General features: G+C 44.8%; 5 protein-coding genes and 1 long non-coding RNA gene across 8 annotated transcripts in view; 5 read left to right on the plus strand and 1 right to left on the minus strand.

Moving 5' to 3' along the window:
- Window positions 1–4,505: 4,505 nt before the first annotated feature.
- On the plus strand, window positions 4,506–7,269 carry LOC142900914 (chymotrypsin-like elastase family member 3B). Its single transcript, XM_076045531.1, has 8 exons — window positions 4,506–4,664; window positions 4,736–4,824; window positions 4,916–5,013; window positions 5,105–5,233; window positions 5,879–6,015; window positions 6,106–6,248; window positions 6,349–6,501; window positions 6,593–7,269. Exons 1-8 carry the CDS (start codon window positions 4,610–4,612, stop codon window positions 6,608–6,610), a joined length of 822 nt encoding a protein of 273 aa, XP_075901646.1. The 5' UTR covers window positions 4,506–4,609; the 3' UTR covers window positions 6,611–7,269.
- Window positions 7,270–11,745: 4,476 nt separating this feature from the next.
- On the plus strand, window positions 11,746–48,893 carry LOC142900842 (sodium-dependent phosphate transport protein 2B-like). Of its 2 annotated transcripts, XR_012928937.1 has the most exons (15): window positions 11,746–11,820; window positions 12,646–12,693; window positions 12,798–12,932; window positions 13,035–13,163; window positions 13,295–13,438; window positions 13,566–13,677; window positions 14,212–14,407; window positions 14,559–14,654; window positions 14,888–15,002; window positions 15,484–15,651; window positions 15,919–16,035; window positions 16,132–16,256; window positions 16,670–17,270; window positions 25,240–25,360; window positions 48,878–48,893. XR_012928937.1 is itself a non-coding variant. In XM_076045392.1 (13 exons), the coding sequence occupies exons 2-13, from the start codon at window positions 12,648–12,650 to the stop codon at window positions 17,189–17,191; spliced, it is 1,905 nt and encodes a 634-aa protein (XP_075901507.1). In that variant the 5' UTR covers window positions 11,746–11,820; window positions 12,646–12,647; the 3' UTR covers window positions 17,192–17,604. The 2 variants fall into 2 exon arrangements, 1 of the variants encoding a protein (XP_075901507.1); XM_076045392.1 differs by lacking the exons at window positions 25,240–25,360; window positions 48,878–48,893 and having other exon boundaries at window positions 16,670–17,604.
- Window positions 19,821–25,207, plus strand: LOC142900991 (sodium-dependent phosphate transport protein 2B-like). The gene is made up of 12 exons (XM_076045639.1): window positions 19,821–20,384; window positions 20,487–20,621; window positions 20,724–20,852; window positions 20,984–21,127; window positions 21,209–21,320; window positions 21,421–21,616; window positions 21,768–21,863; window positions 22,114–22,159; window positions 23,445–23,663; window positions 23,931–24,047; window positions 24,145–24,269; window positions 24,683–25,207. The coding sequence occupies exons 1-12, from the start codon at window positions 20,339–20,341 to the stop codon at window positions 25,187–25,189; spliced, it is 1,872 nt and encodes a 623-aa protein (XP_075901754.1). The 5' UTR covers window positions 19,821–20,338; the 3' UTR covers window positions 25,190–25,207.
- LOC142900811 (uncharacterized) lies at window positions 30,367–31,476 on the plus strand. Its single transcript, XR_012928935.1, has 3 exons — window positions 30,367–30,525; window positions 31,135–31,204; window positions 31,308–31,476. It is a non-coding gene; the product is annotated as an uncharacterized LOC142900811 (long non-coding RNA).
- Window positions 44,581–48,882, plus strand: LOC142900843 (sodium-dependent phosphate transport protein 2B-like). Its single transcript, XM_076045393.1, has 12 exons — window positions 44,581–44,628; window positions 44,731–44,865; window positions 44,968–45,096; window positions 45,228–45,371; window positions 45,487–45,598; window positions 45,699–45,894; window positions 46,044–46,139; window positions 46,390–46,504; window positions 46,980–47,147; window positions 47,415–47,531; window positions 47,628–47,752; window positions 48,167–48,882. Exons 1-12 carry the CDS (start codon window positions 44,583–44,585, stop codon window positions 48,686–48,688), a joined length of 1,905 nt encoding a protein of 634 aa, XP_075901508.1. The 5' UTR covers window positions 44,581–44,582; the 3' UTR covers window positions 48,689–48,882.
- Window positions 48,894–68,061: 19,168 nt separating the features above from the next.
- The window catches only part of LOC142900813 (protein sel-1 homolog 3), a 15,668-nt gene continuing 14,377 nt past the window's right edge, over window positions 68,062–69,352 (minus strand). For both annotated transcript variants that reach the window (XM_076045351.1, XM_076045352.1), the window contains exons 23-24: window positions 69,322–69,352; window positions 68,062–69,066 (exon numbers count right to left, since the gene is read on the minus strand). The exon at window positions 69,322–69,352 is cut by the window's right edge and continues 33 nt beyond it. In XM_076045351.1, coding sequence (XP_075901466.1) covers window positions 68,828–69,066; window positions 69,322–69,352 — 270 coding nt within the window. In that variant the 3' untranslated portion in view covers window positions 68,062–68,827. The remainder of the gene's footprint in view (window positions 69,067–69,321) is intronic.

Consider the following 69,352-nt stretch of genomic DNA (forward strand, 5'->3'; position numbering starts at 1 on the left):
TGGGCTACAAGGAACTCCAGGTTGAAATCATTTTTTCTTTGCTTCACCTCGAAATAACAAAAATTATTATGGCTTTTCAATTCCCCCTGAATAAAATTCCACCTTTCTTGGAAAACGTTTAACCTGGGTTCAGCCAAAGCTGGGCGCCTCCCTGTAGTTTTTTTAACACACTTTTGAAAAAGTAATTACACACTGGCCCCCATCGACACACACGTGAACTTATAAACAAACAGGCGATCAAACCGTGAAGTTCTCTTCAGAAAGAAAGTCGCTCAACTTTTCACAGATGAGCGAATGTTTAGAAAAGTTTACAGAATCAACATCTGCTGCAGTAATTAGTCTGAGGGCGTCCCTTCAATCAGCCCTCGCTGGGAGTCACGGAGCGGCGTGAAAACACGTTTTAAATATAAAGTGCTGCAGGTGAAATTTTCTGCCCTGCCAATCAGCCGTGACTGCCGCCCGCAGGCCGCCTCGCTCCCCGCACTCGTCGCCGACAAAAGTCCTTTAACAAGGGGAGCGACGAGCGACGCTGTCAGCAAGCGTCAGCACAGACCTGATGGATCACACGCCACTACAAATGATCCCAGTTTTACATCTGCAGAAAAAAAAAATGCAGATTTTTTTTTTTGCAATAAGTTTCAGCAAAAGATAAATGTCTTTTTCATGTTATTACAGCTTTGCAGGGAAACTGCAGAGCTTAGAGTGTGAATTTACACAGGATAGATAGATAGATAGATAGATAGATAGATAGATAGACCTTTTCTTCATCACTTCGAAAAAAAGTTACATGAGTTGCTTCTGAATCGTACCGTTTTCAAAAAGCGAATAATTTTTTAGTTAATTTATGAATAAAAACATTTGAAGACTGTTCAATTAAATACGGAAGATGGCAGTTTGCGCGGCTCGCCAAGAGGTGGCGTCACGCTGCAAGTGTTGCCCTTTGCACCAATAGGAGCCATGAGAAAGGCCTGATGATGAATCCACTAAAAAAAATTGAAGTTTTCGTCATCAAATCCTTCTCAAAGGAACCTCGGCTTTTCCAAACTTGGACTCTTCTCCCGGCGGACACGTGCCGTGCGAGGCGGAATTTTGGTGTATTAAATGAATCGGTAAACGTTGCTGAACGTTCTGTGTTGTGTTGTCAAGTTTCTATTGTCGTGTTGATCTGCTGGATTAGTCGCTCCAGCTGACGGCTGAGCCGCCAGCTTAGCTCAGCCTGTTATTGGGCTTAAAAACAGTGTTTAGCGTGCAGCGGAACCAGAACTGCAGCGCACCAGGGTGTTAACCGGCGGTGGAAAGATTCCAGTTTACCGCGTGTTTGCTGAGAAAGCTAACCGGCTACGTATTTACCACGCTAAGGTGACAGTAGCATCAATCTCCTTTGTGGAAGAATCAGCAGGGAAGCCAGCCGGTGATCTCAGAGACTCAACTCTTCCTTAAAGATTTGAGAGCAGCCGCACTTTCTAAAAATAACAACGCTTCCATCCAAATAGGCTAATGTTATGCTCGCACATCACATTTTTCTTCTTTTGCGGTGGGAGGTGAAATCATGCGTTAACTCACAAAGAGCCTACGCTCTGCGTTTTTCTTTCTTCTTTTTTGTTGGAAACCCATCTCTCCTTTCTCCCCATTAACGTGACGTCCTTCTTTATCTCAGTGGAAACTGAATATTGGCCGCTTGATATGACAGAGCGGCAGAGTGTGATTTATGTTTCAAAGGTCTAATTGGCAGCATTTCCTCAGTCTCCGGGCCGCATAACTCAGATTTTTCTGACATGTCTAAAAACCCTGGGAGATATATACTTGGCCTTAAACGCCGCCCGCCTGCTCTCAGATAATTTATCTCTGTCTCGCGCTCCCGTCGCTCGCAGACGGCGCAGACCTGCCTCTGTGGCAAAAACTGCATTTCTCTTTGGAAATATCGATTTACATGTTTCAGCAGAACAATGTCTCCATGGAAATTTTTTACAAAGACAGAGAGCGAGAGAGGAGGAAAAGAAACGCGCTGTGATGTCGTGTGGATCAGGATGAGCTCATAAAACTCTGCAGCGATTCTTTCAGCCGTTTTATCATTTTAAAAAAAATACAAAATGCCGTCTCGCAGAAGACGGAATATGATACGGAAAGTGCTTTCCTTGCTTATTTTTAACCACAATATAACTCCGTGGCGCCTTTGATTCCACTGAGACATGGATGGGATTTGCCATTGTAATATTTCTGACATGCTGTAAGACGTTTGCAGTGCCAAAACAATATTAAGTGGAATGTCATAAATGTCCCTGAGCGAAGTTACAACCAAAAGTTACCATGCAAAGCCTTTGAAATATTTAGTGCTGCGCTGTGTGTCTGCTAACATTAGCAATTTGCCTCTGCAACAATGTGACTGACAACGAACCGCCGCTCCTGCAGCCAACCAGCAGGGGGCGAATGAAATTTAGCATTGTGGGATAGGGCAAGCTTCGGTATTGATACGAAGTAAATACGGGACCAGTTTCCTGCTTTGGAAATTTGTATTGTCACAGTCATTTAACTTGAAGAGGTTAAAAAAATCTTATATTCCAACATCATTGGCAAACCTGTAGTAGTTTAAATAGAGTAATTACTGTATACAAATACAATATCGACATACAAATTTAAAGTATCAGTCTCATTACGCTGAAATATTCCAACAGCGATAACACTGTTTTTGTTATTTATCAGTTATATATTTCATATCGTAACAGAGCTCTAAACTCTTGTGGCAACTCAAACATAAATACATAAATTTGCTGCAGTTAAAAACAGTTTCGGGTTGTTGCTGTTGGTTTTTTTTTATCTGGAAGAGAGCCAATCTCCTTGAGGTTTTTTTTTTTTCCCCCTCCCCTCTCAAACAATTTCCAACACGTCTGACTAACACAGTCGCTTTATTTGCTATCGTAATCTCGGCCCCTGCCAACATCAAAATGATTTAAAACCGCTACCGCGTCTCCTTTGTTAGCGCCGAGAATTTATCGTTTTGCACGCGCTCGTGACAAACGGCGTTTCCCACTCGAGTGACCCTCTGTAAACACGGGCGGCCGTAACTTTGGCCGCTCTAATCGGGGAATTATTCACACCTCTGTCACTGCCGCGTTGTGCAAACACGGGATACGCGTCGGGGCCCCACAAATCTGGGCGCAGGCGTCCGATGCAGGGATCTATCTTAATACGGCGAGGAAAACAAGCAGAGCCCTCTGGCTGTTTTAGGGGGAGGGCCGGGGGTCGGGGGGGCCGGGGGGGGGTGGAGGGTGTATTGATTTGATTTGCCTCCTAGAGGAGGAAATTTATAGACGCGGTGCCGTTTCCTCCAGAGAGTGATATCGGTTCCCCTCAGGAGGGGAAGTCTAAAGTGTGAGCGAGGCGTGAAGAATCAGCCCCAGACAGTGTGGCAGCGAGGGCCCCAGTGTGCACACACAACATGTTGGTACCGAGTCCCGGCGCTGCGGGAAGGAAATAAAACTCTCACTCACCCTCTTTTTTCCACCCAAGTTAAAGTTAAAGCCTCGTGCTAGTGCTGGGATGATACTGGCACTGCAATTAGCCTGTTCACCACTAGAGACATCATAAAATGAACGCTAGCTGCCAGCAACAAATTGATTTGAGACAACATTTTTTTTTTTTTTTTTTCATTAACAAACATACAACCTACCGTTGATAGCTTTTGTTACCCATATTTGGCTAGTTAGCTTTCTAAATGACGCTACGCTAATAATAATGGCGAAGCAGGGCGCGCTGAGGTGTTTCCTCCAGCCTGGTACTTAGCTGAACACACGGGTCTTTTCCTGGGTTGTTTGTCCATGTTGTTTTTTCCAACGCTGAGTCACGGATGACATCATCCTGCTTATTATCATGTCGCTCGTGCCTAATCCATGACCTCTGATCTGAAACAACAAGGATAATATATAGCTATAGCTATATTATTTTAAAGTTATGTCTTCGTATATCCAGTCCAGGGTAACATTCTTTGACTATGAAATCATGAGGTAGACAACTTGTGTTTAATTCCACTTAAATAAATAGTATCACAATAAAACATTAATATCAGATTTGATGTGTCTTGATAGAAAGACTTGACGTTTGCACAAACTCAGTTGTATTGAAGACACATTTTGGCTGCAGGACATTGACTTCCAGCAGAGAATCAACACCTCAGAGGTGCTGCAACCCAAGTTCATCTTGCAAATGCATAAACAAGCTCCCCTAGCTAAACATGATGTAATCCTTGGCAAAAAATTTTTTTTCTTATCTGAATTGCTTGAGCAATGCAGGATTCTGGATTTTATTTATATGTATATATTTTAATTCCCTTATTTTTATTATGAAAAAGCTTATCCGCGTGGATCCATGTGATCCATCGATGCAAACACGTATATATGATGCCTCTGGTTTAGTTTTGTTTTAAATGTGCAGTCCAGTTTGTCTCGCTGGTGTGTGTCTTTCGACTGCAGCAGTTCAGCTGAGTCTGAGTCTGTCTGGCACCTGCGGAACGCGACGTTCTTCCCGGCTACAATCGGAGGTGGACGCTGATAACGGAGGTTGGGGGGGGTTCAGCCAGGCTATAAGAGGGCTGAACTGACGGCGACGGTGACAAATGGGCACCATGATGCAACCGCTGGCTCTGCTGTTGCTGCTCCAGGCGGCCTACGGTGAGTAGCCGCTCCACCTCCATCGCTACAAATCAGACAAAAACCCTGAATGAATTTTCCTGCACTGGTAGTTTACGGATGCGGCTCACCCGCCGTCCAGCCTGACACCAGCCGGGTGGTGAACGGGGAGGAGGCTCGGCCTCACAGCTGGCCCTGGCAGGTACTCACACCTCCAGTCCTCTGCTTTTATTCACAAGTGGGGAAAATAGAAAAACATAAATGAAAACTTTCTACTTGCTGTTTTCCTCCAGATCTCATTGCAGGTGAAGCACGGCAGCCGCTACCATCACACTTGTGGGGGGACGCTGATCGGACCCCGCTGGGTGCTGACGGCTGGACACTGCATCTGGTGAAGGAGGAGGGCAGAGTTTGTGAATCACACGAAATAGGAAATACAGTCATGTGATGAGGGTGTTTTGTTCTTTTTCTATTTTGTCCAGGCCCGGAGATGTTTACCGCGTGGTCCTGGGGGAGCACGACATGAGCGTTCAGGAGGGAACCGAGCAGGTGCGAGATATCCTGCGCATCATCGTCCACCCAGAGTGGGACATCGACGTCGTCGGGGACGGGTGAGTTAGTGTGTAAACTCCTGGAACGAACGGAGCCGTTCTGGTCTGTATAATGTGATTTGTTTTACCACTCCTCTTTTACAATTCCCATCTCTGTACAGCCAGTGAATGTGGAGAAAGTGAAAAAAAAGTAAAAAAGTCTATCCTCCTCTACTTTTGCTTTATTCGCGTTAAAGTTTATTTTAAAACGATTTTTAGAACTCTAAATTGTCCATAGCTGTGAGAGTGAGTTATTGCGAGTGGTTGTTTGTCATTCTATTTGGCCCTGTCATAAACTGGTGACTTGTCCCGAGTGTAACCCCGCCTTCACCCCGTGACAGCTGGGATAGGCTCCAGCTCCGAGCAGGAGAAGTGAGTTAGGAAATGGATGGATGATTGATTGATTGATTGATTGTTTCTGAAATGATCCAGGAGATATGAGAGCAAATGAAGCTCGTATCTCAAGCTCTCTACTCCTGAACCTTAGGGGACAGAAAGGGAATAAATGGAAACCAAGAAGCTGAAGGATGAGAGTGTGACTCAGACCGCAGGCGGAGTGGAGTCTGTGGAAAAGGCCAACAAAGATTGATGGCAGCAGATTGATTTCTGTGACAACTCATCTCTTCACCAGCTCAGATCTAAACTCTGGTGTGTCTCCCTACTCAGGAACGATCTGGCTCTGCTGAAGCTGGACAAGAGCCCCATCATGAGCGACAGCGTCGGTGTCGCCTGCCTCCCAGAGGCCGGAGAGATTCCTGCCCACGGGACTTCCTGCTACATCTCCGGCTGGGGGAACCTCTACAGTAAGGCCTCCTAAACTCTTCTTAACTGAAATGCAGAATCTTCAGCCCGTGACGTCACGCGACACTCCCGTCTCTCCTGCTCTGTCCCAGCTCACGGTCCGATGCCTGACCGGCTGCAGCAGGCCCTGCTGCCCGTGGTGGAGCACGCCGTGTGCAGCCGCAGCGACTGGTGGGGCTCCTTCGTCAAGACCACCATGATCTGCGCCGGAGGGGACGTCGTGTCCGGGTGCAACGTGCGTGAGGAAGCTCCGAGCGACTCCCGCGTCTCACCCGTGGATTCAGCACCTCCTCTGAAGTTCACCGCTCTTCTCTTCCTTTCACCTCTCCGCTCAGGGAGACTCAGGGGGACCCCTGAACTGCCGGGGCGCCGACAGCAGGTGGTACGTTCAGGGCGTCACCAGCTTCGTTTCCTCGCAGAGCTGCAACGAAGTGAAGAAGCCCACCGTCTTCACTCGCACCTCGGCCTTCAGGGACTGGCTCAGCCAGGTGAGTTCGTTGGCGGGAGGCACGCGCACGCGCACACACACACACACACACACAAGGGCCCAGACAATTCACCGTCATCGTCTCTCCTCAGGTCATGCTGCGGTACTGAGGATCTGATCCCTGTTCTCTTTCCATCTGACCTCCCACAAAATATGGGGAATATTCTTTAATAAATATGTATTCTGAAAAAGAAAAAAGCACCTCAAGCATCTTCTCTGGTCTTGAATAATAGGGTGGGGTTGAGGTGAAGGCGGGGGGGGGGGGCAGAAAGATTCGTCCTCTTATTAAAAATAGCAGCTCATATTTCAGCCCACACACGCCACTGGTGCGTGATAATAAAAGAGAAAAAAAAGAAAGAAAGAATGAGGAATGGCTCCACCACCTGCTCGCGTAGACAACTTATGAATCAGTGTTTCCTATCAATCGTGGCCAAGGTCGGCCGAGTGGAGACGCAGCCGCCAGGTGGAAGCGCTTCACCGCCGCCGCCGGTGCTGCTGCTGCAGTGACTCGATTTGATGCATGACCTCGGCAGTCAGCTGCTGAGGTTGATGAGCTGCTGCAGACAAAAATAAATAATAATAATAGTAAAAAAAAAATTCCAAATCCAATCTGCAAAAATACACTCGGCTAGTTCCTGCGGAAAAATGCTAAAGCTGAAAATACACGAAGTGACAAGGTTACAACAGGTTTGAGGGTTATGGTTTTGAGTGTCAATAACTTGGGGGAACAAATGCATTTAATGGAAATAAAGAATCTACTCTTGATGCATCAACTGCCTTAAAATAGTTTTAATTAAACCCCCTTTAACTTTAAATTTAGCATTTTCAAAATCGTCATTCATCAGTCATCCAAAAATCTGCACTAGTGGGATTTTAGAAAGTGAAAAAAAAAAATAAAGTAATGAAGCCTTTAACAGTAGAAATTGGACAGAAGTTAAGAGTTTGAGTTCTGCACCCGGCACAAACGAGCCTTTTGCAGCGTCGTATTTATCGCCATCTGCCGGTAAAACCACACAACCACACTCTGCGCCGACTGCGTCACAGCAGCGCCATCCAGTGGGCAAGGAAGCAAACAGACATATTTAACACAGACATCTGACTGCGTGGCCAAATTAAAATACAAAAACAAGAAACAGCAGCTCGTGTTTAATGTTCTCTCTCCTCAGTGATTGGCCAATAGTTGAGAAACTGAAGAAACTCTGATGCACCTTCAGAGATTCCAGCAAAGGAACAACACGGGAGGACTGATTTTTTTAAATTTTTTTTAAAGGATTCAAGTCAATTTAAAAAAAACAACAAAAAAACAATAATAAAGTCAAAATAAAAGGCAGATTTCTGGGCCAAACTCAAGTCTATCAAAGTTATCAGTGAATTATGTAATTTTATCCAACTGGTAAGCGACGACAGAAGGCTAAAGGTCAAGGCTGAGGTCGCCCTGCACCTTTCACTCGCTGCCTTTGTCACGAGACTGGAGTGACTCCGGGCACAGTTCTCCTTTTTATGCACTTATGTGATTGACATAACATAAACATTATTAGTAAATAAAATGGTGTATTGTAGTCACCAACAGTTTGCGCGGTTTGGTTTGTTTGTTGTTTTCTGTTTGCAGAATTTATCCCATTATCCCTGTTATTGCCCTCCTCATTTAAAATGCATTTAGGGGCAAATGATTATCATTATTAACATCATTATGTCACTGTTGCTTACTGGCAGACTTGGCCTGACTCCTACACCTAGTTGCCGCTCAGCTTGGTTCAACCAGTTTGGACGGACGGCTGAGTGTTTTTATGGTTTTATAGGGGGGGGGGGGGGGACCAAGGGGTAGGAGCGAGCCAAGGACAATATGAGCTTTACACTAATGAGGGACGGCAGAGTGAAACGAGAGCTAAATGTTGCGGGTGGTGAAAGTGTAAAAGTTGGCATTCATTTCAACTTGTCACCATCTGATGTCTTTGTGGGTTCAGATGGGAAAAAAAAACAAAACAAAAAAAAAAACTTTCTGTCTCTCCAGAGAAAGTATTTTGATTAGCCACGTGGGCGGAGTGACGGACAAAGCAGCATTCCAAAGGTTAAAGGTTTGTCTCAGCTGATCTCCACACTGTACGTATGTGGGTCTCCCGAGACGAGAGAGAGGAGAAGAAGGAGGAGGAGGGGGTGGGGGGGAATGTCATTACATCGAGCGTAATGGGTTGGTTAATAAACAACCAGGCTCCGTCATAAAAGCCCAGCCACTTTAAAGAGGCATCTTTTGGATTCCGTGCGCGGCCCGAGTCCTTACGAGGAGTCAAAGTTCAGGAGCCCAAACCCATCGATTAGATTGTCTCTGGTGTAAAAATTACAGAAGCTCTGCCTCCTTGTTGCGTCAGCGCCGCGGCGATGATCATTTACATTCCGCGCCGTGACCGACGCTTTCTGCTGCACATGTGAGCGCAGGGCTTCTACACGGTATTTGCTAATAGGTAGTTAATGGCTTAATGGTTGTCGCGGCAATCATGCTAATTTATGACGTACGCAGATGAACGGTCGTACACCAGTCGTAGAAAAGAGTATTAGTACGTGTCATTCATGACTCGCCGTCGTTCGAGTCAGAATTTTGAGCTCTATGAAGGGGAGAGTGTGCACAAAAACAGAAACGAAAAGAAAGATAAGAAAATAATTCAAATCATACAGTGTCTTTTTGAAATATACTTTTATTTGATTAAACATTTTTGTTACAGTCACAAGGCGATACTTTGCTTCTCCCTCTGTAGAAGTGTTTCAGCCTGGTGTGTCGCAGAAAGCTATCATCCACATTATCAACACATTTGATATTTTAGACTGTGTCGTATTCTGCAAAAACTGCGGCAGTCAGCATTTTGGATACATGAGGTTCGTGCTCCTGGGCAGAGCACGATTGCCGGAGTTGCCAATTCCGCAAACAAGGATCAACTTCATCTCCTACTTCAGAAGCAAGACATTCAGTTTCAGCAATGAGGCGGTTCGGATTCGCTTTAAAATGTGTATTTCAGTCTGAAGAGGGAGGAGGGGGGGAAGCCTCGACGGAGAGAAATGAAGAGAGGATTAGAGGGAAGAAAATATTTCACAGTTCAGCTGCATCCAGTGTCGCTCTGTGATCAAAGAGGCTTGAATGTGTCACACGGAGCCTTCAAGGACTCCTGGGGAATTTCTGCGTGTGATTATTTGCTTCTTATTTAATTATTTTAATCTTATCTTCATTTAAATACAAAGGGTTCCCTCGTCTCACAGTGTGACACCCGGGAAACCTGCTTCAGCAGGTCCGGTGAGAAGAGAAAGAAAAAAAAACAAACAAACGTCGCTACCGTCACCATCATAAATTATTCCAATCCAGTCAATAAACCGACTTGTTGATAATTCTGCCTTGACAACGGCCGAGACTCGAGTCCCGGCCGTGAACCCACTGAACCGGGCCCTTTATGAGAACTGAGTTCAACCCGCAGTGATTCTTTTATTGTAGTTTGGGAGTAACTGAGAGATCATTCCAGTTTAATGATTCACCCCTATTCACACCATTGACCTCAGCTGTTCTGTGCCATGTTGTTGCTGTCATATCTCAGCCGTATCGCACTATAAACCTCCACTAATAAGCAATAAATCTGTGCACTCAACATGCCGCTGTGCGTGTGTGTGTGTGTGTGTGTGTGTGTGTGTGCGCTTGCGTGCGTGCATATACGCGCATGGATTTGCGCTATCTCAGACACTGTGTGTAACGTGTGAGTTGTATGGAGAAGGTGCGTGTGTGTTTTTGTGTGTGTCAGTTGATCACCCTGCTTGCCCGGGCTGTCTGCTGGTAGATGGACGTGTGCTTGGATTATGGATGCTTACATATCAGATAACAGTCAGCAAGAAAATGCGCGAGTGGCGAAATGGGCCTGCTGTTGCGCCGTGCGACACACAACATTTATGAAACAAAGTCAGCAGCTGGGGAGTGTTTAAAAATGTGTGAAAAAATGTGGAAAAAATTGTGAAAAAAAGAGGATATAAAAATTGTATATATACTGTACTCACACACACACACACACACACACACACACACACACACACACATATATACATACATACATACACACACACGTATATATATATATATATAAAGGGGATGGATAAGTTTTCCACTAATGATTGTGTGCAACCTGCCCAGCCATTTTTGAAATTAATCTCTTTATTTATAAAATTGTTTTTCTAATTTTATGCAATTTTTTAAATATATATTTTATGCTGTATTATTATTATTATTATTATTATTATTATTATTATTATTATTATTATTATTAGTAGTAGTAGTAGTAGTAGTACTAGTAGTACTAGTAGTAGTACTAGTAGTAGGTGTAGTTTTTCTAGAAGATTCTGAGGATGAAGATGAAGATGAAATATAGAGATTTTGAATTGCAAAAATTGTTAAAACTTAAATATGTGTAGATATATTTATTTATTTTTTATATATTCATATATATGAACAGACACGCACACACATACGTACGTGTGTGTGTGTGTGTGTGTGTGTGTGTGTGTGTGTGTGTGTGTGTGTGTTCATTTTTCTACGTCAAAATAATTTGTTTGAGTAGGTACAGACAACTCTTGACAGCTGTCTTGTCAGTGAGGGAGCATTTATCCTGGTTGACAAAATTAACAGCAGATCTTTCGTTCAAGGGTTCGGTTTGTCCCAGGACACCGGTGGAGCACAGAGGAGGCGTCGGCTTGGAACTTTCCGATCGGAGATAACGACGAGGCTTATGATAATGGCTTTGCACCCACTGGCCACTAGGGGGTATCTGGGCTGGCTCCAAAACGTTGTAATTCCACCAGCTGTGCCCTGATATAGACCTGGCCAGGTGCGAAATACAGCAACACCTTCTATTAATATTCGAGCCACACGAGGACTTTGTCACTGTAAGAGTCACATTCCATTTTAATTATTCGTGTAAGGACAAACATTTTAGTGAAACATTTAGTAAAACTGCTCGAGGGAACTCCCATAATATCCACGATGATTTCCAAATGGGACAGTTTGGCCCACTTACAGGTGCAGCACCTGACGTTCGATGCACCTCTGCATATGTGTGCACTACCTTTGAACCGAGGAGGAGAGAGAGAGAGAGAGAGAGAGAGAGAGAGAGAGTGAGTGTGTGTGTGTGTGTGTGTGTGTGTGTGTGTGTGTGTGTGTGTTCACGCGCCGCGCACGACAGGGGGAAGGCGGGAGGACGGCGGTACTATAAGAGGAGCCGGAGCCTCGGAGGCAGCAACAGGTGATCCAGGTGAAGCTTCCTCGACGCGCAGCCCACAGCTTCTCCGCCACAGGTGAGTGAAACCCTCGCCACCATAACCTCATCACAGATCCACAACGCCGCCCCCTCCCTCTTTTCTTTTCTTTTTTTAAATTTAAAGTTCTTAAATATATTTTTTGCGCGACGGGATGCTCGCATTTTTTTTTTTTTTTTTTAAGATTTGTTTCAGGTTAAGACACGCGGGAAGGGAAATCCCAAGTAGCGTAAACAGGGTTGTTTTTTGCGGACAGCGTCGCTCAGGTTTTTTTTTTTTTTATGAATTCTTAATCAGTGGCGTCTAATAAGTTTGTCAGTTAACTTTTTTCTTTTTCTTTTATCATATTGACGGCATGTGAGGCAAGTGTTCCAAAACTACTTCTGCTTGTGTAAAAGACACTCTGTGTGTCTCCTCTGGATTAAAATCAACCAGCACGGAAAAAATGGGTCTTTGTTAAAAATAAATACATTAAATAATCCAGATTCATGCCCACAAGATGACATAGCATGGATTTAAATTGAATATGAAGTATATTTAATTTATAAGAAATGAACAGATTGACACAATTTTAACTCCTGAAAAGTAAAACTGAATGCCAATCTGCCAATTAGTAACCTAATGTAAATCAGTGGTCAGTGACTTATTATGGGCGCAGACCCTCAGTTTGGGAAACTGCTGTCACACCAAATAAATGCAGATGCACAGTAAGAAAAGAACAGACCAGGAAATTGCCTCACCGTTCTTCTTGTCAACACAATAATTACACATTTATGACACAATTAAGTAGTTTTTTTTTTTTTTTTTTTTTATAAATGTATTATAAATTTTTGAATGGCGTGTTTGTGCACGTATATTTTTCCTTCAGTCATGGCTCCCAGAGAGAGAGGGACGGCTCCTTCGTCGCCGCCAAATGGTAGGTACCCCCTCCCTCCTAAATCAAAGTCCACCGGCTGATTTGTGATTTTCGACCATCTTCTAACGCTTCCTCCTCCAATCCACCTGCCGCCTGCCCGTCAGACGATGAAGTGCCCACTAAGGGCGAGCAGTTCCCGCCGTACTACTCCACCGTGGACCTGGTGCACCAGGAGCCCGACGAGGAAAATGATCCCTGGGATCTTCCCGAGCTCAAGGACACGGGCGTCAAGTGGTCAGGTGAGGCGGCTGGAACAAAAGCCCTTTTAACGGCGAGCGGGCCGGAGATCCGTACAGCAAAGCTGACAAAGAGTTTCTGAATCACTGTGTTTAACCCCACAGAGTTGGACACAAAGGGGAAGGTCATGCGTGTGCTGACCGCCATTGTGAAGTTCATTCTGCTCCTGCTCTTCCTCTACATCTTCATCTGCTCGCTGGACGTCCTCAGCTCCGCTTTCCAGCTGGTCGGAGGTGAGAAGGGAATTAAAAGAAAAAACAAAATCCAGAATGATGTCGGCTTTAATGTACATAAGAATGCTGCTGCTTGTGTAATGCGGAGGAGCTAACGCCAGCGTGCGGTGTGTGTTTTGCGTGTGCTTCAGGCAAAGTCGCCGGCGACATCTTCCAGGAGAACGCCGTGCTGGCCAACCCGGTGGCCGGCCTGGTGATCGGCGTGCTGGTCACCGTGCTGGTGCAGAGCTCCAGCACCTCCTCCTCCATCGTGGTCAGCATGGTGTCGTCAGGATGTAAGTGGACGGCACAAGCACACACACACACACACACACACACACACACACACACACACACACACACACACACACACACACACACACACACACACACACTCACATCATGCTGCTTAAACCCCTTCAGTGCTGGATGTGAAGTCGGCCGTGCCAATCATCATGGGCGCCAACATCGGGACCTCCGTCACCAACACCATCGTGGCCATGATGCAGGCGGGAGATAGAAACGAGTTCCGCAGGTGCTTATTCCCCGAACACACACACACACACACACACACAAACACACACACACACACACACACTCTCCTCCTCGGTTCAAAGGTAGTGCACACATATGCAGAGGTGCATCGAACGTCAGGTGCTGCACCTGTAAGTGGGCCAAACTGTCCCATTTGGAAATCATCGTGGATATTATGGGAGTTCCCTCGAGCAGTTTTACTAAATGTTTCACTAAAATGTTTGTCCTTACACGAATAATTAAAATGGAATGTGACTCTTACAGTGACAAAGTCCTCGTGTGGCTCGAATATTAATAGAAGGTGTTGCTGTATTTCGCACCTGGCCAAGTCTATATCAGAGCGCAGCTGGTGGAATTACAACGTATAGGAGCCAGCCCAGATACCCCCTAGTGGCCAGTGGGTGCAAAGCCATTATCATAAGCCTCGTCGTTATCTCCGATCGGAAAGTTCCAAGCCGACGCCTCCTCTGTGCTCCACCGGTGTCCTGGGACAAACCGAACCCCCAGTTTCTAAATCTTGTTCTGCACTTCTCAGGGCGTTCGCTGGTGCCACCGTTCACGACTTCTTCAACTGGCTGTCTGTGCTGATCCTGCTGCCCCTGGAGGTGGCCACGGGCGTCCTGTTCAAGCTCACCCAACTCCTCATCGACAACTTCAACATCCAGTCGGGCGAGGACGCCCCCGAACTGCTCAATGTCATCACCGACCCGCTCACCGACTCCATCATTCAGGTAGAGAGCCTGTCCCACAACATGGTAGCACGGTGGAAAAACCCCTCATCGCCTGTGAAACCTGGTGACGGTCGCACTTTTTTTGCTGCGCCAATTTGTTCAGAGTCAGAGTAATGACCCACAATCCTTTGATCTTCTGCCCGTCTCTCAGCTGGACAAGTCTGTCATTGACGGCATCGCCATTGGCGACCCCGAAGCCAGAAACTTGAGCATGGTCAAGAGATGGTGTGTCACAAACAGCACCACGGTAAGCAGACTGTTAAAAACACGTGACGGTGCTGCCCGGGTCAACTCTTTAATTACTGATATTGTTTTTACACGGCGACTGGTGCTGCCTCCAGGGTTAGATCACTTTGCTCAAGAGGACATGTTATGTTATTTCATCAACACTGACCCAACTTTTTGCATTTATTTCTGTTCTACTTCTATTCCATTTACTTAGTTGAACAAGTCTTTATCATTTATTTTTTTGTTTTACAGGTTTTGCAAAACAAGACAGTGGCGACCTGCGTCAACGCCACCTCGCCGTGCTACGCGGTCGACGGCCAGTTCTTGCAGGAGGTGAACAAGACGTGGACGGATAACATCGAAAAATGTAAGTGACAAATTCTGAAGACCCTCTGAGTGAAACATTAGACAACAGCAAAAGCCGGCTCCTCTTGGAAAACAACGGCCGCCTTTCAGCTTCAACATGGACTTTTCTCCCAAATCAATGGGGTCTATTCATGCTGCTCCTGCAGAGGCACCTGAGCACAACGAGGCCGTAAAAAATAGGTCCCTCCTTCACTTCAACCCGACTGCGTTTTTTTAGGGAAATGCTTTGTGTCTGAGTGAGGTCAAGGGGTTTAAAGCAGCTTCTGATTAATATGCAACCTTCTGGGTTTTTTATTTCCAAATTGCTGGGAAAGTGTTGAGGAGAGAAAACAAACAACAAAAAAAGAGGACTACACCGTGCATTTTATATTTTTATTTTTTTTGCTTTAAAGTGACTCATACATGCACAGCTGACTATTTTTAGCCCTAAAACACGGAAGCCGGCGGCACTGACGCTCAATTACGGCTTTTACACATTGCAGGCAATCACATCTTTGCCAACGTTGACCTTCCGGACCTGGCGATTGGCCTCATCCTACTAGCTTGTTCGCTGCTCATCCTCTGCACCTGCCTCATCTTAATTGTCAAGCTGCTCAACTCCATGCTGAAGGGCCAGGTGGCCGTGGTCATCAAGAAGGTGCTCAACACAGGTACGAGGGTGGGGAAGAAAAACCAAAAAGGAGAAAACTGTGTTTTTGCTGTACTTCGCCTGTTTGATAGTCGGCACATCTGCCTGGTGGTGTTGCCCGATGAGCAGAGCAGGCACAGTCAATCTACCCTGCTGCTCTCCGACCAGCCTCCAGGTTCTGCCAGTCCTGTTGTGTGGGCGAGAGGAAGCTCAGGCACAAATGCTACGGCGTTCCAAGTCACCAAGGCATGATGGTTTTGTTTGCTCACCCACTTGTGTCCCATCTCAGACTTCCCCTTCCCCTTCGGCTGGGTCACGGGCTACATTGCCATCATGGTGGGAGCGGGTATGACCTTCATCGTCCAGAGCAGCTCCGTCTTCACCTCGGCCATAACGCCTCTCGTCGGTAAGCTGGCTGTTTCCAGAATTTTTTCTCTCATTTTCTTTTTCTTCTTTTTCCCCTTCAGGATTTATTCATAACGCCTCTGCCTTCTTTCATCAGGTATCGGAGTCATTAGCCTGGAGAGAGCCTACCCTCTGACGCTGGGGTCAAATATTGGGACAACAACCACCAGTATCCTGGCAGCCATGGCCAGCACGGGAGATCGGTTGGCCAACTCCTTGCAGGTAAGAAGATATGGCACAAAAAGATTTTCATTCAGGAATCCAGTTTCTCTAAGGTACACTGCCTCTGACCGTGAACATTCTGACAGCACTCAACTACACTGACCCTGTGATAAGACTCCTCAGTTTCTCCTTTGATAAGTTTGAGCTTGTGAATGGTTGTGTGATTTAACCCCTCAAGTTCAATCGTTGATGCCGAGTTCTGAGCAGGGAGCTTCTGGTTAGGATTTTATAGTCATTCAAAGACAAAAAACAAAAAGAAGTACATCATCTTTAGTCTGATGATGTATCCCCCTTTTCCCATTTTGAAGTGTAGAGGAAATGGTAAAAAATTAGAACCAGGACTAGGAGTCTTTATTCAGTATGCAGATTCTAAAAACAACCTTTTTTTCATTTTCCCTTATGTTCTCCTTCAGATTGCACTCTGCCATTTCTTCTTCAACATATTTGGCATCGCAATTTGGTACCCCATCCCTTTCATGAGGCTGCCCATCAGGCTGGCCAGAGGGCTGGGGAACCGCACAGCCAAGTACCGCTGGTTTGCCATCCTTTACCTCATCCTTTGCTTCCTGGTGTTTCCCCTGACCGTATTTGGCCTGTCCATGGCCGGCTGGCAGGTCCTGGTGGGCGTGGCCGTGCCCCTCGTGGTGCTGCTCATTGTGGTCATCATCATCAATGTGATGCAGAGCCGCTGGCCGGACCGCCTGCCCAAGGTGTTGCGCTCTTGGGACTTCCTGCCACGCCCCTTGCACTCAATGGCACCGTGGGACGCCGTGGTGACCTCGTGCCTGACGGGCTGCAGCAAGCACTGCTGCTGCTGTTGCAAGTGCAAGAGTTGCAGTGCTGAGCAAATGGAGACAAAAGACATCACGATCTACGACAATCCGGCCATGTCCAAGGACGAGGAAAAGGATTTTAACTATGTAACACAATTCTAAAATTCCTGATGTAACCAACTCTGTGCAATTGAACTCTGTACTTGGAACACGTGTTCTCCACTCCTCAGGGTGTCGTATGATTCTGATTCTTTCTTTTTTGGAACAATGAACTGAACACGGTCCTCCATAATGCTGGGGAAGTGTTGGACATATATAAAATCTGTTTTCTTTGAATTTTTCTATTTAAAGTATAATTTCTGATACTCAGTCTCTGCTAGGATGTCACGCTGAGTGTTTTTTCCCCCGATTTTATCTTTATTTTTGTATGATACGAGTTAAGAGGCCTTTAGGATGATGTTCATCTTTGAACTTGGTTTTGCCAAAATGTCTAATGTAGCATTTGAAATGTGTTTTGTTTCTCAGTATTTAATATTGCATAATGTTTGTGAATAATAAAATTTGTATTTTTAAAGGATAGGTTGAAGTCCCCCTTTTTAATCCTGCCCGCGCTCTATGCAGATGACTCTCACTTGATATTTAAAATGTCACCATGATTCTCACAGTTGCACCTCAGAAGTCTATTGTATAATCAATATTTCAAATGGTCTCTTTTATGTCGGTTGCTATGTTCTAGGTTGTTGCAGCTAAGGTTTGATCAAAGCACCATACAGATTTTAGATTAAACATAACATTGTTAAGGCACCAAAAGGAAAATAACACTTTTATTTTCCATTGACTAAGCTACTATTTTCCCATTTAAATGTTAAAAATGTAATGTCCAATTTAAATCTGTGTAATCTGGAAAATAAGTTCACTTAAAAATTTTAAATGATGTCGCATGACACAATTTGCATACCTGAATCAATGTTCTTTTTAACTGCGGTTTAAAAGTGGCACCAATGTCTACTTGTACACGTGCTGGAAAACACAATGTATTGTTCCTCAGTGTGCTGTTGTTGAGGGGTACAGGCTCATTATGCTAAGAACAGTAACAACAGACGCTTTTGCCGACTTGCCACTGGAATGTCATCACTTATCAATCAATATCCACCTTCTGAGGTAAATGGATTATTGCAACAGAGTCGCGCGAGCTCCTCTTCGTCTTCTGCCAAAGTTGTACAGTCCTGATGGGGACGTTGTTTCAGTAATGGCAGCGATGTCGTTCATCTCTGTCAATCAATGAATCGTTAAAAAAGGGATTTTGAGACTATCATCTCAAAGGAAGGGAGGGGGGAAATACATTGTGTCGCTTTCAGGAGCATTCCGTCAGAGCTGAGGGTCAGACTGTTTGTTCTCCTCTAATCTTGTCACGCCGCCCACACTGCTCCTGCCGTTGCCCTTCCCATCTTTACAACGTGTGGGAACAACAGTAACCTCCACGTTCAGCACATTCAAGATCCAAAGGAGCCTCATCATCGGCTTCACTTCACTCGATGTCGACGCAGTTTATCAAAGCTTGCACACTTCTGTCATTGATTTCTCCTTCCCCCCCCGTCCATCAGTCAGGTTAAGCTTAAGGAAATAGAAAGGGTCATTTTAGTCTGGTTGTAGTTGTGGTTATTGAGCTTTGTGCCTTGTGTGTGTCACACAGAAATCCAGCGGTGTAGTAAACTTCCACCTCTTTTAATCATTGGGCACATGCAACACAGAAATCCGACTAATGACCAAGAATGTACTATGATCTCAGCGCCGTCAGTTTTTTTTCTTTTTTTCTTTTTCTTTTTTTTTTTTTTTATTTACTTTAATTTCTGACCCTGGCAGGAGAGCAAACAGAGATGGTGGCCAGGATTATTTATTTTGACTTCATTATTTGCATGGAGCAAAACCATTTCCTGGGTTTCAACATTTGCCTCAATTTCTTCATACATACATACAAATCTTCAAAGAAAAAAAAAGAAAAGAAAAGAAAAGAAAAAATGCTATCAGCCTTTTGCAATATAATGGCTCAGCATTGTTCACAGAGATAGCAGCAGAGATGCTGACGGGGATTAGGCTCCGTCCGGTTTTAAATTGTCCCCGGAGGAAATTATTTCACTGATACACAGTCCAACATTGGTCAAAGTTGTAAAAGTTGTAAAAACAAATTGGTCGTCCTGGAATTGACACTTGATTGTTTTTTTTTTGTTTTTTTCCGCCAGCTCATTTACAACATTTCAGGTTGTTTTAGTAGGTCTGGGTGTGGATAATCCACTTTACCCATGCCTGTTAAAGGAAAAACAATCGCATTTTTAGAAAAACAAAAAACAAAAAAGAAGTAGATCGTGTGTGAGCGAGCGCGCGTCGCGCACGGCAGGGGGAGGGGAAGGAGGGAGGAGGGCGGTGCTATAGAGGAGTCAGAGCCTCGGAGGCAGCAACAGGTGATCCAGATGAAGCTTCCTCGACGTGCAGCCCAGAGCTTCTCCACCACATGTGAGTGAAACCCTCGCCAAAATAACCCCATCACGGATCCACAACGCCGCCCCCTCCCTCTTTTTTAATTTAAAGTCTTAAATGTATATTTTTTTGCGCGACGGGATGCTCGCATTGTTTTTAAGATTTGTTTCAGGTTAGGACAGAAAAATCCCAAGTAGCGTAAACAGGGTTGTTTTTTGCGGACAGCGTTTTTTTTTTTTTTTTTTTTTTAATTAATTCTTCATCAGTGGCGTCTAATAAGTTTGTCAGTTAACTTTTTTTCTTTTTCTTTTATCATATTGACGGCATGTGAGGCAAGTGTTCCAAAACTACTTCTGCTTGTGTAAAAGACACTCTGTGTGTCTCCTCTGGATTAAAATCAACCAGCACGGGAAAAAATGGGTCTTTGTTAAAAATAAATACATTAAATAATCCAGATTCATGCCCACAAGATGACATAGCATGGATTTAAGTTGAATATGAAGTATATTTAATTTATAAGAAATGAACAGATTGACACAATTTTAACTCCTGAAAAGTAAAACTGAATGCCAATCTGCCACTTAGTAACCTAATGTAAATCAGTGGTCAGTGACTTATTATGGGCGCAGACCCTCAGTTTGGGAAACTGCTGTCACACCAAATAAATGCAGATGCACAGTAAGAAAAGAACAGACCAGGAAATTGCCTCACCGTTCTTCTTGTCAACACAATAATTACACATTTATGACACAATTAATAGTATTATTTTTTATACATGTATTATAAATTTTTGAATGGCGTGTTTGTACACGTATATTTTTCCTTCAGACAGTCATGGCTGCCCAAGGGAGAGGGACGGCTCCTTCGTCGCCGCCAAATGGTAGGTACCCCCTCCCTCCTGAATCAGTCCACCGGCTGATTTGTGATTTTCGACCATCTTCTAACGCTTCCTCCTCCAATCCACCTGCCGCCTGCCCGTCAGACGATGGAGTGCCCACTAAGGGCGAGCAGTTCCTGCCGTACTACTCCACCGTGGACCTGGTGCACCAGGAGCCCGACGAGGAAAATGATCCCTGGGATCTTCCCGAGCTCAAGGACACGGGCGTCAAGTGGTCAGGTGAGGCGGCTGGAACAAAAGCCCTTTTAACGGCGAGCGGGCCGGAGATCCGTACAGCAAAGCTGACAAAGAGTTTCTGAATCACTGTGTTTAACCCCACAGAGTTGGACACAAAGGGGAAGGTCATGCGTGTGCTGACCGCCATTGTGAAGTTCATTCTGCTCCTGCTCTTCCTCTACATCTTCATCTGCTCGCTGGACGTCCTCAGCTCCGCTTTCCAGCTGGTCGGAGGTGAGAAGGGAATTAAAAGAAAAAGCGAAATCCAGAATGATGTCGGCTTTAATGTACTTAAGAATGCTCCTGCTTGTGTAATGCGGAGGAGCTAACGCCAGCGTGCGGTGTGTGTTTTGCGTGTGCTTCAGGCAAAGTTGCCGGCGACATCTTCCAGGAGAACGCCGTGCTGGCCAACCCGGTGGCCGGCCTGGTGATCGGCGTGCTGGTCACCGTGCTGGTGCAGAGCTCCAGCACCTCCTCCTCCATCGTGGTCAGCATGGTGTCGTCAGGATGTAAGTGGACGGCACAAGCACACACACACACACACACACACACACACACACACACACATCATGCTGCTTAAACCCCTACAGCGCTGGATGTGAAGTCGGCCGTGCCGATCATCATGGGCGCCAACATCGGGACCTCCGTCACCAACACCATCGTGGCCATGATGCAGGCAGGAGATAGAAATGAGTTCCGCAGGTGCTTATTCGCCGCTCGACCAACAAAAAAAATCAACAAAAAAAGTAAACAAAATCTTTTCACGGTGGTCAGTTTCTAAATTTTGTTCTGCACTTCTCAGGGCGTTCGCTGGTGCCACCGTTCACGACTTCTTCAACTGGCTGTCTGTGCTGATCCTGCTGCCCCTGGAGGTGGCCACGGGCGTCCTGTACAAGCTCACCAAACTCCTCATCGACAACTTCAACATCCAGTCGGGCGAGGACGCCCCCGAACTGCTCAATGTCATCACCGACCCGCTCACAGACTCCATCATTCAGGTAGAGAGCCTGTCCCACAACATGGTAGCACGGTGGAAAAACCCCTCATCGCCTGTGAAACCTCGTGACGGTCGCACCTTTTTTGCTGCGCCAATTTGTTCAGAATCAGAGTAATGACCCACAATCCTTTGATCTTCTGCCCGTCTCTTAGCTGGACAAGTCTGTCATTGACCGCATCGCCATTGGCGACCCCGAAGCCAGAAACTTGAGCATGGTCAAGAGATGGTGTGTCACAAACAGCACCACGGTAAGCAGACTGTTGTCGAAGGTTCACGCTTAAAAACACGTGACGGTGCTGCCCGGGTCAACTCTTTAATTACTGATATTGTTTTTACACGGCGACTGGTGCTGCCTCCAGGGTTAGATCACTTTGCTCAAGAGGACATGTTATGTTATTTCATCAACACTGACCCAACTTTTTGCATTTATTTCTGTTCTACTTCTATTCCATTTACTTAGTTGAACAAGTCTTTATCATTTATTTTTTTGTTTTACAGGTTTTGCAAAACGAGACATCGAGACAAAACGATAACATCGAAAAATGTAAGTGACAAATTCTGAAGGCCCTCTGAGTGAAACATTAGACAACAGCAAAAGCTTGCTACATACGCTTGCTGTCAGTGAAGATTTCAATTCAAGCAAAGACAATACAATGATGGAGCAAACATCACAGGTGGAACCCACCCACTTTCCAAAAACCTGTAATTGAAAGGAGACCTCTTTGGCATAGACCGCAGGTAAAGTGGCCTGGTGCTGCGGAAAAAAAGGTGTGGCAAATGGTGAATACTGACCTGACCAACACCCTTGAGCAACTCAGAGGGTCATTGGAAAAGAAGTTGGAGAGAATGGGAGATATCATTTACGAGTATGGGGCAGAGTGCTTCGGCATTCAGGAGGTGAAAGGCGCAAAAGGGGCTCCAACTCCACCAGTACCGGTTTCCAGGAGACAGCGGGAGATCAAGCTCCTAGTTCAGGAGAGGAGACAACTGAGGAAATGCTGGAAAAAGGCCTCAGGAGTAGAAAAGGAGGGCATAAACGCTCTTCAAGCTGACATTAAGATCCGTCTGTCATCCCTCCGTAGAGCAGAGAACTTACGGAAACACAGAAGGGAGAAGGAACAAACAAGAACACGGTTCTACAAAGATCCCTTCAAGTTCCTAAAGGCCCTTTTTACCAAGGAGAAAAGTGGAGCTCTGAAAACTACTAAGAAGGACCTGGAGCAGCACCTCAAAACAACTCACTCTGGCCAAAAAAACCCCGGAACACCTCATCATCCCATCGGACATCCCACCAATAGACCCACCAGAACATCAAATTGAGGCTGGCCCTCCGACCTGGAAGGAGGTGGAAAACACAGGGCATGGGATGCAAGCTCAGGATTGATCACCCTGGAGCTGGCCGCCTTCGGAGAGGGTGTATAGTTTTAAATGGCCAAAACACTCCATGATCTGAAGGAAACTACTGAAGATGCGTCCCAAATTTCAAACAGTTGTTGTTTTTAGTGTTCACCAATGAACTTTGCATGTGCTTGCACGAAGGATGTTAACACCTCGTCCCGTGTTTTGGAATCTTGCTCCTCCACCGCAAAATGGTAAAAAGGTCCCTTCTTCACTTCAACCCGATTGCATTTTATAGGGAAATGCTTTGTGTCTGAGTGAGGTCAAGGGGTTTAAAGCAGCTTCTGATTAATATGCAACCTTCTGGGTTTTTTATTTCCAAATTGCTGGGAAAGTGTTGAGGAGAGAAAACTAACAAACAAGAAAAGAGGACTACACCGTGCATTTTATATTTTTTCATACATGCACAGCTGACTATTTTTAGCCCTAAAACACGGAAGCCGGTGGCACTGACGCTCAATTACGCCTTTTACACATTGCAGGCAATCACATCTTTGCCAACGTTGACCTTCCGGACCTGGCGATTGGCCTCATCCTACTAGCTTGTTCGCTGCTCATCCTCTGCACCTGCCTCATCTTAATTGTCAAGCTGCTCAACTCCATGCTGAAGGGCCAGGTGGCCGTGGTCATCAAGAAGGTGCTCAACACAGGTACGAGGGTGGGGAAGAAAAACCAAAAAGGAGAAAACTGTGTGTTTGCTGTACTTCGCCTGTTTGATAGTCGGCACATCTGCCTGGTGGTGTTGCCCGATGAGCAGAGCAGGCACAGTCAATCTACCCTGCTGCTCTCCGACCAGCCTCCAGGTTCTGCCAGTCCTGTTGTGTGGGCGAGAGGAAGCTCAGGCACAAATGCTACGGCGTTCCAAGTCACCAAGGCATGATGGTTTCGTTTGCTCACCCACTTGTGTCCCATCTCAGACTTCCCCTTCCCCTTTGGCTGGGTCACGGGCTACATTGCCATCGTGGTGGGAGCGGGTATGACCTTCATCATCCAGAGCAGCTCCGTCTTCACCTCGGCTATAACGCCTCTCGTCGGTAAGCTGGCTGTTTCCAGAATGTTTTCTCTCATTTTCTTTTTCTTCTTTTTTCCCCTTCAGGATTTATTCATAACGCCTCTGCCTTCTTTCATCAGGTATCGGAGTCATTAGCCTGGAGAGAGCCTACCCTCTGACGCTGGGGTCAAATATTGGGACAACAACCACCAGTATCCTGGCAGCCATGGCCAGCACGGGAGATCGGTTGGCCAACTCCTTGCAGGTAAGAAGATATGGCACAAAAAGATTTTCATTCAGGAATCCAGTTTCTCTAAGGTACACTGCCTCTGACCGTGAACATTCTGACAGCACTCAACTACACTGACCCTGTGATAAGACTCCTCAGTTTCTCCTTTGATAAGTTTGAGCTTGTGAATGGTTGTGTGATTTAACCCCTCAAGTTCAATCGTTGATGCCGAGTTCTGAGCAGGGAGCTTCTGGTTAGGATTTTATAGTCATTCAAAGACAAAAAACAAAAAGAAGTACATTATCTTTAGTCTGATGATGTATCCCCCTCTTCCCATTTTGAAGTGTAGAGGAAATGGTAAAAAATTAGAACCAGGACTAGGAGTCTTTATTCAGTATGCAGATTCTAAAAACAACCTTTTTTTCATTTTCCCTTATGTTCTCCTTCAGATTGCACTCTGCCATTTCTTCTTCAACATTTTTGGCATCGTAATTTGGTACCCCATCCCTTTCATGAGGCTGCCCATCAGCCTGGCCAGAGGGCTGGGGAACCGCACAGCCAAGTACCGCTGGTTTGCCATCCTTTACCTCATCCTTTGCTTCCTGGTGTTTCCCCTGACCGTATTTGGCCTGTCCATGGCCGGCTGGCAGGTCCTGGTGGGCGTGGCCGTGCCCCTCGTGGTGCTGCTCATTGTGGTCATCATCATCAATGTGATGCAGAGCCGCTGGCCGGACCGCCTGCCCAAGGTGTTGCGCTCTTGGGACTTCCTGCCACGCCCCTTGCACTCAATGGCACCGTGGGACGCCGTGGTGACCTCGTGCCTGACGGGCTGCAGCAAGCACTGCTGCTGCTGTTGCAGAGGTGAGCAAATGGAGACAAAGAATATTGAGCTCTACGACAATCCGGCCATGTCCAAGGACGAGGAAAAGGATTTTAACTATGTAACACAGTTTTAAAATTCCTGATGTAACCAACTCTGTACTTCCACTCCCCAGGGTGTCTTATAATTCTGATTCTTCCTTTTTTGGGACAATAAACTGAGCACCGTTGTAAACACGGTCCTCCATAATACTGGGGAAGTGTTGGACATATATAAAATCTGTTGTCTTTGAATTTTTCTTTTTAAAGTATAAAAGTTTAAGTATAATTTCTGAATTCTTTCCGATTTTATCTTTATTTTTGTATGATACGAGTTAAGAGGCCTTTAGGATGATGTTCATCTTTGAACTTGGTTTTTAGCCAAAATGTCTAATGTAGCATTTGAAATGTGTGTTTTGTTTTTCAGCATTTAATATTGAATAATGTTTGTGACTAATAAAATTTGTATTTTTAAAGGATAGGTTGAAGTCCCCCTTTTTAATCCTGCCCGAGCTCTATGCAGATGACTCTCACTTGATATTTAAAATGTCACCATGATTCTCACAGTCTCAGAAGTCTATAGTATAATCAATATTTCAAATGGTTTCTTTTATGTCGGTTGCTATGTTCTAGGTTGTTGCAGCTAAGGTTTGATCAAAGCACCATAAAGATTTTAGATTAAACATAACATTGGTAAGGCACCAAAAGGAAAATAACACTTTTATTTTACATTGACTAAGATACTATTTTCCCATTTAAATGTTAAAAATGTAATGTCCCATTTAAATCTGTGTAATCTGGAAAATAAGTTCACTTAAAAAATTTAAATGGTGTCCCATGACACAAGTCGCATACCTGAATCAATGTTCTTTTTAACTGCGGTTTAAAAGTGGCACCAATGTCTACTTGTACACGTGCTGGAAAACACAATGTATCGTTCCTCAGTGTGCTGTTGTTGAGGGGTACAGACGCTGGAATTGACACTTGATTGTTTTTTTTCTTGCCAGCTCATTTATAACATTTCAGGTTGTTTTTGTAGGTCTGGGTGTGGATTTGGGGAGATTTCAAGAATAAAATAAATAACAACAATAATAATTAACATAATCCAATTTACCCATGTCTGTAAAAGGAGAAAGGAGAAAAATCGCATTTTTAGAAAAACAAAAAACAATAAAAGGTAAGATTGTGTGGGAGCGCAGGGGGATAGCGGCGCTATAGAGGAGGCGGAGCCTCGGAGGAAGCAACAGGTGATCCAGATGAAGCTTCCTCGACACGCAGCCCAGAGCTTCTCCGCCACAGGTGAAACCCTCGCCACCATCACACCGTCACCAGGGGGCGAAAATCCCTCTTCATTGTTGGGAGGAACAATAAACAGTAAAATTTCAGAGAGTAATTCCTGGAGGGGACATAATTTTTTTTTTTTTTTTTTGCTGTATTGTGATATTTCCAAGTGGTAGACATGTGGGTATAATGTACCAGACCACTAAATAAAAGAACCAAATATGTTTTTTTCAATTTTCCTTTAATACACGAAAGACCTTTGGCTTGAATGAACACTATGACCTAAATATCCAGTATTTTAGATACAAAGTAATGGAAAAAGTGGTGATTTTGATTTGTGGACGATAAGGAGTGTAAATTAACAGAATGTAATTAGAAACTGGATCTGTTCAAGTGAACCGCTTCAAAGTCATAAAACTCGAATAAATGATTTTCTACGTGAACGAATTCATAAATCTGGACAATAAGGGAAGTGAGGTGAGCCACTGTAAACGTGCCCTAAGTGTTATGATGAAAGAGAGGATGAGGGTGTCAGCATGTCACCTGTCCTCTCTGCTTGCCAGAGCCTGTTGCATCAGACAAAGACGAGAGGCAGAGGCTGTTTGCCAGCCAGCAGCAAATGGAGTAAAAAACAACTTATTCTATCCTTGGCGCTGTGTGTGTGTGTGTGTGTGTGTGTGTGTGTGTGTGTGTGTGTGTGTGTGTGCGCGCGCGCGCGCGCGCCGCATGGATGCTTAACTTGCTAGCTTCGTAAAACGCATTTAAAACATGCCGTCAGACTTCGGACAAAGGAGTTCATAATTTTTTGTGTTTGTTGAAGTGAAGGAATAAATAAACTATTAATTATCCAGTCTTTTATCGGGGCTACATACACACGTTCACCGCGAGCTTGCTTCAGCCTGGTGTGTTACTGGAGCCGGGGAGTGTCAATGCCGGAAGAGAGAGATTGGATCAAAACACTGTGAGGCTCGCGTGGGGGGGTTGTAATCTTTAAATAGTTCATATCGTGTGTTTAAGTAGCATGGCGTGTATTACACACCATTAAAATGTTACTGTACTATTAGAAAATGTCATTTGTGTTCATAACGGGATTTCCTTTTGGGGGGGGGGGGGACTTGATTATTGAAGGGGGGGGACATGTCCCCTGTGCCCTCCCCCCCCGGGATTTACGCCTATGACCGTCACTGATCCACAACTCCGCTCCTTCCCTTGCGTCGCTCATCTTTATTTTATTTTAAATTAATCAATTCTGCGTCAAATATGTTAAGTTTTCTTTGCTTTTATAATATTAACGGCATGTAAGGGCAAGTGCTCCAAAATTTGTTCTGCTTGAAGACACAATTTGTGTCTCCTCTATATTAAAATAAACCAGCAAGGAGAAAAAATGGGTCTGCGCCTCTGCAGTGGCTCCTTTTAGCGTTGATGAATAAATAAATAAATAAATACCCGAATAAAATGGAAATACATTTAAGCCATTTTTATGACTTAAATGAAAGGAGAGGAACTTTCTTTAAAAAAAACAAAACAAAAAAACAAAACAGCGTGTAACGAAAAGCAAATGAAAAAAAAAAAAGATTACATACAACACTGAAGAAACACTGAAAAAAAAAAAAAAAAAAAAAAAAACTTATCCCAGGCCTCAGGTGGCGCTGTGGTTTTACTCCCTGAAGGCGGAAGAAGAAGAAGACCTGGAGCCCGGTGTACAGAAATAGCAGCTTGGTAACATAGCACAGAAAATTCCGCAAAGAACACACGCAACAAGATGGTGTGGACACAAAGGTTTTTGAGCTAATGATATGCAGGCGCAAAAACGCCGAGAAATGCGGCACCCGATGAGTCAGAAGCACAAATCGGGCTCTGGTAACCCTGCTGCATTGTGCGACCTAGATCGCCAGATATTGTAACGTTGGTGTAAACGTCAATCACCGGACGTTTAATGTCATACGGAATTTTTTTGTTCTTTGTTTTTTGTTTATTGCTGTCAAATAACATGCACATTGGCTTTCTCCCCGAACTCACCCCAAGAAAGAGACAGTTGCAGAAATCCCCACATCCTCAGGTCGCCATCACCTTCTTAAAGAGGCAGTAATGCTCCCCGGCTCCAGGTGAATGTTGTTGTGTGTGTTCTTATTTTTTCTTGAATATATATAGTGAAGGTTGCGGAACCGCAGTTCATACGAAAAACGTGAAGGCAATAAAATAAATAAATAAAATGCAGTGTTATTTCATTTTAAATATAAAAAGGGCTTTGTGGCTCCAAGTGTGTGATTATTTTATGGGGGGAAACGGGTCCAAATGGCTCTTTGAGTGGTAAAAGTTGCCGACCCCTTTCCTAACGTATCCCCCATTTACGGCATACCAGGTTATAACGTCATCACCAGCCGTCCCTCAACACCGTCCGTATGATGAATGATATTAACATCATTAATCGCTTGTCAACAGAACAGAACAGCGGGAGCAGTTCTAAACACAAAAGTGGAGTGGCAAAACGCAAAGAAAAAAAAAGAAAAAAGGAAGCAAGAAAAACCCAATTGGGCAAGCTTCACTTCTATTTTGTTCGCCCTGATCTTCTTCCTGTAAAAGATGAACCTGACGGTGTTTGCAGCGATTCATTCCCGACCCCAACCCCCGGAAAGCTGCCAACCGCGTTACCCGCATCATGGTTAGAAGTTCCAACCGTCCCTTAAAATGCAGAATTGTCCCGTATTTGACGAGGAAATGGTGCGTCCAATCGATAAGGCATGGGGTTTCGCCCGTATTTCTGAGTTGACATGAACGTAACTTTATTTACGACGGGAACTCCCGTTCGTTTCCAGAGAGTTTTTCGTTCAAAACCGTAATCTACGTAGCTGCAAGCAATACCATTGCGCAACCCATTCACAACAACTGCGTCCTGGCTGCGTAGCTTGCATAGTAGGCTATGAATCAGGATCGCTTGTTCTTTTCAGCAGCAAACGAAAATGGAGGACGCTATTTTCACTTATGAAGAGTGAGCTCTTGATCACTCTCAACTTTAAGCAGTACTGTTAGTGGATCAGATAATGAAATAATCGTTCACATTGTGATACAAGAATGGGATTTGGTACATATGCCAGGGCTGCCACCTTTTCAGAAAACCTTGGAGTGAGATTTGGTGGAGCGAACCAAGATTTTGCCGCATACACAACAGTAAGACATAAGACACAGAATGTCTCATCTTGTGCAGGTTTAATCAAACGACCAAAAAAAAAGTATATTCAAAGGAAAGTAAATATGTCTTTAAAGTCCAACAGAAAAAACGTAGAGACAAAAAGAGCAACGATTCTAAGTCTCGGCCGAGCAAAAATAACAAAAATAAAATAATTAAAAACAAAAGTTCAACACAAGCAGCAGGGACAAAAGAATAATGTAGGTGTCCCTCAACTCAGGTCACAGGTTTTCAAGATTTGTGTGCCTGGTTGTATTGGCCTGTGGCCTTTTTTGAGGCCATGTAACGCCCAGTTCACACTGGACGCGGAAACGCCCACGTTAATCAAGGTAGTGGTTCACACCAGACGCGAACGGGTGCGCGGCTTGTGCCATTCATTTCAATGGAAGCGGAAGCGCCGCGAAGCGGCTCGAACTGGTTCACTCCAGACGCGAACAGCTCTGCGACGGTCGACAAGCGCTTCTGCTTAGCTGCTGTCTTTTCGAGTTTTTTAATCATTTTCATCATCGTCCCCCCCCGCCCCGTAGCCAGCCGTAGCAGGGCGTAAAAATCGCCTCAGAGGGCTCCCTCTTAAAGGTCCCATATTATGCCACTTTTCCACATCTTAAAATAGTTCTCAAATGTGAAAAAGACCCGTCTGTGACCTGCATTAGTCAAAATTGACTTTGGATCTAATATATATCTAATTTTTGCTGTCCCTAAATCAGCAAAAACCTGTTTTAGGGCGTGTCACTTTTATGTAATGAGCTGCACCTGGCCATGCCTAGGCCACACCCTTCTCTCTCGAAGGGGCTGTGGCTTTGGTTCAGGGAGCCATGTGCTAATGTGGTGAATGCGAAGCGACTCGGTCATGGCTAGCAGAAGCAGCGTCGTGCAACCGTACCAGTTTGAGCCAGAGTCTGACCCAGAGGGAGAGGCTTCGGCAGAAATACGGACTCAGCGACTGCAGCAGGACATTTTAGAGTGGTAAGATACAAAAATACTGTGCGTCTTTATATTTTAAAGTTTTTACTTTGTGTGTTGTTACACTGTTACTTACACGTTAGCTCATGCTAACGGCTTTGTCGCCGCTGTCTCGTCATTACTTTGAGCTCTTCTGGTGAATGAGAATTGTTCTAAACAGTGCAGTAACGTTATACTTATCTCTCCTCCGTATATTCTTGAAGTCTACTGATTAAAAAAAAAAAAAAAGTTGTCGTCGTGGGACTGTTAATAACCCCAGTAGCAGACTGCTACCAGCATAATGCTAAAACTAAAAGGATACTTAACTATCAAACTATGTAACTAGGCAAAAACTATATATATAAATAAATATAAAGTCTTGCAATGTTTTCAGCAGAGCTGTCCTAACATAAAAAAGTATTTTGAATGTACTTTTTTTTTGTTTGTTTAACTTAAGTTTAAATATGTCTGTATCCACAATATGTCATGGTCCAAATTAGAGGCAGTGCCATGTTGCTTAAAATGCCACTGTTCTCCATCTCAACATTAGACAAATGTCACAAGTCTTATCCAACTCTGCTTGTGTTGGCAACTTTCATTCAGGTGATATTATAACTTTTTTTCTTTTGACAGGTGCCCCTGTGGAAACTGTAACACTATGCCCACGGAGCAGGAAAATGTACGCTGCTTGGAGATACCACAGGTAGAGTCAAGATATCAAAAATGAAATATAGTTTGTCTTGATTATGGTTTATTGCATACATCTTTGAGACACAATGGCATTTATACTTTGTAATATCTTGTAGGTTAGCAGATGCCTGTGGGAGGTTGAGTGGGACCTCAAATGCATGGTGGACCATCCAGGATTGGAGCCAGTATGCCTGAATAGGTTCTCCTTGCAGAATGCAGGCCAAATTTATAAGGCGGACTATGGTCCGTTGCGACTAAAGGGAATTCACCAGTAGGTTATGTTTTGCTAAATACATAACCTAAAACAACAAAAATAAATTGTCATATAAATAAAAGTTATGTAACCACTACACTAAGCATCTTGTCGAATGTCTTGTAGTCACATGGGGATTAGAACAATTGTTATCACCCCCCCCCACCATGTATGTGAGCTGGTGTTTCGCTTGCAATTAACACATGAATGAGGAAAAGCTGGATGTACGGCTGACTATCAGCGATGAGTCAAAACAAGGCTGACGTTATAGCTATGTGAGAGGGGGAAGGGAGCTTTGAGACAAATCAAAGCCCATCTTTTCGAAGCCCAAAAACTACCCTTATTTATGGAATGTGAGTGTTTTTTTTTCCTTTCGATTTTATCTTTATTTTTGTATGATATGAGTTCAGAGGCCTTTAGGACGATGTTCATCTTTGAACTTGGTTATGCCAAAATGTCTAATGTAGCATTTGAAATGTGTTTTGTTTCTCGGTATTTAATATTGCATAATTCATTCATTCATTTTCCATACCCGCTTAGTCCCGAGCTCAGGGTCACGGGGGTCTGCGGGAGCCTATCCCAGCTGTCATAGGGTGAAGGCAGGGGACACCCTGGACAAGTCGCCAGTTCATCGCAGGGCCACATCGAGACAAACAACCATTCACACTCACATGCACAATTTAGAATGTTCAATTGACCTCACATGCATGTTTTTGGAGTGTGGGAGGAAGCCGGAGTACCCGGAGAGAACCCACGCAGACACAGGGAGAACATGCAAACTCCACACAGAAAGGTCCCAGGCCCGCCCCCGGAAAACAAACCCACAACCTTCTTGCTGTGAGGCGGCAGCGCTAACCACTGCGCCACCGTGTCACCCAATATTGCATAATGTTTGTGAATCATAAAATTTGTATTTTTAAAGTGTAGGTTGAGGTGCTCTTTTTTAATCCTGCCCGAGCTCTATGCAGATGACTCCCACTTGATATTTAAAATGTCACCATGATTCTCACAGTTGCATCTCAGATGTCTATAGTACAGGGCTATTCAACTAAAATTTCGAAAGGGCCAAATTTTTGGAAGGTTGTCCAGCCAACGGGCCACTCAATCGCCATACCACTATTTGGTGTTTGTTGCACGGTAGACACATACAAATAGATGCAAAATTTTAAACAGAACTAATTTATTTGAAAACAGCTTTGTGCAACCAACATTGATGTTGTGCAAAATTAGAGGTAACATCAATAAACATCAATAAAGATGCAATAGCCATGAAAGGCTGTAGTGCAAAAATGTTCAAAGTATCAACAACATTCATGTATAATTGCTACAATTGGCTATTTGCTCAAAAAATAAACCACATTGCACAAAACAGAAAACCAGAGTTGGCTCTTAAGGCAAAAAAAATAATAGTACCAACAAGACCTGGGTACAACCACAGTTGGTTCACAGTGCAAAGAAATGTGTGTATGTGTGGGTGTGTATGTGTTGAGCTTCATGGATGTGTGTGTTGGTGTTTGCGTGTGTGCATGTGTGTTGTGTGTTTGTGCGTGTGAAAAAAGCTGTATCAACATCTTCTAAATAGGCTGCCTTCTATTGGAGCTAAACTAGTGAGAAAAATGAATTGCATTTTCTTAACTGAGCTAAGGCAGAAAAGTTAGGCTCATATGATGTCAGGGCTATGCGTAAGCAGTTCTGCAGGTGGTTATCTGAGAGTGAGGCACGGTTGGATGTTTTTATGCTGTTCATGTGGGAGAAGCTGGATTCACAGGTGTATGTGGAGCTAAACATTGTTAGAACATAAACAGCTAACTTTCTGATCATAGGGAATTTTTCTGCACTAACACAGTGAACCCAAAACTCTGTGCAACCCTCTCTCTTAAAAGTATTAGAATATTAAGTTCCCAGGATGCCTGCATGTCAATCATCTCAAGAAGAAGTGGACCTTCTTCAATGTTGTGTATACTGATAAAACTCCACTGTTTCCGGGGTCTCAGTTTGAAGTTGTGCCTCAAATTATGTACAGAATCTGACATTACCTTTGTCACACTGGCACCTTGTGTTGACTTGATAAAGTCACAGAGTGGGAAAGTGGGAAAGTCTGCCATTGAGATCCAATGTGAAGAGATCTAGTTTTCTCTGAAAAGCTGTGATCTTTTCAACTGTATCAATTACTGTTCTGTCCCTGCCCTGAAGGCTCAGATTAAGGCTATTTAAATGATGAAAAATATCACACAGAAAGCACATGTCTGCAACAAAATTAACGTCAAGCATTTGTGACAAAAATGCATCAGCTTTTTTGCTCTTGCACTCTCCCAGAAAGGTGATAATCTCAGATTTTAAAGAACATAACTTCAGCGGCCTTCAGACGACTGAGGAGTGGGTCAAAAACTTTGGTCGCCAAAAGTTCCACACGTCTCCCCGTGGTAGTATCAGACAATGGAATTGACTTTATTGAAGTTATGACCTGGTCTTTTACTTTCAGATCGGCGACCACTTCTTTGACAGCAGCAAGCATGCACTCTTTCACTGTCAGTGAATGGTCTTTTCTTTTTGCTCAAAATCCATGCAACACGCAGGGATGCGGCCATTGAGCTTTGACGCATATTGAGCGCACGGAATAACGTTGTCGAACTCCCCTCATAGCTCTGAATAAGTGCTCTTACTTTGGTCTGCCGTGCCGTGGATGCTGGAAACTCGTCAAAAGTTTGGTGCGTCGTCTTGAAGTGCCTCCTCACGTTGCATTCCTTATTAACGGCGCATACATCAAGGTCCTTGTGCATTTGCTTTATGTACATACTTATTTGTCCATTCGTCGTTGAATTTCCGATTTTCTACATCCACCTTACGTCGCTTAGAAAGTGCCATGTTGTTTTGAATGATCAAGCTTGGCGTCTTGACCGAAAGTGATGAAAAGTGTCGCAAATTGCCAAAGCTGCTGTCATTTATTTTCTGCAGATGTGACACACAAAATAGCTTGTAGGGCCGGTACTGGCCCGCGGGCCCTAAGTTGAATGGCCCTGCTATATTTATATCCATCCATCTTCTATACCCGCTTATTCCTAGTCAGGGTGGCGGGGGTCTGCTGGAGCCTCTCCCAGCTGTTTAACGGAGAAGGCAGGGTGACACCCTGGACAAGTCGCCAGTTCATCACAGGGCCACATAGAAACAAACAACCATTCACACTCACTGACAATTTAGAATGTTCAATTGACCTCACATGCATGTTTTTGGAGTGTGGGAGGAAGCCGGAGAACCTGGAGAGAACCCACGCAGACACAGGGAGAACATGCAAACTCCACACAGAAAGATCCCAGGCCCCGGAATCGAACCCACGACCTTCTTGCCACACACACACACACACACACAGTTTCTTTTATGTCGGTTGCTATGTTCTAGGTTGTTGCAGCTAAGGTTTGATCAAAGCACCATACAGATTTTAGATGAAACATAACATTGTTAAGGCACCAAAAGGAAAAGAACACTTTTATTTTACATTGACTGTGACCATTTAAATCTGTAATCTGGAAAATAAGCTCACTTAAAAATTTAAAATGGTGTCCCATGACACAAGTTGCATGCCTGAATCTATTTTCTATTTAACTGTGGTTTGTCAGGCTGGGACTTGAAGCAGGACTCAGACGCAGAGGTTTACAGGAATCAAGCAACTTTATTCCACAAGCAATCGATCTCTAGTCAGAGCGATCAAATAAACAGGCTGTGAAACTCCTAATCACTCAGGGATATCAGGAAAACTAAGAAGAAAAAAATTATATATATATATCACTCCTGAGGAGGACAAGGAACTAATGTTCAAAATAATCAAACCTAAATCTATTCTAAGATGATAACAAAATCAAAAGCACTTGCAAGGAGGAAAAAGACTGAACAAACAAAACACTACTCTAATGGCTAAACTTGGCATTAATAAAAAAAAAAAAAATCCCTCACAAGGAGGAAAAAGACTGACAAAAGCCTACTTTAACAAAACTTAGCATAAACTAAAAAAGAAAAAAAATCACTCCACCTCGAGGAACAACTGTCTTGCTGTGAACTCTTTAGGCTGTGGCTGTGAGCGGGTTCGGGGCTAGACGTGACTGACGAAGACACTCTGGCACAAGACAAGGGGACCGCAGACTATTTGAACACACAAGGTAACAAGGCACAGCTGGAAACAATGGGTAATTGGGTCAGACGAACAGGTGGAACATGAGGTTGTGATCTGAAACGATAGGAAGTTGTCAAAATAAAACAGGAAATGGCGAGACAAAACCCCAAGACGAGACAAACCTCACCACGGTGTAACAGTTTAAAAGTGGCACCAATGTCTACCTGTACACATGCTGGAACCCCCCCAGGACTGCCTACCAGACGGTCCAGGATGCTCTGGATCAGGGGTGTCAAAACTTTTTTCACTGAGGGCTGGGCCACTTACTAGAAATTAGGTATATAGCTTTAACTTTAGTGTATTAAAGTTAGAAAAATCAATTAAAAGTGGTCAAATATGTTATATTGTTGAATATAATTAAAGACAAAACTGCCTTCATCACAGCTTTCCATAAATGGATCTTTGATTTATTCAGAAAAAAGCTTTGGTAGCTCATTCTCAGAACAGCAGCCTCAGATTTCTTCTTAGACAGAAGATTTACAGTACAGAGCAAAAACAATAAGGGGGAAAATGGGACGGGTAAATTTCAAGCTTGTTATTAGGCTTAGCAACACAGCTATTAACGTTCGTTTGAAACGGTTATCAACATTAACAGACTGAACTGGACTCAATAACAGGAGTGCACATAATTTTAGTAAATTATTCTGGTGAGTATCAGCTGCGCTTGGTGTGTAAATCGGTTCCTCCAGCTGCGGTGCTGATCCGACGCCACTCGTGCCAAAAATCCGGACAAATGTCACTTGATCAAGGAGCAAATCTGCATCAGATGAGATCAGCTGACTTTGCGCGTGCAGTGTGTACGCTGTCCAAAGCAGTGTGTACTCTGTGTGTTAACAAGAAAAACACATATAAGAAAGTGATCAGAATTGATGCGCATTTATTGATATTTGTACCTGCACAGGCATGCTTATTAACACGGGCACTGTGGAATATATTTTTTACTCACCTAAAGTGGGAACGGCATTGCACTCAGTGGGAGCAGCTCCCCCTAGTGTTAAATCTAAGAAGTGCAATACACTCAGGCAAAAGTTGAAGTGCGGGCCATATTCTATTCTATTTTCTATTTATAAAATTTCTTGAAGGTCAATTAAAAATGGACCGTGGGCTGCAGTTGACCCGCGGGCCGTAGTTTGGACACCCCTGCTCTGGATGATCCCAGTAAAAGTCATTGATGAGAGTAGAGTCTAAAATGAATCGAGCAGGAACCCATTGTCTTTCCTCTAGGCCGTAACCCACCCAGTCCACCAGGTACTGACTGCCCCGACCCCTGTTGCGTACAGCTAACAGGTGCTTGACCTTGTAAACCTGCCCACCGTCAATCACTGGAGGTGGCGGAGGCGGGAGGGTCGGGACCATGGAACTTTCCTTGGCGGGCTTGACCTGGCTGACGTGGAAGGTGGGATGAACTCGGAGGGATCGAGGAAGGCGGAGACGGACAGCAGCGGGTCCGATGACCTTGGTGATGGGGAAGGGACCCACGAACCTTGGAGCCAACTTCTTCGAGGCTACTTTGAGGTGGAGATTCTTTGCAGAAAGCCACACTTTCTGGCCCGGCTGGTAGGAGGGTGCACATCTCCTGCTGCGGTCCGCTGCCTTCTTGGTCCGGTCACCTTGGTGGACGAGAACCTGTCGGGTGGCTGCCCAGATGCGCCGGCCACGACGAATCATGACGTGAGCCGAGGGAACTGACACTCCGGGCTCTTGGACGGCGAACACTGGAGGATCATGACCGTAGGCGCACTTGAAGGGGGAAAACCCTGTGGCAGAGGTGGGCAGCGAGTTGAGGGCATACTCGACCCAGACCAGGTGCTTGCTCAATGTCGAGGGGTTCTGGGACACTAGGCACCGGAGGCCGGTTTCCAACTGCTGGTTGAGGCGTTCGGTCTGACCATCGGACTCTGGGTGGTAGCCTGAGGTCAGGCTGACCATGGCTCCAATGAGTCTGCAGAACTCCTTCCAGAACCGGGACACAAACTGGGGCCCCCGGTCCGACACGATATCTCTGGGGAATCCATGAGTTCTGAAAATTTCGTGGATCATGATTTCGGCCAATTCTTTGACTGAGGGTAGCTTAGGTAAAGCAATGAATCAAGTCAACTTTGAAAATCTGTCTACCAGAGTGAGGACTGTGGTGTTGCCTTGGGAGAACGGGAGCCCCGTGACGAAGTCCATTAAGATGTTGGCCCACGGTCTGGAGGGAATGGGTAGAGGTTGTAGAAGTCCCATGCGCGGTTGAGTAGACACGTTGTTCCTGGCGCAGACCGGGCATGCCTCAATGTACTCCCAAACCTCCGGTTCCATTGAAGGCCACCAGAACCTCCGGGAGATAGAAAACATTGTTCGCCGGACTCTCGGATGACAGGAAAGCAGCGAGGAGTGGGCCCAATGAATCACCTGTGGGTGCAGATTGGCAGGGACGTATAATCACTTCTTGGGGCACCCACTAGGTGGCGGAGCCTCACCATTAGCTTGCTTAGCCCCGTTTTCTATCTGCCAAGACACCGCTCCGACCACACATGTGGGCATCAGGCTTGACATTCTGGGACCTGTTGTGATTCTATATTTAGTTTAATGCATTATAGCTGTGTGAGTTAGTATATTAGCAAATATTGTATGTGTGTGTTAGAAGTATTAGAGTTAGTTAAATGTTTAAATGTAATGAATGTCAATACATGTAGTCCTCTTATAATCATTTGCCCATTCTTATCAGTACCATTCAGAACCTCGGAGTAAAGACAGATACTGTTTGACTGATTAAGCCTCAGGAACAGTGACCTGGGGTGATCAAAGGAACAGTGACTTGGGGTGATCAAAGTTGGGGTGAACACAGAAACTGCATTTGCTACCCCCATAAAGTTTGGCACGGGAATACGAACTTTTCACCTCAGGGTTTTATGGCAGGAAAGTTTTCCAGCAGACCAGATCGAGAGGAGGATGGATTATTTGGCTCCCGGCCAAATAAGGACTTGTTTCCTGCCACAGATTAGCCTAAAACGGGGAAGGCTACACCACCGGACAGCCAATAGGAGGACGACATGGAAGAAGACATCTACATATTTTATTACTGTTTGTTTCTGTATTTAAGATGGTGTAAGGGACAGATAGATCAGACTTGGCATCTGATAACACATTGTTGTTGTTAGGGTTAAGCCTCCGGAGCTCTGTACCAAGTATCTTGTTTTTCTGTTACTAAAACTTCTTAAGATTTCACTTGTCTACTGCTCTATTCTTCATTAAACGAACACGCGGTTTGGTAGCATGATATTAGATAAAGGAACCAAACCAGACCCTGGCCTGTAAGAAAGCGAAAAGGAGAAGCAATTAAAGAACAACAGCCTGGCGAGAATTCAGTCTCTTATCTTTGCGTATGTATTCCAGGTTCTTGTGGTCAGTCCAGACAATGAATGGGTGTTTAGTCCCCTCCAGCCAGTGCCTCCACTCCTCCAGGGCCACCTTGACAGCCAGCAGTTCCCGGTTGCCAACGTCGTAGTTGCGTTCAGCCTTGGACAACCGCCTCGACAGAAAGGCACAGCGGTGCATCTTCCCATCCTTCTCTGATTGTTGAGAGAGAACAGCACCAATCCCCTGCAGAGATGCGTCCACCTCTACGATAAACTGTCGTTGGGGATCCAGCAGCAAAAGAATCAGGGCAGTGGTGAAACGAACCTTGAGGTCTTTGAACGCGGCCTCAGGAGTCCAGGTGAACCGCACCTTGGAGGAAGTGAGAGCAAGTAATGGAGATGCTATAGCGCTGAAGCCCCGGATAAACCGCCTGTAGAAGTCAGCGAACCCGAGGAACTGCTGAACCTTCTTACGGCTATAGGGAGTGGGCCACTCGGCAACAGCGCAAACTTTTGCCGGGTCCATTTGAACACTTCCAGAGGCTACAATGAAGCCCAGGAAAGAGACGGTGTCAGCATGAAACTCACTTTTCTCTGCTTTGACATAGCTGGTGATCTAAGAGTCGTTGCAGAACCGCGGTTACATGTTTTCTGTGGGTGTCAAGGTCAGGTGAATATATCAGGATATCTTCTAAATATACATACACAAAGTGATCTAAAAGGTCTCAACACGTTGTTGATCATGGCCTGAAAAACTGCAGGAGCATTCGTTAAACCGAAAGGCATGATTAGATACTCATAATGTCTGTGGGGAGTATTGAACCCCGTATGTCCCATCTTTTTTCTCTATAAAGAAAAACCCGGCCCCAGCAGCAGAAGATGAAGGGCGGATAAGACCCGTTTTCAATGAGGTCTGTATGTACTCCGTCATTGCTTCTTTCTCCGGAACGGAGAGCGAGTAAACGCGGCCCTTCGGGATGGTTGAGCCGGGAATTAGGTCTATGGGGCAATTATAAGGTCGATAAGGTGGAAAAGATAAGGCTTTGGTTTTACTGAAGACTTTGTGGAGATAGTGGTAGCAGGATGGCACTGAACTCAGGTCCGTCGTGGATTCTGTGACAACATTAAGAGAAATGCAATTACCAAGTCCTAAAAATTCTTGACTAGCAGGGCACCTGCTCTTGTCGGCACACCGTTTACCCCAACTTAGGACACCCCGGTTCGCCAATCAATGTTTGGGTTGTGAGCGTGCAACCACGAATACCCCAAGACCAGAGTACGGGGAGACAACTGGAATAGAAGAAAACTGATTTGTTCCTTGTGACTCCCAATACATAATTCCACGGGTTCAGTCCGATTAGTAATGGAGAAGAGATTGTGTCCATTCAAGGCCTTAACCTCTATGGGGCTAATCAATTGATCAGATTGCAACCCCAACTGAGCAGCCAACCCCCAGTCCAACATACTCTTATCAGCCCCAGAGTCAATTAGTGCCCGCAGATTGGTTGAAACTGCATGGTGAGAGATTATCACTGGTGTGAGAGCTCGTGGAGAGCGGTGAGACTTAGAGTGAGAACTCACCGTCTTGGGTCCTTTGACGGGGCATGAAGCCAGGAGATGGGAGTTCTCGCCACAGTAAAAGCAACACCCCTGAGCTTGTCGCCGTCGGCTTTCCTCCGGAGTCAGACGCGTCCGGCCAAGCTGCATTGGTTCATCCACTTCGGTTGTGGGAGATGCCTGGCTCTGCTCTGGGACTGGACCTTGGGGATTCTGTTCTGGCGGGACCCAGGGACGCAGAAACCGCCCAGGTGTGCTTCTGGCCTCCCGCCGCTGCTTGACTTTGTGGATCCGGTTATCCGTACGAATAGCGAGGGCGATGAGGGAATCCAAATCAGCTGGAAGGTCCAGAGGGATCAGCCGATCCTGGACAGGCACCGACAACCCCTTCAGGAACATGTCGTACAACGCAGTCTCGGTCCATCCACTCTCCGCCGCCAGCGTACGGAATCGGATGGCATAGTCGCTGACTGAGCTGGGTCCCTGTCGCAGTCCGCTCAGCTCCCTGGCTTTATCTCGGTTCGTTGCCACAGGATCGAAGGTCCTCTTGAGCTCTTCATGGAAGTCGTGGAGTGATTGGCAAAGGGGTGAGTCCGCGGTGGCCCACATCCTCGGATAAGTGGGAGACCATGAGGGCTATCTTGCAGCGGTCAGCAGTGAAGGCTTGCGGGGAATGCTCAAAGTGAATTGAACAGTCAATAAGGAAGGCTTTGCACTGACCCGGTTCTCCTGAGAACCGCTCGGGGGGCGCCAACCAGATCCCTGCTCCCCCTCCCGAGGTGGATGCGTCCGGAGACGAGGGTAGGAGCTGCAGGTTTAGGGCGCTGCCTGACAAAACTGACCCGGTCCTGGATCTGAGAGGCCAGCTGGCTCACCTGGGCGGTCATGGCTTCTTGGAATTCCTCCTGGCGAGAGATCGTTGCGCTCTGGGCGCATCTGCGAGCTGGTATGCCTCTGCTGAGTCCATACTGGCCAGAGTGTAATGTCAGGCTGGGACTTGAAGCAGGACTCAGACGCACAGGTTTACAGGAATCAAGCAACTTTATTCCACAAGCAATCGATCTCTAGTCAGAGCGATCAAATAAACAGGCTGTGAAACTCCTAATCACTCAGGGATATCAGAAAAACCAAAAAGAACAAAAAAAAAAAAAAAAAAAAAATCACTCCTGAGGACAAGGAACTAATGTCCAAAATAATCAAACCTAAATCTATTCTAAGATGATAACTAAAACGAAATCACTCGCAAGGAGGAAAAAGACTGAACAACAAACAAAAGCCTACTTTAACAAAACTTAGCATAAACAAACAAAAAAAATAACTGTCTTACTGTGAGGGGCTGGGGCTGGGGCTGGGGCTAGACGTGACGGACGAAGACACTCTGGCACAAGACAAGCGGAACGCAGACTATTTGAACACACAAGGTAACAAGGCACAGCTGGAAACAATGGGTAATTAGGTCAGACGGACTGGTGGAACATGAGGAGAGGTTGTGATCTGAAACGAGAGGAAGTTGTCAAAATAGAACAAGAAATGACGAGACAAAACCCCAAGACGAGACAAAACCTCACCACGGTGTGACAAAGTTTAAAAGTGGCACCAATGTCTACTTGTACACATGCTGGAAAACACAATGTATTGTTCCTCCGTGTGCTGTTGTTGAGGGGTACAGGCTCATTATGCTAAGAACAGTAACAACAGACGCTTTTGCCGACTTGCCACTGGAATGTCATCACTTATCAATCAATATCCACCTTCTGAGGTAAATGGATTATTGCAACAGAGTCGCGCGAGCTCCTCTTCATCTTCCGCCAAAGTTGTACAGTCCTGATGGGGACGTTGTTTCAGTAATGGCAGAGATATCGTTCATCTCTGTCAATCAATGAATCGTTAAAAAAACAATTTTGAGACTATCATCTCAAAGGAAGGGAGGGGGAAAATACTTTGTGTCGCTTTAAGGAGCATTCCGTCAGAGCTGAGGGTCAGACTGTTTGTTCTCCTCTAATCTTGTCACGCCGCCCACACTGCTCCTGCCGTTGCCCTTCCCATCTTTACAACGTGTGGGAACAACAGTAACCTCCACGTTCAGCACATTCAAGATCCAAAGGAGCCTCATCATCAGCTTCACTTAACTCGATGTCGACGCAGTTTATCAAAGCTTGCACACTTCTGTCATTGATTTCTCCTCCTCCCCCCCCCACCCCACCCCTCCCTGTCCATCAGTTAGGTTAAGCTTAAGGAAATCTAAGAACTGGGGATAGAAAGGGTCATTTTAGTCTGGTTGTAGTTGTGGTTATTGAGCTTTGTGCCTTGTGTGTGTCACACAGAAATCCAGCGGTGTAGTAAACTTCCACCTCTTTTAATTATCGGGCACATGCAACACAGAAATCTGACTAATGACCAAGAATGTACTATGATCTCAGCGCCGTCGTTTTTTTTTTTTTTTTTAATTTTCTTTCATTTCTGCGCTGTCAAAAAGCCTGAGCCCGAGTTCAGGCAAAGTGTAATATTGACCCTGGCAGGAGAGCAAACAGAGAGGGCGACCAGGATTATTTATTTTGACTTCATTATTTGCATGGAGCAAAACCATTTCCTGGGTTTCAACATTTGCCTCGATTTCTTCATACATACATACAAATCTTCAAAGAAAAAAAAAAGAAGAAAAGAAAAAAATGCTATCAGCCTTTTGCAATATAATGGCTCAGCATTGTTCACAGAGATAGCAGCAGAGACGCTGACAGGCATTAGGCTCCGTCCGGTTTTAAATTGTCCCTGGAGGAAATTATTTCACTGATACACAGTCCAACATTGGCCAAAGTTGTAAAAGTTGTAAAAACAAATTGGTCGTCCTGGAATTGACACTTGGTTGTTTTATGTTTTTTTTTTGCCAGTTCATTTACAACATTTCAGGTTGTTTTAGTAGGTCTGGGTGTGGATTTGGGGAGATTTCAATCATAAAATAAATAACAACAATAATAATTAACATAATCCAATCTACCCATGCCTGTAAAAGGAAAAACAATCGCATTTTTAGAAAAAAAAAAAAAAAGGTTATCGTGTGTGAGCGCGCGCGCACGTCGCGCACAGCAGGGGGAGGGGAAGGAGGGAGGAGGGCGGTGCTATAGAGGAGTCAGAGCCTCGGAGGCAGCAACAGGTGATCCAGATGAAGCTTCCTCGACGTGCAGCCCAGAGCTTCTCCACCACAGGTGAGTGAAACCCTCGCCACCATAACCCCATCACGGATCCACAACGCCACCCCCTCCCTCTTTTTTAATTTAAAGTTCTTAAATATATTTTTTGCGCGACGAGATGCTCGCATTGTTTTTAAGATTTGTTTCAGGTTAGGACAGAAAAATCCCAAGTAGCGTAAACAGGATTGTTTTTTGCGGACAGCGTCCCTCAGTTTTTTTTGTTTTTTTTAATGAATTCTTAATGAGTAGCGTCTAATAAGTTTGTCAGTTAACTTTTTTTTTTCTTTTATCATATTGACGGCATGTGAGGCAAGTGTTCCAAAACTTCTTCTGCTTGTGTAAAAGACACAATCTGTGTGTCTCCTCTGGATTAAAATCAACCAGCACGGGAAAAAATGGGTCTTTGTTAAAAATAAATACATTAAATAATCCAGATTCATGCCCACAAGATGACATAGCATGGATTTAAATTGAATATGAAGTATATTTAATTTATAAGAAATGAACAGATTGACACAAATTTAACTCCTTGTGGTAAGGCGCAGAGGGCCCGGGCGGGCTTCGAACCCCAGACTCCCGGGTAATAGCCATGCGCGCTTAACCATTCGGCGAAAGGGATATCCCTTTGGCCAAGTAGCCGGGGCACATCATCAATTGGAGGCATAGTGACAGGACACTGTCACATCCTGAAAAGTAAAACTGAATGCCAATCTGCCACTTAGTAACCAAATGTAAATCAGTGGTCAGTGACCTATCATGGGCGCAGACCCTCAGTTTGGGAAACTGCTGTTACACCAAATAAATGCAGATTCACAGTAAAAAAAAAAAGTAAATGTATTATAAATTTTTGAATGGCGTGTTTGTGCACGTATATTTTTCCTTCAGTCATGGCTCCCAGAGAGAGAGGGACGGCTCCTTCGTCGCCGCCAAATGGTAGGTACCCCCTCCCTCCTGAATCAGTCCACCGGCTGATTTATGATTTTCGACCATCTTCTAACGCTTCCTCCTCCAATCCACCTGCCGCCTGCCCGTCAGACGATGACGTACCCACTAAGGGCGAGCAGTTCCCGCCGTACTACTCCACCGTGGACCTGGTGCACCAAGAGCCCGAGGAGGTAAATGATCCCTGGGATCTTCCCGAGCTCAAGGACACGGGCGTCAAGTGGTCAGGTGAGGCGGCTGGAACAAAAGCCCTTTTAACGGCGAGCGGGCCGGAGATCCGTACAGCAAAGCTGACAAAGAGTTTCTGAATCACTGTGTTTAACCCCACAGAGTTGGACACAAAGGGGAAGGTCATGCGTGTGCTGACCGCCATTGTGAAGTTCATTCTGCTCCTGCTCTTCCTCTACATCTTCATCTGCTCGCTGGATGTCCTCAGCTCCGCTTTCCAGCTGGTCGGAGGTGAGAAGGGAATTAAAAGAAAAAACAAAATCCAGAATGATGTCGGCTTTAATGTACTTAAGAATGCTGCTGCTTGTGTAATGTGGAGGAGCTAACGCCAGCGTGCGGTGTGTGTTTTGCGTGTGCTTCAGGCAAAGTCGCCGGCGACATCTTCCAGGAGAACGCCGTGCTGGCCAACCCGGTGGCCGGCCTGGTGATCGGCGTGCTGGTCACCGTGCTGGTGCAGAGCTCCAGCACCTCCTCCTCCATCGTGGTCAGCATGGTGTCGTCAGGATGTAAGTGGACGGCACAAGCACACACACACGCACACACACACACACACACACACACACACACACACACACACACACACACACACACACTCACATCATGCTGCTTAAACCCCTTCAGTGCTGGATGTGAAGTCGGCCGTGCCGATCATCATGGGCTCCAACATCGGGACCTCTGTCACCAACACCGTTGTGGCCATGATGCAGGCGGGAGATAGAAACGAGTTCCGCAGGTGCTTATTCGCCGCTCGACCAACAAAAAAAATCAACGAAAAAAGTCAACGAAATCTCTTCACGGTGGTCAGTTTCTAAATCTTGTTCTGCACTTCTCAGGGCGTTCGCTGGTGCCACCGTTCACGACTTCTTCAACTGGCTGTCTGTGCTGATCCTGCTGCCCCTGGAGGTGGCCACGGGCGTCCTGTACAAGCTCACCAAACTCCTCATCGACAACTTCAACATCCAGTCGGGCGAGGACGCCCCCGAACTGCTCAATGTCATCACCGACCCGCTCACAGACTCCATCATTCAGGTAGAGAGCCTGTCCCACAACATGGTAGCACGGTGGAAAAACCCCTCATCGCCTGTGAAACCTGGTGACGGTCGCACTTTTTTTGCTGCGCCAATTTGTTCAGAGTCAGAGTAATGACCCACAATCCTTTGATCTTCTGCCCGTCTCAGCTGGACAAGTCTGTCATTGACCGCATCGCCATTGGCGACCCCGAAGCCAGAAACTTGAGCATGGTCAAGAGATGGTGTGTCACAAACAGCACCACGGTAAGCAGACTGTTGTCGAAGGTTCACGCTTAAAAACACGTGACGGTGCTGCCCGGGTCAACTCTTTAATTACTGATATTGTTTTTACACGGCGACTGGTGCTGCCTCCAGGGTTAGATCACTTTGCTCAAGAGGACATGTTATGTTATTTCATCAACACTGACCCAACTTTTTGCATTTATTTCTGTTGTACTTCTATTCCATTTACTTAGTTGAACAAGTCTTTATCATTTATTTTTTTGTTTTACAGGTTTTGCAAAACAAGACAGTGGCGACCTGCGTCAACGCCACCTCGCCGTGCTACGCGGTCGACGGCCAGTTCTTGCAGGAGGTGAACAAGACGTGGACGGATAACATCGAAAAATGTAAGTGACAAATTCTGAAGACCCTCTGAGTGAAACATTAGACAACAGCAAAAGCCGGCTCCTCTTGGAAAACAACGGCCGCCTTTCAGCTTCAACATGGACCTTTCTCCCAAATCAATGGGGTCTATTCATGCTGCTCCTGCAGAGGCACCTGAGCACAACGAGGCCGTAAAAAATAGGTCCCTCCTTCACTTCAACCCGACTGCGTTTTTTAGGGAAATGCTTTGTGTCTGAGTGAGGTCAAGGGGTTTAAAGCAGCTTCTGATTAATGTGCAACCTTCTGGGTTTTTTATTTCCAAATTGCTGGGAAAGTGTTGAGGAGAGAAAACCAACAAACAAAATAAAAAGAGGACTACACCGTGCATTTTTTTTGTTTTTTGTTTGCTTTAAAGTGACTCATACATGCACAGCTGACTATTTTTAGCCCTAAAACACGGAAGCACTGACGCTCAATTACGCCTTTTACACATTGCAGGCAATCACATCTTTGCCAACGTTGACCTTCCGGACCTGGCGATTGGCCTCATCCTACTAGCTTGTTCGCTGCTCATCCTCTGCACCTGCCTCATCTTAATTGTCAAGCTGCTCAACTCCATGCTGAAGGGCCAGGTGGCCGTGGTCATCAAGAAGGTGCTCAACACAGGTACGAGGGTGGGGAAGAAAAACCAAACAGGAGAAAACTGTGTGTTTGCTGTACTTCGCCTGTTTGATAGTCGGCACATCTGCCTGGTGGTGTTGCCCGATGAGCAGAGCCGGCACAGTCAATCTACCCTGCTGCTCTCCGACCAGCCTCCAGGTTCTGCCAGTCCTGTTGTGTGGGCGAGAGGAAGCTCAGGCACAAATGCTACGGCGTTCCAAGTCACCAAGACATGATGGTTTCGTTTGCTCACCCACTTGTGTCCCATCTCAGACTTCCCCTTCCCCTTCGGCTGGGTCACGGGCTACATTGCCATCATGGTGGGAGCGGGTATGACCTTCATCGTCCAGAGCAGCTCCGTCTTCACCTCGGCCATAACGCCTCTCGTCGGTAAGCTGGCTGTTTCCAGAATTTTTTCTCTCATTTTCTTTTTCTTCTTTTTCCCCTTCAGGATTTATTCATAACGCCTCTGCCTTCTTTCATCAGGTATCGGAGTCATTAGCCTGGAGAGAGCCTACCCTCTGACGCTGGGGTCAAATATTGGGACAACAACCACCAGTATCCTGGCAGCCATGGCCAGCACGGGAGATCGGCTGGCCAACTCCTTGCAGGTAAGAAGATATGGCACAAAAAGATTTTCATCCAAGAATCCAGTTTCTCTAAGGTACACTGCCTCTGACCGTGAACATTCTGACAGCACTCAACTACACTGACCCTGTGATAAGACTCCTCAGTTTCTCCTTTGATAAGTTTGAGCATGTGAATGGTTGTGTGATTTAACCCCTCAAGTTCAATCGTTGATGCCGAGTTCTGAGCAGGGAGCTTCTGGTTAGGATTTTATAGTCATTCAAAGACAAAAAACAAAAAGAAGTACATTATCTTTAGTCTGATGATGTATCTCCCTTTTCCCATTTTGAAGTGTAGAGGAAATGGTAAAAAAATTAGAACCAGGACTCGGAGTCTTTATTCAGTATGCAGATTCTAAAAACAACCTTTTTTTCATTTCCCCTTATGTTCTCCTTCAGATTGCACTCTGCCATTTCTTCTTCAACATATTTGGCATCGCAATTTGGTACCCCATCCCTTTCATGAGGCTGCCCATCAGACTGGCCAGAGGGCTGGGGAACCGCACAGCCAAGTACCGCTGGTTTGCCATCCTTTACCTCATCCTTTGCTTCCTGGTGTTTCCCCTGACCGTATTTGGCCTGTCCATGGCCGGCTGGCAGGTCCTGGTGGGCGTAGCCGTGCCCCTCGTGGTGCTGCTCATTGTGGTCATCATCATCAATGTGATGCAGAGCCGCTGGCCGGACCGCCTGCCCAAGGTGTTGCGCTCTTGGGACTTCCTGCCACGCCCCTTGCACTCAATGGCACCGTGGGACGCCGTGGTGACCTCGTGCCTGACGGGCTGCAGCAAGCACTGCTGCTGCTGTTGCAAGTGCAAGAGTTGCAGTGCTGAGCAAATGGAGACAAAAGACATCACGATCTACGACAATCCGGCCATGTCCAAGGACGAGGAAAAGGATTTTAACTATGTAACACAATTCTAAAATTCCTGATGTAACCAACTCTGTGCAATTGAACTCTGTACTTGGAACACGTGTTCTCCACTCCTCAGGGTGTCGTATGATTCTGATTCTTTCTTTTTTGGAACAATGAACTGAACACGGTCCTCCATAATGCTGGGGAAGTGTTGGACATATATAAAATCTGTTTTCTTTGAATTTTTCTATTTAAAGTATAATTTCTGATACTCAGTCTCTGCTAGGATGTCATGCTGAGTGTTTTTTCCCCCGATTTTATCTTTATTTTTGTATGATACGAGTTAAGAGGCCTTTAGGATGATGTTCATCTTTGAACTTGGTTTTGCCAAAATGTCTAATGTAGCATTTGAAATGTGTTTTGTTTCTCAGTATTTAATATTGCATAATGTTTGTGAATAATAAAATTTGTATTTTTAAAGGATAGGTTGAAGTCCCCCTTTTTAAGCTCTATGCAGATAACTCTCACTTGATATTTAAAATGTCACCATGATTCTCACAGTTGCACCTCAGAAGTCTATAGTATAATCAATATTTCAAATGGTCTCTTTTATGTCGGTTGCTATGTTCTAGGTTGTTGCAGCTAAGGTTTGATCAAAGCACCATACAGATTTTAGATTAAACATAAGATTGTTAAGGCACCGAAAGGAAAATAACACTTTTATTTTACATTGACTAAGATACTATTTTCCCATTTAAATGTTAAAAATTTAATGTCCCATTTAAATCTTTGTAATCTGGAAAATAAGTTCACTTAAAAATTTAAAATGGTGTCCCATGACACAAGTCGCATACCTGAATCAATGTTCTTTTTAACTGCGGTTTAAAAGTGGCACCAATGTCTACTTGTACACGTGCTGGAAAACACAATGTATCGTTCCTCAGTGTGCTGTTGTTGAGGGGTACAGACGCTGGAATTGACACTTGATTGTTTTTTTTCTTGCCAGCTCATTAACAACATTTCAGGTTGTTTTTGTAGGTCTGGGTGCGGATTTGGGGAGATTTCAAGAATAAAATAAATAACAACAATAATAATTAACATAATCCAATTTACCCACGCCTGTAAAAGGAGAAACAATCGCATTTTTAGAAAAACAAAAAGCAAAAAAAAGCAACAGGTGATCCGACCCTCGCCACCATCACACCGTCACCAGGGGCGAAAATCCCTCTTCATTGTTGGGGGGAACAATAAACAAGAACCTAAAGCTCAATACAAGTTCTAAAACTAGAAGAAACACTTCAGTGAATAAGAATACAATATCAAACTACTCTTCAAACATCTGTTTTATTCAAGCAACCAGCAACAAGATGAAATCTGAAGACACAGATTAAACTTATAAAGTGCAACTGATTATAAAACACAACTTAAAAAAAGAAAACAAACTTTTATACATTTTAAATGTAAAGTGCAAATGAACTTGTCAAATGTCAAATATACACACCTGTATACATTTAAATTATAAAGTGCAACTAGAATGATAGATAAAATACAATCTTTTCTTCATTGGAACTGAAGAGCCATCCATGTCCACAAATGTATCCTTTGAGGTGGATCAACAACAACAATAACTATGGTAGACATGTGGGTATAATGTACCAGACCACTAAATAAAAGAACCAAATATGTTTTTTTCAATTTTCCTTTAATACATGAAAAACGTTTTGGCTTGAATGAACACTATGAACTAAATATACAATAATTTAGATACAAATTAAAGGAAAAAGTGGTGATTTTGATTTGTGGACGATAAGGAGTGTAAATTAACAGAATGTATTTAGAAACTGGATCTGTTCAAGTGAAAGTCATAAAACTCGAATAAATGATTTTCTACGCAAATGAATTCAGGAATCTGGACAATAAGGGAAGTTTACAGTGGCTCGCCGTAAACGTGCCCTAAGTCTTATGATGAATGAGAGGATGAGGGTGTCAGCATGTCACCTGTCCTCTCTGCTTGTCTTTTCAGAGCCTGTTGCATCAGACAAAGACGAGAGCAGCAAATGGAGTAAAAAACAACTTATTCTATCCTTGGCGCCGTGTGTGTGTGTGTGTGTGTGTGTGTTTGTGTGTTTTTTGATGGTTATTGAAGGGGGGGACATGTCCCCTGCGTCCCCCCCGGGACTTACGCCTTTGACCGTCACTGATCCACAACTCCGCTCCTTCCCTTGCGTCGCTCATCTTTATTTTATTTTAAACTAATTAATTCTTAGTCGGTAGCGTCAAATACGTTATGTTTTCTTTGCTTTTATAATATTAACGACATGTGAGGGCAAGTGTTCCAAAATTTGTTCTGCTTGAAGACACAATTTGGGTCTTCCCCTGGTTGCCATTTGCTCTCTTCACAACGGTCACTGAGTGGAACCAGAATTTGATTTGTTAGTAGGACTAGGTGTTACAATCCCTTGAGCTCTTCCACGCTGATGGGGGTGGGGGTGGGGGGCGGTGTTACTCCATTTGTCCAGGTGTTCAGGGTGACCTCAGTTGGGTGCAGGGGGCCGCGGGCGTCATGGGGGTCATCAGGTGGGCACCCCCCTTCATCGGTGTTTCGATGACTAGCCCCCGACACCTCCAGAGGGCTCATCGGCACGACCTGGCGTCCCAGGTGTGCCCCCCTCTGCACTGGATCCCCTGCTCCCTTTGCTGCTACTGCTGCTGCTTCGCGGCCCAGGTGCTGTCTCTCCTCTTCAGCCAGAGCCAGCAGCTGGATTGCTGTCGAATTTGAAAGCGATTTGATGGCATGCCGCAGAGCCTGACCTCGGATCCCTAGATCTCTCAGCAGTCTTGTTGTTGATTTTCCCACAAAGCCTCTGCACCCCACCTCGACTGGGTAAAACTTGGTCCTCTATCCATGCTGTTCCGCATCTGCCACCAGCTCTGAGTATTTGAGGTTCTTTTGCTCTAAGGTCTCCCCGACCGCATCCTCCCAAGGCACAGTCAGCTCCACTATGAAGGCCGAGCGAAGGGAGGAGGACCAGAGGCCTGAGGCTTGTTGCGACGATCTCGCGGGGAAGCAGAGGCGTTGGTCCAGGTCTGCTAGCATCCTCCAATCCCGTGCTCCACCTAGCAGCCCGGGATATGAGTTGGAGGCCTGATCTCTTGTTGGTTTTTTGCCGGCACCGACGAAAGTTATCGAGGGTGTAGATCTGGGAGGTGGAGCAGGTAGGACATTAATGGAGGTCCCTCCAAGCTGCTTGCCAGGCATCTTAAAACCTGGTTGTGCCGCCAGGTGTAGCGGCCCTGTGACAAGCTTGTTTTGCATCCGACCAGGATGTGTCTCAGGCTGGCGGGGGAAGAGCAGAGTGGGCACGTGGTGTCTTCCCCGTACTACTGGCTGAGGTTGGTAGGAGATGGGAGAACATCATACACGGATCGGATGAGAAAGCTGGTTCGATGTGCCTCCATTCCCCACAGCTCCTTTAGTGCACCTCTCTGCCTGCTCTTGTCGGCGCACCTCGTTGACCACCAACTGCCGCCGTTGTAGGGGCGTTGCTTTCTGCCATGATGGTCTTCTCTCCCCAGTTCCAAGGCCTTCTCTCCCCAGCTGGGTACTCCCAACAATGTCCCGGTGCTTAAGGGCAACCATTGCTTGCTGGGTCGCAGCAGCGGAAGACCACTTCCTTCCGGTCGACACGGTGGGGATGGATTGGGCAACCACTGGGTCTTGGGACTCTGCCAGTGTCATTTCCAACCTCACCTTGGAGCATTTGAACTCCTCGACAAGGCTGGACACTGGGAGTTCCAGGACTCCTTTCCCATATAGTGCTGTGTTGGTAATGCATCTAGGGAGGCCAAGCCATTTTTTGGCAAAGGAGCTAACCAGTCGTTCAAGCTTGTCGACCTTGGAAAGTGGGATGCCCACTTGATGTTGTCATGCAGTTTCCCCAGAAGCCGCTTGGTGCAGGCCTTTGTGGTGGTAAGGGTGGTGAGGTCGTCCATGTATGCCCTGATGGGAGGGAGCCTCAGGCCTGTTTTCATGAGTTCCCCCTCAACCACCCAGTGTGATGCACGAATGATCACCTCCATGGCCATGGTGAAGGCTAATGGGGAGACGGTGCATCCGGCCATAATTCCTTTTTATTTTTAGATTAAAATAAACCAGGAAGGAGAAAAAATGGGTTTTACGGGGTGGGAGTGCTGGCCCCACGCCCAATCCCCATCTAAGGGGGAATGTTTTGGAGTTGACTTGTTAGTCTCCTTCCCTCGGCTATTGTCTTCCAGGTAATAGATTACAGCCTCATACTCCATGAGACCAGACAGGCTTTGGGTTGTGTACAAGCTGTCCCGGCATGTCAAGCCCAACCAACTCCTGCTACTGTGTAGTGAAAGCTGGCAGCAGGCCAGCAAACCCTACCAGCAGCGCTAGACAGCAGAAGACTCTCATTTGATATTTAAAATGTCACAGTTGCACCTTAGAAGTCTATAGTATAATCAATATTTCAAATGTTTGTTTTTTTTATGTCATTTGGTATGTTCTAAGTTGTTGCAGCTAAGGTTTGATCAAAGCACCATACAGATTTTAGATTAAACATAACATTGTTAAGGCACCAAAAGGAAACTAAACAAACCATTTTATTTTGCATTGACTAAGCTACTATTTTCCCATTTAAATGTAATATCCCATTTAAATATGTATAATCTGGAAATTTTAAATTTTTAAATGGTGTCCTATGACACAAGTTGCATACTTGGATCATTTTTCTTTTTTTTTTAGCGCAGTTTAAAAGTGGCACCAATGTCTACCTGTACACATGCTGGAAAACACAATGTATGCTAATTATGCTAAGAACAGTAACAACAGACGCTTTTGCTGACTTGCCACTGGAATGTCATCACTTATCAATCAATATCCACCTTCTGAGGTAAATGGATTATTGCAACAGAGTCGCGCGAGCTCCTCTTCGTCTTCTGCCAAAGTTGTACAGTCCTGATGGGGACGTTGTTTCAGTAATGGCAGAGATATCGTTCATCTCTGTCAATCAAAAAGTGATTTTGAGACTATCATCTCAAAGGAAGGGAGGGGGAAAATACTTTGTGTTGCTTTAAGGAGCATTCCGTCAGAGCTGAGGGTCAGACTGTTTGTTCTCCTCTAATCTTGTCACGCCGCCCATGCTGCTCCTGCCGTTGCCCTTCCCATCTTTACAACGTGTGGGAACAACAGTAACCTCCACGTTCAGCACACTCAAGATCCAAAGGAGCCTCATCATCGGCTTCACTTCACTCGATGTCGACGCAGCTTATCAAAGCTTGCACACTTCTGTCATTGATTTCTCCTTCCCTTTCTCCCCCCCCCCCCCCCCCCTCCCCTCCCTGTCCATCAGTCAGGTTAAGCTTAAGGAAATCAAAGAACTGGGGATAGAAAGGGTCATTTTAGTCTGGTTGTAGTTGTGGTTATTGAGCTTTGTGCCTTGTGTGTGTGTCACACAGAAATCCAGCGGTGTAATCCCTCGCTGGAGAAGCCAAGATGAAACTTCCACCTCTTTTAATCATTGGGCACATGCACCACGGAAATCCGACTAATGACCAAGAATGTACTATGATCTCAGCGCCGTCGTTGTTTTGAAATTTCCTTTCATTTCTGCGCTGTCAAAAAGCCTGAGCCCGAGTTCAGGCAAAGTGTAAGTCATTTTTATCTCCACTCCGCCAATATTTTGTCATATTTCCACCTCCTGAGCGCAAACGCACATCCAGTAATTTCACAACTGCAAAAGACGGGAAAGCTGCAGGACGCGTGATGGACAGATACTTAAGAGCTGATAAAATGCAGTAATGTTTGAAACAGCAAGTGTAATATTGACCCTGGCAGGAGAGCAAACAGAGCGGGCGACCAGGATTATTTATTTTGACTTCTTCATTATTTGTATGGAGCAAAACCATTTCCTGGGTTTCAACATTTGCCTCAATTTCTTCATACATAAATCTTCTCTCTAAAAGAAAAAAAAAAATGCTATCAGCCTTTTGCAATATAATGGCTCAGCATTGTTCACAGAGATAACAGCAGAGCTGACAAGGATTAGGCTCCGTCCGGTTTTAAATTGTCCCTGGAGGAAATTATTTCACTGATACACAGTCCAACATTGGTCAAAGTTGTAAAAGTTGTAAAAACAAATTGGTTGTCCTGGAATTGACGCTTGATTGTTTTTTTTTTTGTTTTTTTTGCCAGCTCATTTACAACATTTCAGGTTGTTTTTGTAGGTCTGTGGAATTGGGGAGATTTCAATAATGAAATAAATAACAACATTAATAATTAACATAATCTAACTTACCCAAGCCTGTAAAGGGGGAAACAATCGCATTTTTAGAAAAGAAACCAAAAAATAGATTGAATATTAAATGTAAATTTAGACACATTTGGAAATTTGATTTTACACATTATACTACATTGTATTGCATCACGTAGTATTGCGTGAATATATCTAGTCATGTCGCCTAATATGTTGCATTACATTAAAATTGTGTTTTACAATTACATTGTATTACATTAGTTAGAACAGTAACTATGTTATTACGTATTGTTTTCGTAACCGGTCTGAAGTTCAGTCGAGTCAATTTTTGTTTTGTTGTATCGTTTTGTTGTCTTTTCCCATCACCATTTAAGTCTCCACCTATTACTCAATGCAATAAACAATGAAAGTTTAAATCTCCTCTGGGCAAATCAAAGGATCAAGTGATGCGACTGTGCGTGTGTGTATGTGTGTGTGTGTGCGTGCATGCGTGCGTGTTTATGGCGTAATAAAGCTGCAGATCAGCTAAACCTCCAACTCTCATTGTGTAATCTAAAAATGTTGCAGCTGAGATGAGATAACAAAATCCAACCTGCTCGGGGTTGCCATGGCGTCAAGTCAACCGACTTGATCCCTGGAGCCGCTGATCACTGTTTGTCGTTGCACACCAACATTTGTGTTCACACTTTAAACAAACAAGGAGCAACACGTCACCGTGGCTCTAAGCACAAATAAGATGAATAAAAAGATTCATTTCTGCACAAATTAACTTTAGTTTATCTTGCAAAATATTCCTCTCTGGAGCTCTGGGCCTGTGATCTTTGCCCTGTCCCACCCATCATGAGACCAAACATGCTCCACGTCATCAAAACATTCCAAGCTGAGCATGTAAAAATGCCTTTGATCAATTTATAAGGCCTGAGAGTAAAACACTCTGGTAGTAAAAGAAAAAAAAATACCAGTGTCTTACAGCTACGAAACGTAGCTCAATGGTCCAGATACCAAACCTTTGGGTGAACACAGCAGCTGAAGCATAAAAGTTGCCTCCTACTTTATCATTTTGTAGAACTAATTTAGTTTATATTTGGTCCAACTAAACCAGAGACTCAAAGTTTTTCAATGATCTACACAGCAAATTTGAACTTTTTTGTAAATAAAACACATAAAGATGTAGGAAGGAATTAATGTGTACATAGACTTTTTTTCAATATAAAAATGTACTATTAATATATAAAATACTAGGTATGAATAATACATGTATGTTGAAATGTTCAAGAAAAATGTTAAATTTGGTCAGTGCATAAGTTATTAGGAGCTTTATTTATTATAGAGAGTCAGAAAATGGTCCAGTAATTGAACAATTACTGAAGGGGCTTCACCTGATTTATTATTATTGCTGCTTTATTATCTTTTACTACTGCAGTGGCTGTGCTGTGTGTTTTTTCTTTCTTTCTATCTGCAGCCTTTGCACTCGCTTCATGTCTTGCCACGTTCATCGGTTTCATAACTGCCAATAATTAACAGCGATACTCTCTGTATACACACACACCATAAACCAAGTGCGTATACCTATGCAGAAACTTTCCACTTGATGTCTGATTAGAATGTGGCTCCCTGTTACATAAAATAAACTTCATCAGCCCAAAGGGAGAAATTTTATATAGTTCCCACACAAACACAAAATCTTTAATGTGTATGCCGCTGTCCATTTATCTAGTATAAAATATTTATATCAAAATTAACTTTAGCTTTAAGTCCCACTTGGCAGGCGGTTGAGATTTTTGTTAGAATTTCCCTGTGGTAAGCCCCTACTCAGAACAGCTGCTGACCAATCATACATTGGCAACCACAGCTAGCCAAGTGTGCTTTGGCTAGCGCTCTAATATCGTAGCGGTGTGTCTACAGCACTTGCATGTCAGATGCACAATATCCCGAAAATATGTTGTATTTTTTTCCTTTTACAAAGCCTAAAACACAATGATGATGATGATGATGATAATAATAATAATTATATAGCTTAGATTTTTGCTCACTCACATCGAAACCATACCAGCCCCTCAGATCACCACTGTACGTTCAGTCACATTAACATGAGGCGATGTGACTAAAGTGTCTTGCCCAAAGACACAATGACAGAGACTGGGATTGAGTCAAACTGCCAACCAAATGACAAATATAAAATATTACAGAGTGAAAGTATCAACGGTAATATTGGTTGCAAGAGATACAAGAGCATTTCCTGCTCTTTGATTAGTTCACACAGCACTTTCAGTGAAAGGATCTGCGGTGTTTGATGTTTACATTGAGACTGGCGAGCTTTTGCCTGTGTCTTTGCTTTTAAATTGTTGCAACGATAAATAATGTGAATTTATACCTTGATGGAGCATATTTCTGAACAATGAATAGTGGCAGTAATGCGGGATATCAGTCACTAATAGAAAGAAATGAAGAACATTAGGATGCAAAAATCACAAATCAAATGTTTGAACCAATTAGGAATAGTTTTGGATGAACTAAAAGAAGAGGAATTAAATCCTCCAATGCTGCTCATGCTATGAAGCTCTAGGTTTGTTTTACGAACTTGAAGAATTGACTCAGCAGCAGCAGCAGCAGCTCAGAGTATTGCCGATAGTGGCCACACATTCTGTACTTCTGAGGAACAGCTCAGATCAACTGTGTACAGTTGTTCTGATTATTGTCGTCTTTTATCATCTGATTAATGGTTTTACAGCAGCGGCCGGGCTGATATAAACACTGGGCAAAGGTTCATGCTGGCTACTGACATGTGAGCACCAAGTAGCTCATCAACTTCAGCTTTCTGGCAGCTCAGCTCAGAATTTATGGTTTAGAGAGAGCTATTATCGAAAAGCTTCCACAACCTTAGTTCCCCCCCCAAAAAAAGAACACGGCTGAATGCAGCTGTGTTGAGGTTTTTCTTTTCCTTTTCTTTTTTTCCTCCATGGCACACATTTTGACACGTCCTTGCCCTCAAAGCAAAGGTTAAATTAGTAATTATTTTGTTCCATTTGGACATGCCAATCCCCAGCGTGTTATGTAAGCGTAGTCGTTAATATGACACTTAACTGGATCAGTGGATCCGTCGCTGATATTCAATAATGACATGTGTGCACAGTCTGATAAGGGGGAGAACGTGAGCGACAATTATGGATAGGAACAAATTGCAGCCTCGTTTTCCCTCCGCGCAGATCCATTATTTTAGCTTCAAGCAGTTCCTCCAAGCTTGGCCAAAAAAAAACAACAGGCTTTTTTATGCTGCAAAGACAGATCAAAGGGAGAAACTTTGATTGTTTTATTCAATACGCATCAGTTAATCATCAGGTTTTAGTTATCAGATAGAGTTTGCAGATAGAGTTGCATATTCATTAAAAGAATCTTTTGATAACCTTGAAGGGATATTAACTGTATACTGACTCTGTAATGTAATGTGTAATGTCTTTTTTTTAATTATTATTTTAGAAATACTGTGCGTGAGTTAAGTGGTTCCTGAGAGTGTCTTGTTTCCTAAAGAGTGCTCGGTCTATTAGGGCTGTTAGAGCCTTCACTTCAAACCAGATCGCTGCATGTCCCCAACCACTACCACCAGTCTGCCTCCTGTCACACGTGGTGAGGTTTTGTCTTAGATAGAGAGATGTACTTTTATTATCCCGAGGGAAATTCAAGTTTGGCCAGCTGCTCACATAGAACCCTGTCACACACACACACATATATATATATATATATATATATATGTATATATATATACATATATATATATATATATATATATGTGTGTGTGGAGAGAGAGAGAGTGTGAGTGAGTGAGTGAGTGAGAGAGAGAGAGAGAGAGAGAGAGAGAGAGAGAGCTGATAATAATGATAAAAGAAAAGTAATAAAATAATTAAAAGCAGTAGAAGCTAAAAGTGCACAGTGCCTATTGGAGAGGGACGTCCCGCTTCTCTCCACCTCTACTCCACCTCCTCCTCGTGATTTGGCCGTTATGCTGCCTAATTGCACGTGGGACAAACAACTTCGCAAATCTAGTTGTAGTGCAGCTAAGTGACCGCAGTCTGTTGCACAAGGTGCTCCTCTGAAGGTTAAAGGCAGGGAACAGTGGGTGGTCGGCATTGCTCATAATTGCCCTCAGTCTAGACAGTGTCCTCTGCTCCGTTACCTCCTCGACAGAGTCCAGCGATAGGCCCCACCACAGAGCCTGCCTTCTTTATGAGCTTATTTAGTCTTTGCATGCACCTCTTGCCCCCACTGCTGCCCCAACTGGCCACGGCGAAGAACAGCACACTAGCCACCACAGATTTGTAGAACATCTGTTGGAGCTTTGTGCAGATGTTAAACAAAGCCAACCTCCGCAAGAAGTACAGCCTGCTGTAGATGTAGTCGGTGTTCAGTGTCCAGTCCAGTTTATTGTCCACTGTCAGTCCTAGATATTTGTAGGAGGGCACTATCTGCTTCTCCCTCGATGCAGATGGGAAGTGTGGTGGGGGGCTGTCGTCTGAAGTCCAGCACAATCTCATTTATTTTGGAGGTGTTCAGGATCACATGGTTCTTCTGGCACCACTCCACAAAGTCCCTAACCACCTTCCTGTATTCCCTCTCCTTGTTCCCCTTGATACATGCTACAACTGCTGTATCATCCGAGAACTTCTGCGGCTCAGTGGTCTAGTGGTAGAGTGTCCACCCTGAGACTGGTAGGTTGTGGGTTCGATCCTCGGCCGAGTCATACCAAAGACTGTAAAAATTGTACCCATTGCCTCCCTGCTTGGCACTCAGTATTCAGGGTTGGAATTGGGGGGTTAGATCACCCAATGATTCCCGGGCGCAGCACTGCAGCTGCCCACCGCTCTCCCTCAGGGGATGATGGGTCAAATACGGAGGACAAATTTCGCATCCTTCGGGATGTGACAATCGCTGGGACTTTAACTTTAATATGGCAGAGTTCAGAGTTGTGCTTAAAATCCACAATGTACAAGGTGAAGAGGATGGGAGACAGCACGATTCCTTGTGGAGCTCCCCAGTACTGCTGCTGGTGGTGTTGGATATACTGCTACTGATCCTAACAAATTGGGGTCTGTCAGTCAGGTAGTCAGCTATCCAGGAGATGAGTTTTTCCTGCAGAAGTGAGGGCTGAATGGTGTTAAACGCGCTACAGAAGTCGAAGAAAAGAATTCTCACAGCGCAGCCTCCCTCCTCAAGATAGGAGTAGGTTCGGTGGAGGAGATACAGGACTGTGTCCTCCACTCCTATCTTCTCCCTGTAGGCAAACTGGAGTGGGTCTTGAGTCTGCGGCACCTGTGTCCTCAGGTGCAGTACCAAGTCTCTCCAGCGACGTCATTACTGGCTGGGGAAGAGAGGATGGACTCGGGATGAGGCGGACAGTGTGTTGGGGGGAGGAGGTGGGTGGGGAGATTGGGGAAATTGAGGTAACCAGGGGATTGGGCTGCTAGGGGGAGGGGAGAGACCTACTGGAGGAGGTGCAGCTGCAGATGATGTGGTGGTGGCAGGGGATGAGGAGGCACCGGAGTTAAACCGGTTGAAGAAGGTGTTCAACTCATTCGCCCTCGCTACACTTCCCTCAGCCATTACTGCCGTTATTTCTTTGCACCCAGTGATGGTTTTCATGCCATCCCACACCTCTTTGATGTTGTTCAGCCTCAGCTTCCTTTGTAAGCCTTTTTGGCCTCCCATAAACAGATTTTCAGTTCTTTCTGCACTATCTTTATCTCCCCTGTGTCTTTGTTCCTGAACGCCCTCTTTTTCCTGTTGAGTACCGCCTTCACCTCGCCACTGATCCACGGTTTGCTATTGGCAAAGCAGCGTACTTCCTTAGCTGGCACAGCAATGTCAGTGCAGAAGTTGATATAATCCGTCAGGCACTGTGTAGCTTCCTCAATGTCTTGACCGTGAGGATCAAGCAGCACACTCCAGTTGGTGCAACTGAAGCAGTCTCTCAGTACTTCCTCAGCCCCTGGTGTCCACTTCCTGACAGATAGCGTGGTAATGGGCTGTCTCCTCACCAGTGCGGTGTACCTGGGCTGCAGATAGACAAGGTTGTGGTCGGACTTCCCCAGGGGCAGGAGGGGCGTGGCCAAGTAGGCATCCCTCATGTTGGTGTACAGCAGGTCAATGGTCCTGCGGTTCCGGGTTGGACAGTCCATGTACTGATGCATGGCGGGCATGGTGGAGTCCAGGTTGACGTGATTGAACACCACCGAGATAATGACTAGAACCTCTGGGTGTTGCGTCTGTAGCCCCGCAGTCGTGGAATGCACTGCGATGTTTGCCCTCGGAGGAATGTAGACGCAGATCGCTATGTACTGCGTTAACTCCCTCGGTAAGTTGTACGGTCTTAGGCTAACGGCTAGCGGCTCACAATCATGGCAGCACATGACGGATTTAATACTGCAATGTCCGGGGGTACTCCATCTGTCGTTCACGTACACCACAAGCCCCCCACCTTTACTTTTCCCGCTGGCGCTGGTGTCTCAATCCGCCCTCACCGTAGTGAAACCGAGTAGCTCTATGTTACCGTCAGGTACGTGCGAAGTTAGCCAGGTCTCCGTGAGGAATATCAAGCTCTCCCGGTAAATCTGTTGGTTTTTAACCAGTGCTGCCAACTCGTCCATCTTATTAGGCAAAGCATTTACATTCCCCATCAGCACTGAGGGAATCGGTGGCTTGAATCTTCGCAGTGATTTTCTTGCTGTAGTCCTAGCACTGCGTTTCACCCCGGCACGGCTTCCCCGGTACCTCCTCCTTAACTCCTGAGGTATAAAGGGGCGAAAATCCATTTTGATCTTCCTCAGGGCTAGAAGACTGCCTCTAGAGTAGGTCAAAACCTTATTGTGGTAGTTATCACAACACTCCGAACTCCCATAACATACGTTCGCATTCGCACACTGAGCAGCGGACCGGCAGCCAGCTTGCACGTTAAGATGGACCTTTAAGTAACCACACCCACGACCATAATGACATAAGGCCATTCGTACCTTGTGCTCATTATGTTCTGAACTCTGGAGTCAAGACAAGTCTGTCAGTTCAGTTGTGAACTGACTTGGGGTTTTGTCTCATCATTTCCTGTTATCAAATAAAACAGTTTTATTTTTGACAGCCTAACTCAGCTTCCTCTCGTTTCAGATAACGCCCCCCTCCTCATGTGCCACCTGTGCGTCTGACCCAATTACCCATTGTTTCAACCTGTGCCTTGTTACCATGTGTGTTTAAAAAGTCTGCGTTTCCCTTGTCTTGTGCCGGAGTGTCTTTGTTCGTCATGTCTAGCCTTGTACCCACTCACAGCCACAGGCCAAAGATTACACTGTAAGCCAGTTGTTCCTCGAGATCGAGTTATTTTTAGCTGATAGATATTGTCCGTTGATTTATGTTCTGAGTTCCTTCCTCTTCTGTAGAGTAGATCATTATTTGTAGTTTAGCCTTTTGCCTTTTCCTCCTTGTGAATGATTTTGATTTTGTAAACTTCTTAGACTAGAATTAGTTTTGATTATTTGGACTTAAAGCAGCTCGAGGTAACTTTCGGTGGAAATGGCGAAGTGACGAAGTAAACACGCTGCAGCGCTAGTTTATTGATGTGGGAAAATACAAATAGTCGCCTAGCTGGAGCGCTTGTATGTGTTCAGGAAAAACACCAATATGAAATACAAAACAGACATTGACAATAACGTCGTAGCAAACGTTCAACACTTTTATTACTTTGGCTTTCATCGAGGTTAATTATTGGGTTCCATTCTGTGATTTTATAATCTCTATAATCCTTTGGCCTTCAGGAACAATTTTCTGTTCTCTTAATTATCTCTCCCCGTTAGCTTAGAAATCATAGGAGTTTCATAGCCTAATTGTTTGATCACTCTGATCTGAGTTTCAGTTGCGAGTGTAATAAATTTACTTTTGGCCTCAATCCTCTGCGTCTGAGTCCTGCCTCAAGTCCCGGCCTGACACCTCCCTCCTGCTGTGAGCCCACTAGATGCACAAACTCATTGCAAAGACATTTTTAGAAAAAGGAAAGGAAAAAAAAAAAAGGTCAAAAATATGAGAAGAGCAGCTCCACAAATTCCAGCTTCCATCTTTCCGTTAATAAGCTCAGTTTGTTCCCAATGTTCAGATTTTGGGGAGCCTATAAATAGATCCCACACTGGCAGACGGCATCTCTGGATGTCCGCTGCATTCTCAAGTGAGGTGGACACACGCGGCCGTCCATGCGGCTGCCTTGGACCCTGGTTGCGTCCTTAAAAAGTCTCCCTCAAGGAGACAGTCAGCCTCCAACCGGGACACGTGTTATTTTTAGTGAGAAAAGTTCTGGCTTCCTCAAGACTTTTTTTTTTTTTTTTTTTTTTTTTTTTCCCCCAATGCTAACGATGCTCTAAAAGAGTTTCTGGGTCTGATCGAAGGCACAGCCCTCAGCGATGTCCTCCCTGGAGTAAGTTTGCAGCACCAGCCCTGGTTCCTTTAATTTAAAGTTAAAACTTTATAAACTTCATTTGTGCCTGATACATGTTTCTCTCATCGTAAGTTTGGACGCGCAATAACAAGGTACCAGAGGTTTGGATGATTTGATTTGGAGCGTGATTGTCTCAATGCATGCCCACCCGCTGGTAGGCAGACTACAGTTAGCTTCTATACTGTAATCAACAACCTTACAAACATTTTTATTTGAAATTAGACCAAATCTGACAAAACAGATTTTTTTTTTTTTTCATCATTTTATTATTTTTTGGATACACTTGCAATTTTAACCGTCAAAAAAAAAATGCACTTTGTAAATTTGTGAAGTTGGGCATTTATGACTTCTTTCCATATTGACAGCAAGTCATTTTCAATCTGTTTGCAACCAGTTATGATTTCCCCTGCTGGTCAAATGATAGAAAGCAGGTTTTTGGCCTCCTTTTTTGAAATGCAAAGCTTGGCCCATCTTTACATATAGTCACTGGTTGAAACCAAAACAACCTCCTGTTTACTCGACCGCTGATCGCAGCAGAAACGTTTATCGGCTGTGGATGTGATCGCCGTCAGGCGGCTGCAACAAATTGTGGCAAGGTTTTTAGCGACATGGGTGGTGACACGTATTCTACCCTGGAGGCTCGGCCCGCATCACACACATACACACACTGACGTGCAGAAGCACTCAGCCTGAGCGCCCCGCATCAGAACGTTCTCTTCTCGTTATTCTCGCTGATGACATTTTTAGGCTAAGTTGTGTGCTGACCCTGAGTCAGCTAGGGGCAAAAACAAAAACATCTGTTAATCTTGTGTAAATAAAAGATATCGCTCCTCCAGGGGCAACACAAACCCCTGATAGCTTAGCATCTTCGCGTTCTTTGCAGACTTTAGATGATTGAAGTTCACACGGGCACACACACACACACACACACACGTACACTGCTTAAGCATATGCAAGATGAGTGATTCCGGTTGTAGACAAACATATGTAGAATGTACAGTTAACAGTGCAGGTCGGAAGGCCCAAGTACTTCAGCCTATAGGAGAATAGACCAAGGAACCAGATTTCCATAATGAATTAGATTTGCACTGCAGTTCCTTTTGAGTTGTTTTGGGTTGTTTGTGCTTTTATTTTGAAATCCTAGAGCTGCCGCTGAGGCACGGAGGTCACACTCCAGGGATATCTGACATCACATTAAACTGTTTACAGGGTGAGCTATAAACAGTTTAGTGTAGCATGCGTAATGGCCAATGAATTTTATTGCACTAGCATTTAACTCACAAACAGTCAGATAGACAAGGTTGCAACCCCTCCCCTCCAAAATATAGTTACCTGCACCATGTATTAAAGCAATGTTAAAGCATGTTTGCTGGCTGAATTTATATTGTGTCATAATATTCTGTTTATATAGCTTTTTTCTTAGTTAGATACATATGATGCCAAAGTCCAGCTTGTTATTTTAAGACTTATGACGTCAGAGAACTTTGGAACTTTGATTCCATATCGTCACCCTATTAAAATAATAGCCTAAGTCCTTTTATGACGAAAATTAGTTTTTGGCTTAAATCATCTCTTGATAATGCTGGCCATCTCTTTTTGTGTTTTCCCAAAAACTTGGGCCATTATTTTAATAGGGTGACAATATGTATTCATGCTCCTTATCTTGACACTCTACCCACTGAGGTTATTGTTATTGTTGTTTGTTTAAAGCACGGTCCAAATGACAAACTAGTCTTTTTAAATATCATCTATCCGTTTTTCTCCCTTCACACCTCACCGAAGGCTTTGACGATTGTTCCAACACTATATTCTTCTAAAAAAGGTCAGGCTCAAGGGTCAGATGACACGCTGGCATGTGCGCGCTTTGCTGGAGTTACCTGAAAAGACACTGTGTGGTTGCTCAGTGAGCACAGTGTGGAATTTCAGTGGAATGTCAGGTGGGGGTGGGGGAGGGGCTGTTAATTGTAAGTTTGAGTGATGACCAAAAAAAGAAGAGGGTGAAAGCGAACCAGATGCTTTCAGCAAAATTCCTCAGAGTCACTGTAATCAGTGCTGCAAAAAAGCTACTTCAGATTTAAACTACTTGACTCGAAATCGAGATCCTGGCCTTTCAGTGTTTTTTTTTTTTAAGGATTTATTTTTTAGATTGTGTTTTTTATTCTGGATTAAGAGGATGTTTGGCTTGGTGCTCCCATAATTTCGCGGCTTCACAGTTGGTTTCAACAATCAAACGGGTGATTCCAGCAGGTTTCAGGAAGAGCTTCAGCGTTCACTGTTTAATCGAGTTGACCAAAGGTCATCATAAGCCATTTCTTGACACTTACGCTTTAAATGTTTATGTGCGCCTCTTAAAATGTGCCATTGCTCAGAAAAATACATAGTGAGTGATTTGTGTTGATTGATGTGATTGATTTGACCTTTGGTTCCACTCAGGCCTCAATTGTGCACACAAGCACGATAACTTTGCTGTTTTAAAAGAGTCTTTTGTGAAACACGATGTCACATCAAAAAATGTGTTTGTCCACCTGAAACAGGTGAAATTGCTGCAGTATGTATGCCAAGCCTGTGAGTGGTGCTGTGGCGGCATGAAAGTGCACCAAAATCTGTGAAGAAGCCACAGGGCATGTGTTCAAAACTCCTGTGACATCAACAAACACACGAAGAAGAAGAAGAAGAAGAAGAAGAAGAAGGTTGCAAACATGAGTGTGTGAGCAGGACGAGAGACGATAGCGACATACAAAACAACAAGTAGAAGCTCGACTTCGCCATTGTTTCAGAAAAGCTGCTTACGGGAATGCACAGAGATACAAGAGATTCAAGATTTGATCCTTCTGGGACTTTTGAGTTTCTATAACTAGTGTAATCAGACTCTAAAAACACTCGAGGATGAACGACGAAATGAGTTTGGCAAAAATTGAGGAAACATTTTTTTCTAAACAAGGCATTTAAAATCAAAGCTTGAATTGGACTCAATCCTTCAACTGGACTTGACAATTACCGTGTACCTGTAATAATTGACGTTTTTGAGATTCAATATCTACATTAAATACATACAGTACATATATCTACACTGTGAAGTCTCTATAACTATAAATTAGATTAGACAGATTAGACAGTGGTATCGATACAAAGGTGCCATTCTTCCATTGGCATGCCAGCGAATCAGAGACATGATTTGGAAAAACCTCTTTTGAAGTTCAGGGGGGAAAACTGCAAGGTGTCGCCTCAAATGACATTTGGAAACTTCCAAACAGTGCACTGAATTATTGATGAGGATTAGTTAACTGTTGGCCTTGATGCAGGTGAGGCTCCCAGCCGGGATTACAGTTTAAATGGCCGTATCAAACGCAGTGTTGACTCTGGGTCCTGAAGCAGTGTTTGCCCGGCCAGTAAATCATTCCAGCTGTTAATGAATGAAGGCAGGGCGAGCAGCAAGGCGACGCAATGTCAAGGATCATCTTTAAAGTATTTTGCGCCATGAATAATTAAACCGATTCTTAAAAGGAAACGTTTGTTTCCAGTTGACTCGGTCTTAGGTAATTTTCAGTTTTACATAATTTGTACCTTTTAGGTTTCAAAGCTTTTTATTAAAAAAAAAAAAAAAAAAATCATTTTCACACAGTTGCAGTTTTTTTTCCATTTTATTTTATTTTATTTTTTAATAGAGTTGATGAGTTTAATGAATCAAAATGACACTTATCTATTTGCTATTACAAAATAAATGCAATAACATAAAAGTCTGATACTAAAATAAACTATTTCACTTTTTTTTTTTTTTTATATATATCCCTATGTTCCATATAAAACCGTGACACACAGCCAGCACAATGAAGTAACAGCCTCCATAGGTGACATTAGCAAATCCCTCTGTTGTGCACTCGCGTGTGAGGAAACAAAACACACTGTGTTTTTGTTTTGTTGAACTTTCCCTTTATAGAAGAAAACGAGCCACCGATCGCTCCATCCCTAAATTACACAGAGCCGGTCGGTCTGAGCCGAGGGAAACTCTGCACGCTGCTGCTGCTGTTGACACTGCCGGCACAACGTCTTATTTGGCTAATGACAGCCGTCGCCGCCGCTAGCGCCGGGCAAACACGCTCGGGCCGCTAAAAAAACGTGCGCATCAGTGCGGAGTCGGAGACCGCAGCCGTAAACAGCGACTAAATGGCAGCATAACGGCCAGGATCCCTCACAAAACACTCGTTGGCGGACAACAGCCGTGACGCCTGTTGACGGCCGGCGTCTGCCGGACGCTGACGGGATTTTAATCGCGGCCCAGACGGTGGTTCTGGGGTGATACGGGTCCTTTATCTTTACCCAGAAGGGAGTGTTGGTAGAGGCTCCGAAAACGCCAAAGATATCGATAAGAACCCCTTAGAATGGAGCAGCCGCGGCCTTGGAGAAGCTGCGTGCTGCTCACACATGTCCAGCCTCCTGCGAGGGACACTTATCATCAGCGTGTCACTGATAGAGGCCCCGAGCGAGTCCTAATAGCTGACGTATTAAGGCTCAGATTTTTTTCGAATTGCCGTCACATCTGCCAGCGTTGGAGCTGAAACAATTCTTCAATTAATGAACTCGTTTCCTTGATCCCACTGCAGCTGAACGTTGGTTCCGCTGCTGTGTCTCACACGGTTGGTTGTTGCAGCACACATGGCGCCAGGATAGACGTCTTTCATACCCTTTTTTTTGGGGGGGGGGACTGAAGGAAGAGTTGTATGTCATTTTTCACATTTTTACTAATTTTTTTACCCATTCAAAAGAACATTTCATGGAATGCGCAGGAGGCTAAGGCAAACTGCACCGATCTTGCTGTCTTGAAGATGTTTCACCTGTCAATCAAGAGGCTTCTTTGGTTTATTTCATGGAATCAAATCGATGACAATAATTGATACATTCGTATATTGCATGAATTTGTTTCAAATAGTAGCTGCAGCCTGGGCTGCTGTTAAATGGAACATGGATGGTTCTATTGACCCAGCAAGTCCCAGTAGATAACCATTATTAATACACAATGTACAGGTGGGGGGCCTCCAAACCGATTTTTTTTTTAGCCACTGGGCCCAAAAAAACTGCTAACAGCACCATTGGCTGCAGCTGTAACCATCATCAGAACCAACGGCGTCCACGGTATATAAACTCTGTGCTGCCAATCAATCTGACGGAATAAAGGTCACAACAGTGCTATTATCATCTGGCTGATAACAAAAGGGAGCGCGCTCACACTGTGATCAGCACTTCTTTCCAAACCCTGCACCTTGGAAGTGACTCACAAAACACCTGCAAACAATAAGCAGAAGAAGGAGAAGGAGAAGAAGAAGAGGAGGAGGAGGAGGAGGAGGAGGTGCGCCAGCTCATCGGCTAAATGCATCCTCGCACAGTCATGTGCTGTGTGGGGGGGTTTTGTCGCTGCGGCTATTCGGTCACAATGCAGTGTCTGTGTGTGTTTGTGTGTTGGCTTTATGTCACAGGAGATGGTAGAGCAGTGTGGTCCACAGGGCGCACACACACACGCCGGACAGCGTCATGGCCCAATCAGCCGCCTGCTGGAGCCTCTCCGGGCCATTCAGGATGCTAAGCCATTGATTCCTCGCCGCCGGCCTCATGATGCCGCCTCGCTCCCTGCCTGCGCTGACGCTGGCTCGGCTGACATGCGGCGTCTCCGCCCTCGGCCCCACCGCAGGCTGACGGGAACCTTTTTGTCCTAGGATTACCAAAAAAAAAAAAAAAAAAAAAAAGGCATCCTGTCATAGCCGCCAGAAAGGGAGAAAATCATCACGTTTCCAGGAGTGCCAGTGTAGAAGGACAGAGAAGGGATAGATGCATGGGGAAATGTCACCATCTAGCGGCCAGGGTGTGCAAGTGGTAGCTTGGAGGAGGAGGTGGAACAGGAGTAAGAAAAGGAGGCGGAGGAGGAGGAGGAAAAGGAGGAGGATGCGAGCAGGTGAGTTTTACTCACCCAGGCAGCACTGCAGCAGCAACAAGGTGGC

Source organism: Nelusetta ayraudi, unplaced genomic scaffold (assembly GCF_046127955.1).
Source record: "Nelusetta ayraudi isolate G7.1 ecotype Tasmania unplaced genomic scaffold, CSIRO-AGI_Nayr_v1 ptg000084l, whole genome shotgun sequence".
Classification (NCBI taxonomy): Eukaryota; Metazoa; Chordata; class Actinopteri; order Tetraodontiformes; family Monacanthidae; genus Nelusetta; species Nelusetta ayraudi.

Excerpts from the sequence above, each read along its gene's own strand:
- LOC142900991 (XM_076045639.1), top strand. The coding sequence starts at position 20,339 with ATGGCTGCCCAAGGGAGAGGGACGGCTCCTTCGTCGCCGCCAAATG. Across the intron at positions 20,385-20,486 it reads TCCTTCGTCGCCGCCAAATG|ACGATGGAGTGCCCACTAAG; the intron begins GTAGGTACCCCC and ends CCTGCCCGTCAG. Across the intron at positions 20,622-20,723 it reads CACGGGCGTCAAGTGGTCAG|AGTTGGACACAAAGGGGAAG; the intron begins GTGAGGCGGCTG and ends TTAACCCCACAG.
- LOC142900914 (XM_076045531.1), top strand. The coding sequence starts at position 4,610 with ATGGGCACCATGATGCAACCGCTGGCTCTGCTGTTGCTGCTCCAGGCG. Across the intron at positions 4,825-4,915 it reads CTCACAGCTGGCCCTGGCAG|ATCTCATTGCAGGTGAAGCA; the intron begins GTACTCACACCT and ends GTTTTCCTCCAG. Across the intron at positions 5,014-5,104 it reads ACGGCTGGACACTGCATCTG|GCCCGGAGATGTTTACCGCG; the intron begins GTGAAGGAGGAG and ends TATTTTGTCCAG.
- LOC142900842 (XM_076045392.1), top strand. The coding sequence starts at position 12,648 with ATGGCTCCCAGAGAGAGAGGGACGGCTCCTTCGTCGCCGCCAAATG. Across the intron at positions 13,439-13,565 it reads CAGCATGGTGTCGTCAGGAT|TGCTGGATGTGAAGTCGGCC; the intron begins GTAAGTGGACGG and ends AAACCCCTTCAG. Across the intron at positions 16,036-16,131 it reads GGCCATAACGCCTCTCGTCG|GTATCGGAGTCATTAGCCTG; the intron begins GTAAGCTGGCTG and ends TTCTTTCATCAG.
- LOC142900843 (XM_076045393.1), top strand. The coding sequence starts at position 44,583 with ATGGCTCCCAGAGAGAGAGGGACGGCTCCTTCGTCGCCGCCAAATG. Across the intron at positions 46,505-46,979 it reads GACGGATAACATCGAAAAAT|GCAATCACATCTTTGCCAAC; the intron begins GTAAGTGACAAA and ends TACACATTGCAG. Across the intron at positions 47,532-47,627 it reads GGCCATAACGCCTCTCGTCG|GTATCGGAGTCATTAGCCTG; the intron begins GTAAGCTGGCTG and ends TTCTTTCATCAG.